At 38.0% G+C, this 72089-nt stretch overlaps 2 protein-coding genes across 7 annotated transcripts in view; one reads left to right on the top strand and one right to left on the bottom strand.

Annotated features, from left to right (window-relative positions):
- Positions 1–17313: 17313 nt before the first annotated feature.
- On the top strand, positions 17314–64223 carry HERC4 (HECT and RLD domain containing E3 ubiquitin protein ligase 4). 6 transcript variants are annotated; one of them, XM_067465669.1, is made up of 26 exons: positions 17318–17703; positions 26832–26883; positions 28168–28453; positions 29375–29534; positions 32655–32731; positions 34172–34393; positions 35781–35872; positions 37656–37786; positions 40342–40502; positions 41018–41094; positions 41921–42054; positions 42809–42868; positions 43006–43117; positions 43711–43900; positions 44628–44800; positions 45700–45819; positions 48467–48490; positions 50502–50600; positions 51294–51461; positions 53676–53819; positions 55874–56040; positions 57725–57791; positions 57981–58063; positions 59733–59916; positions 60861–60963; positions 62930–64223. In XM_067465669.1, the coding sequence occupies exons 3-26, from the start codon at positions 28228–28230 to the stop codon at positions 63136–63138; spliced, it is 3183 nt and encodes a 1060-aa protein (XP_067321770.1). In that variant the 5' UTR covers positions 17318–17703; positions 26832–26883; positions 28168–28227; the 3' UTR covers positions 63139–64223. The 6 variants fall into 6 exon arrangements, 5 of the variants coding, with proteins under 5 accessions (XP_067321772.1, XP_067321773.1, XP_067321770.1 ...); XM_067465668.1 differs by having other exon boundaries at positions 17318–17707; XM_067465670.1 differs by lacking the exon at positions 48467–48490 and having other exon boundaries at positions 17318–17707.
- Positions 64224–65926: 1703 nt separating this feature from the next.
- The window catches only part of SIRT1 (sirtuin 1), a 23888-nt gene continuing 17725 nt past the window's right edge, over positions 65927–72089 (bottom strand). The window contains exons 7-9 of the mRNA XM_060768917.2: positions 71192–71378; positions 70253–70828; positions 65927–67969 (exon numbers count right to left, since the gene is read on the bottom strand). Of these exons, the coding sequence (XP_060624900.2) occupies positions 67650–67969; positions 70253–70828; positions 71192–71378 (1083 nt within the window). The 3' untranslated portion in view covers positions 65927–67649. The remainder of the gene's footprint in view (positions 67970–70252; positions 70829–71191; positions 71379–72089) is intronic.

The raw sequence follows: 72089 nt of genomic DNA, 5'->3' as shown, positions 1-72089 counted from the left end.
GCAAACTACAATTGATAAAACATACAAAGACTAAAATATAATGAGTTATCATTACGAATAAAACTAATCTAAAAGCATATCTATTAGGAAACCAAAAAGGTACAATTGTACAAATGATAAAATTATTAGAAGCTCTTTAGACATACCTTAAGGCCTGGTTTAAAAATGAAGGATTCAATACATAGGGACCACCAATCGCAGCACCCAAACACGAATCAAGGAACATGAAAGGCATTGCAGACTACTTCAACCAGAGAAGTCAGCCATAGCAGAGCACCTGATGAACCAAGCTGGACACAGCATATTATCTGAGAACTCAGAAATGCTGGACCAGTCTCACAACCACCATATCAGACTACACATAGAAGCCATTGAAATCCACAAGCATGTGGACAATTTCAACAGAAAGGAGGAAACTATGAAAATGAACAAAATCTGGCTAACAGTATTAAAAAAACTCTAAAATTACAACAGCAAAACAACAGAGAGGAAACAATCAGAGAAAGCTAATCACCTCTCAACAAAAGATTCCCCCGGGCAATACCAGGCCATCAAATGCTAATCAAAATGGTCAGTTGAAACATTCACACCTAGCTCCAATAGACAAGAGTTCTTTGTCCCACACTGGATATTCCACAGACACATAAATCCAATTTTCCTAGTTCCAACAGACCTCACTACCTCTGAGGATGCTTGCCATAGATGCAGACAAAACGTCAAGAGAGAATGCCTCTAGAACATGGCCATATAACCCAACAAAACCTACAACAACCCAGTGATTCCGGCCATGAAAGCCTTCGACAATACAAGGATTCAATAATTTTGCTGAGGTTCTATCAGACAGCATACACAACCTAATAATTAACCTATATTGCTATTCTGCATTAGAAAGCAGTTATGAAAATTAGGATTCATTTTTTTCCCAGCAAACATTTTCAATATTTACCTGCCATTATTTGTTTAGTGGGGATGGCCTTTGCCTTCATCTGAGGTTGTGAGAATATGACTTGCCCAAGGTTCCCTAGTGGATTTTCGAGACTCAGTGGAAATATAAATTATATTTATATTTATATAAATATAAATCCTGTCCTATGAAATAGCCTTAGACAACTTGAGAGTAATAGATACTTTTCTCATGCTGAATTTATTTGCTTTGTCTTCTGTGAACTTCAATTGTTAGAGAAATCTAATCTGTTCTGTGATGTATGCATTATGAAGATGCATATTTTAGTGATATTTTAGTATTAACATTTGATTATTGGAAAGAAACCATGGTGCCAGAACTATATGCAGTCCTGAAGTCCTCGCAGCTGTTTATAACATGCAAAATTTGGGATGATGGGAGTGTTTGAGGCAGACCCGTAGCTAGGATTTTGATTTGGGGGGGGGGGGGGATGAATTTGATTCGGGGGGGGGGGCGCTCAGGATGTACCCTAGCAAACCTTTTGTGTCATTGTCCCAATACCCCCATGCATATGGGATATATTGAGCATGGTGATCAGATCATGATATGAATAAACATAACAGTTCAAATAATGTACCAGTAAGGCCTTCTCATGGACCACCCTAAGAATTTTGTGGAGGGAGGGGGGTTAAGCCCCTCAAGCCTCCCCCCTGGCTACGGGCCTGGTTGGAGGGCTTCTCTGTGTAGTGTCCATTTCAACCAAAGAAATGTTGAAAAAGCCTACGTTCAGCTGTCACAAAAGAGTGCTTGGATGGTGAGAAAATTAAAAGCATCACACAAAATTAAAACTCCAAACAAAAATGCATCTCCTTTACCTCTTCACCAGTGGAAATTGGGACAACTGGAAGCTATGGTAGAAGTCTATTCATTTAAGAATTATTCATCCCTTGTGCCTTTTAATATGTTTCCCAGCCAATTAGTTTCCAAATTGCAAAGTTATAAGCTGACTCATTCCTATTGGGTTAACCAGAGTAGGTCATTGCATTTAAAATACAGCTTGATGTGACAAATTGTGTGTTAACACAAACATTTATAGATACGTTAGTAGACCATTAGTTACCTAGAAAAAGAGACTGTATGCCGTTTCATTTAGCTACAAAATCCGTTCTTCCTTCCCAGTGATTTTTGTCTTCAGCAAGACCAATAGAGATGGCGTTTGCCAGTCTTCTAACAAATTATTGAAAGAACAAGTTGTTTGGGTAAGTCTTTTACATTCTAAGAAATGTATTAGAAGTTTTAGTTAAAGCAGAACATTAAAACTGTTTTCAATTGCCAGTCCAATTATTCTAAGAAATACTGTTTTGAAAATAAATAAAGGCTGCAGTACTAATTAAGAGTCTATATTTATGAAAAAGTGGTAATAACCTAGGAAATTCCCAAAGGAAACAAAGACAGCATTAACATGGATTATTTATGAGTAAATTACTTAGCTTTCAGAGATCTGATAAGCCACTAGGTTTAACTACACCATTGTATTATTTTTGTCATGCATTATGTATATTATAAATTTAGGCATGATGTAGAAATCAGTCCTAAATATTTATCAATAGCTATAGCCTTCCAACTGAGTTTTGAAAAAAAATAAAGCAAACATGTCTTTGTTTTATATGTGCAAAATATACCTAAGATAGCTGAGAGAAAACCTGAAATACTTATTTTCTTACTCTGCAGATGCTATTTTTTATTTTTCAAAATTGTATTTTCCCTCTATTCAAAACTGGGAGGTGTTTTCTTTTGTTCTCACTCATAGTGACAGATTGCATGCGTTTGTAGCTTTTTAAAAATTTTGTGCGGTGAATTGTTCCTCTGCTGATTTCTCATGTAAAAGCACCAGGTGGTGATAACTGAAGTCTTTTGTTCAGATTCCCCCTTCTTATGGAGGATTTATTAGGAGGGGCCGAGAGGGGAGGAAATACTGTGTGTGAAGAAGGCTGTAGATGTTTCCCATAGTATTTAAAACCGAGAAGGATGTGGAAGGAATGACCTTTACAAGACAGGTCTCCAACCTGTCCTTTATTATTAGCAGTCTTTTCAGTGCCCAAACCTACCTTTAACTTTAACTTACAATACTGGTCCCACTTTCAATTTTGCATACTTTAAAAAAAAAATCTGTCTCCCCCTGTACCTCATTTCTAACTTGGGAAGAAAGGAAGGAAACTATGGAGATGCAACCTAATTTAAACAGGACTGATTATGTCATTATACAGGGCAAGGTGGCTGCTTCACAGTTTGAAGTGAGATGAAAGGGCAGGAAATTGTTAGTCAATTGTGTTGTTGTAGGTTTTTACGGGCTATATGGCCATGTTCTGGAGGCAATTTTTCTCCTGACGTTTCGCCTGCATCTATGGCAAGCATCCTCAGAGGTAATGAGGTCTGTTGGAACTAGGAAAAAATGGTTTATATATCTGTGGAATGACCAGGGTGAGACAAAGGACTTTTGGGGCTAGCTGTGAATGTTTCAGCTGATCACCTTGATTTGCATTCAATGGCTTGGTAGCGCCTGGGGGGAATCTTTTGTTGAGGGTGATTTCATGTGCCTGTTTGTCAGGCACATTCAGGCACTCCTGAAACGTCAGGAGAAAAATTGCCTCCAGAACATGGCCATATAGCCCGGAAAAACCTACAATCCATGGATTCCGGCCATGAAAGCCTTCGACAATACATTGTTAGTCAATTAATTGTTAGCGTATTTTTAGTGACAGGGATGGGGAGAAAACTATGGCAGTGGTTTGGCTTCATGTGCAATAATAACCTGGCAGTTTGGGGGATACAGTATACAGTTGGCCTTTTGTATCCAAAGATTCTGCATCCACAGATTCAGTTATCCACTGCTTGAAATATACCCCACCTTCAAAATTCCTAAAAAGAAACACTGATTTTCCCATTTTATAAAGGATACCATTTTATTACACCACTAGCTGTAACTGCCATGCGTTGCTGTGGCCAACCTTCCCGCCCTCTTTCTCTCCTCCTTTCTTTTTCTCCTTCCTTCCTTCCTTCCCTTTTTTCTTACCTTCTCCTTCCTTCCTTCTTTCCTTCTCTTCCTCTTACCTTCCTTTCCCCCCTTTTTCCCCTTCCTGTTTCTCCCCATTCTTCCTTCTCTACCTGTTCTAGGACTTTAACTCCCAGCAGTTCTCCTCATCGATTTATTTACTATCTATCTATCCCTGTCTAAACTATCTTTTTTATCTATCTGGAACAGCATTTCTCAACCTGGGGGTCGGCACTCCTGGGGGGGGGAGGTCGCGAGGGCGTGTCAGAGGGGTCACCAAAACCCATCAGAAAACACAGTATTTTCTGTTGATCATGGGGGTTCTGTCTGGGAAGTTTGGCCCAACTGTATCATTGGTGGGCTTCAGAATGCTCTTTGATTGCAGGTGAAATATACATTCCAGCAACTACAACTTCCAAATGTCAAGGTCTATTTTCTCCAAGGTCTATTTTCTCCACCAGTGTTCACATTTGGGCACATTGAGTATTCATGCCATGGTTGGTCCAGATACATTATTGTTTGAGTTCACAGTGCTCTCTGGATGCAATGAACTACAGCTCCCAAACTCAAGGTCAATGCCCACCAAACTCTTCCATTATTTTCTGTTGGTCAAGAGAGTTGTGTGTACCAAGTCTGGTTCAATTGCATCGTTGGTGGAGTTCAGAATGCTCTTTTAATTTAAATGAACCATAAATCCCAGTAACTACAACTCCCAAATGACAAAATCAATCCCCCCCCAACCCCACCAGTATTCAAATTTAGGCGTATTGAGTATTTGTGCCAAATTTGATCCAGTGAATGAAAATACATTCTACATATCAGATATTTACATTATAATTAATTACATTAGCAAAATTACAGTTATGAAGTCGCAACAAAAATAATGTTGTGGTTGGGGCCACCACAGCATGAGGAACTGCATTAAGGGGTCGCAGCATTAGGAAGGTTGAGAACCACTGATCTGGAGGATTGCTGGGAGTTGCAGTCCAGGAAAGAAATTGGAAATATGCAGGGATTGGGATGCTCTCAAAAAATCTATGGAGAAGAAAGCTTGCAACTTGGAAGCAGTGCATTTGGATCATCCTCCTTTCCTAAAGGGCCTGGTCTAGGGGATGCTGGGAGCTGTAGTTCAGAAGAGAGTGTGGATATGCTATTGTGTGTTTTGTTTGCTAGGGGAAGTCATTTTTGCGCATGCTCTGTAGCATATTTTTGCTTTTTTGCCTCTTTAAGTCCCTTCCACTGTGTTTTTCATGTTTTTATGAGTGATGGTCACTTGTTGGCCTGATAGATGGATTGTGTCCAAATTTGGTGTCAATTCATCCGGTAGTTTTTGAGTTATGTTAATCCCACAAACTAACATTACATTTTATTTATATAGATTGTATATAATGGGACTTGAGAATCCTCAGATTTTGATTTCGGGGGGGGGGGGGGGGGGAGTTGGGTGCACCAAATTAATTGGATGCCAAATGGCCACTGCAACATAGCGGATACTATTGTAATTTAACTACAACTTTTCTATCCACCACCCATGACAAAAGGCACTGAAGTTATACACAAAAGTGGCATGGTTCAAACAATAAAAGTGCTTAGAAGGTTTTAATGGTAACTGTCTCCTATGAGTGCAACATGGGTTTTCTAGTCTCAGCTATGGGACAAAACACAGTCTTGAATATTTTGGACCTCTTATGTGGCAAACAATAAGATTCTGGTTCTACATAGATTTTTGTATTGTGGGTGAAGCGGTGCAGTTACTTCTCTACAAAACATTGGGCTGGATCTGGATTTAACTGTGTGCAACCAGGGTGAATGAAGGAGACGTCCATACCACCTCCTCCCAAAGGAAACCCTTGCTCCTTCCGAAAATGCTGCATGGAGAATTGGGAGAACCTATTGAATGGGGCCATCTATGGCATGGAAGAAAGAGGATCCATCAAGAAAGATGGCAAATAGATCCAATCATGTTAAGAGTTTTGGGAACAAACATTTTATTCAGTGAAAAATTCTATCAGTGGGTGTATTAGCTAGGAGGACTACAATGAAACATCTGGGTTTTACTGAAAGTTAGAGGACTATGGCATATGTCATGAAAATATAAAATTGTCCATGTAATAAACAGAGATCTCATTCTGTACGTTCCCCATCCTCCTTTCTTTCCTGAGACAACTTCCTTTTTATTAAAAAGGAAAACATTAAACAAAAATAATTAATTTAAATATGAAGAAGGAAGATTGGTATGAATGAATGTGAAGGATAGCAGCTGATCCATTTAAAATTCTAATTAGGTGACAGATTTTTGTAAGTTGCATCTAATCTGCCTATAAATATCTTCTCTTTTTACATCCCCACACAATTTCTATAGTCAGCTGAGTCTGGCCACTTGACAGTGCCCTTTGTGTGTCAGATGCCAACATGAATATTATTTAGAAATTGCCCTTGCTGGCCACGCCTTCCCTCAGAGGTCTAACAAAATTGAGCCTGTGGGGCATTTTTATTTGAAACTAGCCGTCCCCTGCCACGTGTTGCTGTGGCCCAGTCTGGTAATCTGGAAAATAAAATAATGGGAAAGTGTTGGTTTCTAATATATGTGATGTCTTGTGATTCTGCTTGTGGACAAACAGAATTTTTTGTTGTTTCTTTGTCAGTGTTGATGTGGAAATTGTCCGGTTTGCCTACTCTGGAACAGGCAACATATAATTGTCCATCTTTAGGGTTCCCTTTCAAATCTATGATACTATATCTCTCTCTGTGTGTGAATCATATTTATCTATCTATATCTATGGCTGGATGGCTCATTATCAGGAGGGCTTTGATTATGTTTTCTTGCCCTGGTGAAGGGAGTTGGACTCGATGTCCTTAAGTATTTTCTGTTGGTCATGGGGGTTCTGTGTGGGAAGTTTTCCCCAATTCTATCATTGGTGGGGTTCAGAATGCTTTTTGATTGTAGGTGAACTGTAAATCCCAGTAACGACATTTCCCAAATGTCAAGATCTATTTTCCCCAAACTCCATCTGTGTTCATATTTGGGCATATCGAATATTCATGCCAAGTTTGGTCCAGATCCCTCATTGTTTGAGTCCACAATGCTCTCGGGATGTAGGTGAACTACAACTCCCAAACTCAACATCAATACCCACCAAACCCTTCTAGTGTTTTCTGTTGGTCATGGGAGTCCTGTGTGCCACCTTTGGTTCAATTCCATCATTGGTGGAGTCTTTGATTGTAGGTGAACTATAAATCCCAGCAACTACAACACCCAAATGACAAAAGCAAATTTTTTGATTGATGGCCACTCCTTGGGTTAGTAGGTGTCTTTGGCAGCAATTCATCCAGTGGTTTTTTAGTTATGGTAATTTCACAAACAAACATTACATTTTTATTTATATAGATAGTGCAGGCATCCTGAAATTGCTCCTGCTGTTTTGGCCTCCAAATTCCAGAAGCCCTAGCCAGCTTGTTCAATGGTCAGGGAATTCTGGGAGTTGGGAGCCAAAACAGCTGAAGGGCTACAGTTTTAGGATGTGTAAATTAGTAGGTGGGGATAATATCAAATTTTTATAGGAGACTTATGAACCCAGAATCAAATTAAGATATGTTAAGCCCTCAACTAGGTCATATTTGAAAGCTTGTTGAGGGCTCAGATGTCAGAAAACTACAGCCTTAAACAGATCGCCAGTTATATGTTTGGACGCTTAAACTATGAGTTGTATTCTAAAATATAGTTATAATAATTGTTCAGTGTTATGTTAGCAATCAACCACTGGCTGTGTTCTGACGTACAGTCGGCCCTCCACATTTGTAGATTTGTACAAGTTATTTTTGTGGTTTTGACTATTCTTGTGGTTTTGACTATTCGCGAATTTGCCAGACCCTGGGAAATTGGAGATGGTTAGAGAGTTGGGATGGTTGATTCTCCAAGATGTTTCAAAATGCTCACATCCACAGGGTATGATTAGCGGGCTGCTATGGATCTCCCCCATCTTCTGAGGATGGTTGCATCTTCCCAGTGGCACAATGGGTTAAATCTTGTGCCGGCAGGACTGAAGACCAACAGGTCAAAGGGTCGAATCCAGGGAGAGTGTGGATGAGTTTCCTCTGTCAGTTCCAGCTCCCCATGCGGTGACATGAGAAAAGCCTCCCATAAGGATGGTAAAACATCAAAACACCTGGGCGTCCCCTGGGCAGCATCTTTACAGACAGCCAATTCTCTCACACCAGAAGCAACTTGCAGTTTCTCAAGATGCTAGGATTTCTGGGAGTTGAAGGCCAAAACATCTGGGGATCCACAGGTTGAGAACCACTGATTTAAACAGTAGCTTGTCTAAAGAAGTTGTCTTTAAATTAAAACCTTGCTGTTTGATGAATGCTTGTTTGGAAAAATTATACTTAAAATCGAATTTAGATTAAACATAATGAAAACCCTATTTGGAGGACATGATAACTGTACTTACTCTAAAACTGAATTTTATGGATAGATTGAAGGGAAAAAGTAAAGGTTGAAGAAAAGCAGACTCGCATATATAGCTGTTTTGGTTTAGCAGTTTTACATGTACCACGTAAATATATTCACTGGCTTCACAAAACTCTGTCTTTTCAGTACAGTGGAGCAAGAGGATTTTTGAACTCTCTCATGTAATATATACCCACAAAATAAAGCACATTACTTCACTCACAAATGGAACAGGAAAATAATCATCTATAGTTTAGACATCACCTCAGTTCTTTGTATTGAACCACCTAAGGATGGGTACAGCATTATCAGACCACTGAGGTTTTAGAATGAGGATGCAGAGCCACTCACCAGTTTTCCACGGCTTATGATCAGCTGAGGAGCATGGCATTGGTTGGAAATTGTTGTCCTGACTTTGGAGACATAAAACGGGAAGGAACAGGATTTCATTATTTGAATCATAACTTAGGGCAACCTAGATAATTCCCTACATTTACAGGGGCAAAAAGGTTTGTTGAGAATGTCCCTTTCTCTACTGCTACAATAAGGGGGCTTAGAATGTAACTTCAAAGAACGTTCTAGGAGGGAGCCTGAACTATTTCTCTAAGGATCCATCTCATGACTTTTTCAAATGGGTTAAAGAAAATATTTGAAAAAATATATCCCTCTTTCACAAGTTTTTCACAAGTTTTTTTTTAATAATTACCACGATTATTTCATGTCTTAAAGGTGTTTTTTTCTACCAGATTTCAAAAACAAATTGGAGTACACTATAGACCCATTATCTTTACTTCATTTTTCCCCTCTAGGTTTTTAAAAGTCTTGCTGCATATCTGCCTTGCCTTTTAATAACACACCAATATTCTAAGGTTTCTTTTCCCCTTGGAGATTTCAGAATATTTCCTTCTGCCAAATTGGCTCCCTCTGTCGACTGCTATTACTCTGCTTCATGTCCATCTGTGAGGTAGTTCACATAGCCTTACTCACTCTCAGTTCCTCTCATATAATTTTTTCTGTGTTATATGACATTCTTTATTTTAAAATCCGTAATTGTCTCCTAATAAATACTTTGCTGTAAGATGATTACTGTATATACTCAAGTATAAGCCTAATTTTTAGCCCTTTTTTCACGCAGTAAAAGTCCCCCTCGGCTTATACTTGAGTCAAAGTTATTTATTATTTTTTTATTACATTTATTATTTTACTTTATTATTATTAATTGAAACACAACAAGATAAGTACACAGCAAGCAAGATCCTTATACTGGCTGTTGCATTGGCTCACATGCCGGACATTTCCCAAGTGTCTAGGACTATATGATGTATCGGCAAATAATGCATGCAGATCCCAATAGGGCGGCCTTCTGTAGCTGACAGATGGTAATTTTGTCAGCACCGATTGTGTTTAAGTATAGGCCAAGGTATTACATTTATTATTTTACCTTATTAGTGTTATTATTACATTTATTATTTCACTCTATTTATTATTATTATTATTATTATTATTATTATTACATTTATTATTTGACATTATTATTACTGCTATGATTACATTTCCATTATATTATTATTATTACATTTATTATTTTACTCTATTATTATTGGAAGGATACGTAAGCACATTTACTTTGAAGAAGATCCGAATAATCAGAGTATGACAGTCTTATCTTAAATTACAATTTTATGTAAATATTGAAAAACATTTAGCCTATAGATGCTTCAGTTAATGCAATTGTATTGGTATCTCGGCTTATACTTGCGTCAATCCATTTTCCTAGTTTTTTTGTGGCAAAATTAGGTGCCTCGGCTTATATTCGAGTCAGCTTATAATCGAGTATATACAGTACTTGTAGAAAAGAATCAGTATGTGGAAAATGGAAAGCAAGCTGTACTTTCATTTTTTGTTTAGGGCTATTAACTTATCATTATTTTATTTGATCCACTATGTAACAGAAAAAAATCTGTATGTGGGAAATGGAGAGCAAGCTGTACTTTCATTTTATTAACTTATTATTATTTGAGCCACAATGTAACAAAATTTGAAAAAAAAAAGTTTGTTCCTGGTTTGAAAGTATTTTTTCCTGTTTAATTGTGTGGTACTTACTTTGAAAGTAGTTGTTATACTCCAGAAACTTCATTTTTGTGGCTGTCACAAACTATGTTGAATTGTTCGAAATTTTATATGATAATCATTGAAATAGTATAGCAAAATGTGTTGCAGGATGTCCCACAAAAACAACATTTTTGCAGTTAAATAAACTTTCCCCATGTTTTTATGATAGAACCAATTAGGAAATTACATTTATAACCCAGGGGCGAACCTGTTATCTGTCTTTGAGTGTACTGATTTACTTTTGAATAGATCTGTACAGCACGTTTCTAAACACATCTACATATTACCCCAGTGTAGATTACCTACATATCTACCCTTTGTAGAAACTATCAGCACATTGCTGTACAGGTCTATTCAGAAGTAAATTAGAGTTTAGTAGGGCTTGCCCCAAAGTAAGTGGCATAGGATCACTTTCCGAAGGACACATGAAGTAATTTCCAGTTTAATAAACAAAGCAAATAGTAAGACTTAGTATTTAGAAATCACTTCATATTTGTATTTCCTACTGTGATTAAATATCAGAACCATAGCAGTGCAAACAAAAGAGTAAGTCTTCAACTCTTGTCTCTGAGGGTTAGTCAATTAAATTGATTAACCAATTACCTACCAAAAAATTAAATCACTGGGTAGCTTTGGCTTTCCATATAGTTCAGACTCTTTGGTTAGCCACCAGCATAGCCAGTAGTAAGGCATTATGGGAGTTGACCAAAACTTCTGAAGGTCGAAAATTTCACCAAGCCTTTACATAAAACAATTAAGACTGACCTATGTTTTAAATAAGATCTTTTCCTTTCAAACCAATTTTGTCCCCCCCCTTTTTTTTGCAGTGAATGCAATGCTATCAATATATTAACAGATATTACTCTCTTAGTAGCCAATAGTATTGCTTTATTCTCACAGGTGAAACTGCACATTCTTAGACAGTGAAAACAAATCTTTCTTTTCTCAGTGCAACTCTCTGATGTTCTCTGCTTGTATTATAATATTCTCCATTGCGCCATCCCAAAACACTTTAGCACAATGAATGGCTTTTAAAGAACCCATTGTGGAAATTTGAACAGATGCCAGCACAGCTCACCGTAAAGTGGTGTGACCTGCCTGCGTGTGCGAGTGTCCCAGGCCTTTCCTCTCCGGTGCCTCTTTGCTCTCTTCACTGTGGGCTGCCTGCTTCCCTGCATGCAGTCTTAACAAAGTAGTAAGAAGGCTAATTTTAGGGTACTTCATCATAGTGCCAGGGAAAGGCATGGTGTCATGTCAAAATCAGCAGCATGTGGCACTGCTTTGGGCAGCTATTCTACTAAGTAGAGGAAAAGAATGGTTGACAAACTTCAATCTACTTACAGGGCAGCATTTGAAACTTTGTGAGAATGCAGATTAAAGCAGTATTCATTCATCCTGAAGGAAAATAGCAAATAAATAATTATGTGAATAGATATTTGAAATAAATGACTTGTTGCACTCACTACTTCACTTCACTTCACTTTATTTCTTAATTAGTCGCTTTCCACCAAGGTGCTCCGAGCGACTTACAGTCTAAAATAGCATTTACACAATATAAAAACATTCAACATAAAACATTCAACAGTGACTATTTGGCAAATTAGATCTGATTACTTAAATTCACAACCAAACAGCCAAGTCTTGAGTGCCTTTACAAAACGTCGCAACTCCGACATTGCTCTAATGTATGGAGGCAAAGAGTTCCACAGAATTGGACCTACATCTTGTCCTTGCTTTCATAACTCTCTATGGCACACCTCTCCATCTCTCTCTCTGCCCACACACCTCTGCTTCTGACATTTGTTCCTCCAAACTGTCACATCATGAAGCAGATTTATTTATTTATTTATTTACAGTATTTATATTCTGCCCTTCTCACGCCGCAGAGGACTCAGGGTGGATTACAATGTACACATACATTGCAAACATTCAATGCCATAGACACACAACACATATAGACAGACAGTCAGAGGCTATTTAACATTCCAACTTTCTGGCCACCAGGGGAGCTGTCGTTTCACCGTCCATTATGACACTGATGAAGTACTTTCCTCATTCTTTGCATACTTCCTGAAGATTTTTATGGCCTTGTAAAATTAGTTAAAATTAGCCTCCCCACATAAGTGGTACCTAAATTTCCTGACAGCGGGATAAGCAGATATTTTGGGATCATGTCCTGGGATCCAGGGATATAGGGGCAATGTGGAACATTTCTAGAGTACACAAGGTATTTCAGTTAACAGGAATAACATTTTAAATAATTTGCTTTTCAAATTATTGCTTTTGTGCATGAATCACAAGCATTTCATGTTTCTTTACTATCATTCAGTATTAATAACTAAAGAGAAAGCTATTGCTATATCTGGCAGGCTTTGCAGAGAGCCTTGTATAGTTGTAATAATAATGTCTTTAATAATACTGTAAAATGTTTTAGTTATTTAAAACCCACTATTTCTAACATTCAAGTATTAGGTTTATCATAGTTTGTCATTTGCTTCCATGTAGCCTGATAGTAATTATACTGTTGATTCTGTACCACAAGGTTAAGAGTTTGGTTCCCTCTGTCTGCAAGCAAAGACACTGCTACTTGAAAATATTATTCCAGTGACTCAGAGAAACAAAAAACAGAGAATAAAACTTCAAACAAATGAACTTTAAAATGGATGTTTCTCCATACCTTGCTTAAATCAATATTCAAAATTATTTACCATAAACCAAAATGATACTAAGAAGCTTTAAATGTAAAGTTACAAGGTTTGTTTCCACTCCTCATACTTAACACACTATTTAGGATCTTTTGGATATTAATCATCATTAGACTGCAACTCCTATCAGTTCTAGAGAGCAAAGCTAATAGAAATCAAACAAAATACTATTATACTATGATGTTTAATATATCATGTAATTGATTAATAAATGAAGGGGTGCCTCAGATTAATTTTTGCTATGGGCTGGTGGTTTAGATAGAACATACCGCAGTTCAAATTAAAATCTCAATCACATTCATCCATTTTTAGACATTTTTTGGGCATCTTTTGGTATAACAAGTTCTTTCTCTTTCTCTCTAACAAGCTTCTTTACCATTTAATTTCTGTTCTTAATTTGATCCCAAATTCCAGATTATTTTAACCACAGCTGCATATTATATATTCTTCCTCATACTTTGGTGAACATCTATAAAATTCAGAACTCGGTGCTGGAAACATTTGCGCAAGTGCAATTTTCTGGTCTGTGCTAACATTTTAACACACATTCAATTCTGAATGGAGAAACAGGGAACACTTTTTATCTGTGCTGGTTACACCAGGGAGGTTTAAACTGGCATCGTTATGCTCGTAGTCAGATTCACACATATTACTGTATATTACACTTCCACCAGAGCTGAACATTTTCAGGAACAGTGCTCTCTGAAATTTAGAGCAGGTAGAGCTGGCACTTTCATAGCATGTTTTTTTTTTAAAAAAATCACATATTAAATATTATTAGACCACCCTCCTACCAGCAGCATAACTATTACATCAGGCTAGCCCAGGATTTCTCAAACTGTGCTCCTCCAAATGTTTTAGACTTCAGCTCCCACAATTTTAACAGCAGGTAAGCTGGCTGGGATTTCTGGGAGCTGAAGTCCACAACACCTGGAGGAGTACAATTTGAGAAATTTATTTATTTACAGCATTTTTACCCCGCCCTTCTCGACCCCCCGGGGGGGGGGACTCAGAGGGGCTAACAAAGATAGCAATTTGACGCCACAATCAATAACACAGTATAAAACCATAAATACATAGAGTGAAAACAATAGCAATTAATTATAACCAATTATCATAACAGTCATTAAAACAGTACTCAATCCACAAACCCACTGATAGAACCATAAAACTGTATCCTCATACATATCATCTTGCTAATCCATTTCCAGTCAAAGTGCTGCTTTATATTTATTGTCCGAACGCCTGGTCCCAAAACCAAGATTTTAATTTCTTCCTGAATGCCAGGAGGGATGGGGTCGATCGTATTTCATTTGGAAGCACGTTCCACAGGCGGGGGGCTACAGCCAAGAAGGCCCTGTCTCTCGTCCCCACCAGCCACGTTTGCGATGTTGGCGGGAGCGAGAGCAGGGCCTCCCTGGATGATCTTAAGTTACGAGGTGGGACATAGAGGCAGATGCGTTCGGACAAGTAAGCTGGGCCAAAACGGTATAGAGCTTTATAGGTCAAAACCAGCACTTTGAATTGAGCTCGGAAGTGGACAGGCAGCCAGTGGAGCTGACACAACAAGGGGGTGGTATGCTCCTTGTATGTAGCGCCTGTTAGTAAACTGGCTGCCGCCCGTTGGACTAACTGCAGTTTCCGAACCGTCTTTAAAGGCAGCCCCACGTAGAGTGCGTTGCAGTAATCTATTCGGGATGTGACCAGAGCGTGGACCACCATGGCCAGATCAGACTTTCCAAGGTACGGGTGCAGCTGGCGCACAAGTCTTAAAGCACCCCTGGCCACCGCCGAAACCTGAGGTTCCAGTCTCAGCAATGAGTCCAGGATCACTCCCAAGCTGCGAACCTGCTTCTTCAGGGGGAGTGTAACCCCATTCAACACAGGTTGTAACCCTATGCCCTGTTCGGCCTTTCGACTGACCAGGAGGACCTCTGTCTTGTCAGGATTCAGTTTCAATTTGTTAGAAACACTGGGCTGAACCGTTTTTAAAAAGCACTCTGTACTTAAGTTAATAGTTTTCATCTCACAGTTTATTCCCCCTTTCCCCCTAAAAATATGCTCATTCGTTCTTTCATAAGTACATCAACCTGTTTCTTAGGTGATGTGTGTGTCTCTGTCTGAGATAAGCATATTTCTTTTCTTCCTTTCATTTTAATTCTGAATTTTCTCAATGAAAGCACTAAAAGATATCTCCAGCTGTTTACTAAATGCTTGCTCCCTTTAAATACATATCTGTTAGTCATCCTGACTGATTACCATATGATCAAGCTGAATAAGGAAGTTTTTTTTTACAGCAGTAAGAAAATGGAGGTTTGTCCCATTGAGTTCAACTGTTACTGCACACACACACACACACAGAGGTTTGCAGCTGGTCGCTTCCATGTCAGTGGGGATGGTGAATCCACTCCAGGTTAGATCTCTCCAAGGTGCCGAATTCTATTCCAAATTAAGTAGCCAAAAGCTGGGATGGATTCATGACTCACTGACATGGGATCTACCAGGAGCCCCCGGTGGCACAGTGGATTCAACCCCTGTGCTGGCAGGACTGAAGACAGACAGGTCGCAGGTTCGAATCTGGGGAGAGGCGGATGAGCTCCCTCTATCAGCTCCAGCTCTTCATGCGGGGACATGAGAGAAGCCTCCCATAAGGATGATAAAAACATCAAATCATTCAGGCATCCCCTGGGCAACGTCCTTGCAGACGGCCAATTCTCTCACACCAGAAGCTACTTGCTCCTGACACGACAAAAAAAAAAAAAAGGGATCTACTACTGCAAAGACAGAACTAATTATGTCTATTACCAATTTAAAATCACATTTCTAATTTGCTGTTACTCATCAAAGTTCAAGGTTACATATGTGGCTTTCCCTAGCCATTTCACTTCATAGTTCTGTGTGACAGATTACACTATATAACATGATTTTTGTCCCTGAGTTATGTCATTTTCTAATTGGTTCTGTCATAAAAACCAACTTTGCACAAATTGACCTCAGAAGCACTTTATTTTATGGTTTGTGCAATTAAATCCTTCCTTATCCCTGGATCCTCCTCCCCGATAATTTACATTGTCCTATCTCCCAGCGTTTTAAAATTTTATCTTTGAAATTGGCCCTGCCCAGTGAAAATCTTTTGTGTTTCAATAGTTGATTTTATATTGTTGTGTTGTTTATTATATTGGTTTTCTATTTTATATATTTTATTTTTTTTTTGTTTTGTTATGCTTTTTTGTTATATTGTGTGTAGTGTACTGATGGGTGTGGCCTCATGTAAGCCACACCGAGTCCCCTTGGGGGACAGTTGCATCTGTCAAGTAGGAAAATTAGTTACCACCTATGTGTGGGGAGCAAATTAAAAACAGTTAAGCAGAAAAACAATAACAGTAACAATACAACAAGACACTATTAAAACTGGTCCGGCCAGAGTAGGGGTACAGGATTAAAAGTGCTGATGTGGCGGGAGGAATGTAGGATTATAATATAAGTGCGGTGTGCAGTGTGCAGTGAACTTGGTTCTACTAAGGTGCTTCTAGGATTTGGTGCTGGGGTTCCTAATCTGAAAAGGCACATCGGAACAGCCAAGTTTTCAATTCCTTCCTGAAGACAGCCAATGTAGGGGCTTGTCTGACATCTTTCGGGAGGGTGTTCCAGAGTCAGGGGGCCACCACAGAAAAGGCCCTGTCTCACGTCCCCACCAAGTGCGCTTGCGACGCGGGCGGGATCACGAGCAGGGCCTCTCCAGATGACCGGAGTGAGCGTGTGGGTTCGTAGACAGCGATACGGTCACGCAGGTAGGGTGGTCCCAAGCCATGGGAGTTGTAGTTTGGTGAGGTACCAGCACTCTTTGATTTTAAAAAGGGTGGATTGGTGGTTTTACAGTTTTCCTGTCAGTGTCAGCAAAGACCTCTTAGGATTCCATAGCAACGAGCCATGGCAGCTCAAGTGGAAGTGCACTAATACTGGAGGAGGCGCCCTGAGAGGAAGAAGTGGGTGCTTTCTGTGGGAGTCCCTGAAGCGCAAGGGCAGCTTAGGCAAGCCATGCAGTTCTTTGAGTGAAGCCTCCAAGGGGGCGGCCCATCCCAGCTCAGCCAGGCTCTGGCTTCCTGTGCGCCTCTCCCCCCTCAGAGTAACGGGCCTTGAAGCTTCGCGGCCTTTCGCCTCAGGGGAGGAAGGGGGGGCCGGGCCTGCGCGAGGCACATACACACACAGAGCTCGCGCTGCTTTCCCGCCCTCCCTCTCTCCCTCTCTCTGTGTGGCGCGAGCCCCTGGTGCGCAGGAAGAGGGCGAGGAGGCGCTTGCGCGTTGCGAGGACGGACGGAGCCGGCGCTTCTGGGCCTGGTCGCCGAGGCACGCCCGCCTCCCGCTTGCCTCCCTCCCTCCACCTGAGGAGACACGCCGCGAGGAGAAGGCCCGCAGACCTTCTCGGGAAGCGGAGGGGCCTTTCCGGAGGCGAACAGGAGCGAGGGAAGCGTGGCTCGAGGCGGGTAAGGGAAGCTCGGGGTGGAGCCGGGCCTACAGGAAAGGCTTCCGAGGCCCTTCCAGAGCGGGAGCCCCACGCGGCCTCGCCTTCGCGCAGGAGAGAGGCCCCACAGAAAGACCTGGGGGGAAGAAGGGCCTCAAGGGCTTTCTGTGGGGCCCACTCCCCCAGTAATGTCCGTGTTTGTCCCTATTAACTGAGGGCCCTTCCACGCAGCCATATAACCTAGAATATCAAGGCAGAATAACCCACAATGTGCTTTGAACTGGGTGATCAGAGTCCACACTGTCACATATCCCAGTTCAAAATCACATACTATTCTGCTTTGGTTCCAGACTTCTCTTGTGGTGGCCAACTACAAAGGCTAGAAGGCAGGATCATCAAGTTTGCAGACGACACCAAATTGGGAGGGATAGCCAATACTCCAGAGGACAGGAGCAGGATTCAAAACGATTTTGACAGATTAGAGAGATGGGCCAAAACTAACAAAACTAACAAAATGAAGTTCAACAGTGACAAATGCAAGATACTCCACTTAGGCAGAAAAAACGAAATGCAAAGTTACAGAATGGAGGACGATGCCTGGCTCAAGAGCAGTACGTGTGAAAAAGATCTTGGAGTCCTCGTGGACAACAAGTTAAACATGAGCCAACAATGTGATGTGGCGGCAAAAAAAGCCAATGGGATTTTGGCCTGCATCAATAGGAGCATAGTGTCTAGATCTAGGGAAGTCATGCTACTCCTCTATTCTGCTTTGGTTAGACCACACCTGGAATATTGTGTCCAATTCTGGGCACCACAGTTCAAGAGAGATATTGGCAAGCTGGAATGTGTCCAGAGGAGGGCGACTAAAATGATCAAGGGTCTGGAGAACAAGCCCTATGAGGAGCGGCTTAAGGAGCTGGGCATGTTTAGCCTGAAGAAGAGAAGGCTGAGAGGAGATATCCAGGGTTTCTTCTTATGTCCAACTGGACAAAACTGGCTAGATTAAACTATAGTTAGTTCAAATAAGCCAGGCTCATATTGTGGTCTCTGGTTCTGGCTTGCTAAAAATCATACTTTAAATTAATCTGAGCCACCCTCCACTTGCAGGTTGGGTATAATGTGAAAGATAGCACTGTATAGCTCAAATTTGGATGGAAATAATTTCAATCTCATTGAAGCCATGCTGGAGAAGATAGGGAATGATCACACCTGATATTCTCTGCTATCCATTTCTGTAAAGCTAAACCATGGATAAGTATTGCATCTAACCTGGAATATTGTATTTGAACTATTGCCATTAGATGGCGGCAAAAAAAGCCAATGGGATTTTGGCCTGCATCAATAGGAGCATAGTGTCTAGATCTAGGTAAGTAATGCTACCCCTCTATTCCACTTTGGTTAGACCACACCTGGAATATTGTGTCCAATTCTGGGCACCACAATTCAAGAGAGATATTGACAAGCTGGAATGTGTCCAGAGGAGGGCGACTAAAATGATCAAGGGTCTGGAGAACAAGCCCTATGAGGAGCGGCTTAAGGAGCTGGGCATGTTTAGCCTGAAGAAGAGAAGGCTGAGAGGAGATATGATAGCCATGTATAAATATGTGAGAGGAAGCCAGAGGGAGAAGGAGCAAGCTTGTTTTCTGCTTCCCTGGAGACTAGGCTTCAAACTACAAGAAAGGAGATTCCATCTGAACATGAGGAGGAACTTCCTGACTGTGAGAGCCGTTCAGCAGTGGAACTCTCTGCCCCGGAGTGTGGTGGAGGCTCCTTCTTTGGAAGCTTTGAAACAGAGGCTGGATGGCCATCTGTCAGGGGTGCTTTGAATGCAATATTCCTGCTTCTTGGCAGGGTGTTGGACTGGATGGCCCATGAGGTCTCTTCCAACTCTTTGATTCTATGATTCTATAATCTGAGTCCACACTGCCACATATCCCAGTTCAAAATGGATAATGTTCCCAGCTGTGTGGAAGGGGCCTGAATGAAACTTGTCCTTGCTTTCCTAGGCCTCTTCTACATATAATACCAATTATCAAAGCAAATAGTCCAGATCAGGGGTCCACAAATGTTTTAAACAGAGGGCCAGGTCACAGTCCCTCAAACTGTTGGAGGGCCGGATTATAATTTGAAAAAAAACATGAATTCCTATGCACACTGCACATATCTTATTTGTAGTGCAAAAATCACTTAAAATAATACAATAATTAAAATGAAGAACAATGTAAACAATTATAAACGTATTAGTATTTCAATGAGAAGTGTGGGCCTGCTTTTGACTGATGAGATAGGACTGTTGTTGTTGTTTTGTGTGCTTTCAAGTCATTTCAGACTTAGATTGACCCTGAGCAAGGGCCGGGTAAATGATCTTGGAGGGCCGTATCCGGCCCCCGGGCCTTAGTTTGAGGACCCCTGGTCCAGATCATCTTCTTTGCACTAGATTATCACAGGTCCTATAGGAGCTATAGGGTTAAACCCCTGTGCCAGCAGGACTGAAGACCGACAGGTCACAGGTTCGAATCCAGGGAGAGGTGGATGAGCTCCCTCTATCAGCTCCAGCTCCTCATGCGGGGACATGAGAGAAGGATGATAAAAACATCAAAAAAATCATCTGGGCGTCCCATGGGCAACATCCTTGCATATGGCTAATTCTCTCACACCAGAAGCGACTTGCAGTTTCTCAAGTCGCTCGTGACACGACAAAAAAAAATAAATCACAGGTCCTGGGGATCACAACCAGACACAGTGAAGACATCTGCTCTTGTGCTATGCTACTCTGCTGCTGAGTATGCATGCCCAGTGTGAAACACATCTCACCATGCTAAAACAGTGGATGTGGCTCTTAATGAGATATGCCGCATTATCACGGGGTGTCTGCGCCCTACACCCCTGGAGAAATTACACTGCTTAGCCGGTATTGCACCACCTGACACCCGCCGGGAAGTAGCAACCAATAGTGAAAGGACCAAGGCAGAGACATCTCCAGCTCATCCCCTCTTTGGGTATTAGCCAGCACGTCAGTGACTTAAATCAAGAAATATTTTTCTAAGATCTACAGAGACACTCGCTAGAACACCTCAGCAAGCGAGATGGGGCCTGAGTAGAAGTCAGACTCCCATACTTTGATTTAAGAAACACCAACTCACCTTTTTTTGGATTCAGTGTCAAGGATGCATCAACACTGTGTAATTGGTGCAGTTTGACACCACTTTGTTATGGTTAATTGCTGTGGAATCATCAGATTTGTAGTTCGACAAGACAGCACACTCTTGAGCAGAGAAAGCAAAGCAACTTTGTGAAACTCCTCAGTAGATTTCATAGCATTGAGTCATGGCAGTCCAATGGATCCTGAATAATATTTGTTCCACAATGTGAATGTGCCTTTGGAAACGCTTGTAGGACCAGTAGCTTGCAAATTGGCACCACTTTAGTTTAATGTCTCTGTGTATGTGCAGTAGGTCTTCTTTGGAGTTGGCTTCCTTAGTCTCCCATGGATGTCAAACCCCATTGTATACAATATTGTAATAAAAGTGCCCCATATATAAAATGGCAACATCAAAGTTTTCCTTTTCGAATATTTTTGAGCCATAAATACTATTACTATTATTATGTTTATTTATACCCCACTTTTTCCTTCTACAACAGTCTCAAAAGTGTTTTACGATAAAACTGATATAATACAATTTAAAAGTATACAAACATTTAAATTGAATTAAATGTTAATGCCATTAAAAATAAACAGTTGAGATCTTTTAAACTGTTTATACTACAGAGTACTGAATGGGCCTTCTAATCACCTGTTGATTTATGGTGACTCCAGGGTTTTCATTGGGTTTTCTTAGACAAGAAATACTCAAAATGTGGTTTTGCCAGTTCCTTCCTCTGAAATATATCCCTCAGCCTTTCGTTGCAGTCTCCCATCTGAGTACTAACAAGGCTGAACTTGCTGAACTTCCAAGATCAGATGCAATTTGGTGCCTTTAGGATATTTAGAACGGAGTCTAAACATTTGTTGCCTGAATATGTTTTATGGCACTTCATGCTTGAGAGTGTAGCATGTTTAAATACATTACTTTATTAAGAGATGCTTGCAAGAAGGCGGGTGCTACGTTTCGCTTTAAAGACTAGATAAATGTATGGAGTGCATAAGCAGGGATGGGCCAAGACATTTTGCTGACAGGCAGAACAGGAAGTGAGGATGACAAATAGCCCAGGCTGGTCAAGTTAGTTTGTCACTGACAGTAAAAAAAAATATTGGCAGGGAAAAAAATGTCATTCTTTGAAAATAACAAGCTGTGATAGTCAAGAATTTGCTGCATGAGGCAGATGCCTTACTGTATTTAATGATAGGATGGAGAACAAATTTGTGAGAGATTGTTGTAAGGATATGGAAAGCTGGACCAGATAGACCTTTGGTCTGATCCAACACTGAAAGCTTTAGGTTTTTGTATTAAGGCGTCTGATATCTTTGCGTTCAGTGAGAATACAGGAAGAGCAGGTTTACTTTGTAGTCTGCAGTTGGAAGAGACTTTAGTTCTGTTTTTTAAAAGAGGAAAGGAGAGGAGAGGAGGGATGTTGATGACCTAATTTCCCCGGGGAGTGAATTCCACAGGCAAGGGGCCACCAGTGAGAAGGCCCTGTCCCTTGTCCCTACCAGCCTCACTTGTGATAGAGGCGGGGCCAAGAGCAGGGCCTCCCCAGAAGATCTTAAACTCCGAGGTGGGACATAGAAGGAGATACTTTCGGACAGGTAAGCTGGGCTGGAGCCGTATAGGGTTTTATAGGTCAAAACCAGCACTTTGAATTGTGCTCAGTACAAGCCTAAAGAGCTGTCCTTCCCACACAACTCAGATTTTTACTGAGAGAGGTCACATAAATTCACTAGAAATTATTTCCAATTAAAATTTAAATTATACACATCAGCTCCATACTTATTTCTGTATCATACCCCCCTCAAGGGATAAGTAGATTGAGTTACGCTAACCCACCAGGATCACAGATCTGGCTGTGTTTATTCTGTCAAAAGGTACTTGCACTGTAATGCTTCTTGTGGACATGGCTTTTAGCCATTGCATAAAGATTTCCTGTATAAACCATGTAGCTCAATTGGTTACTTGATAAGCTGCATTATATTCATTAAGATCAAAGTAAGGGTATATAAAATTGCAGCTTCAGTATTTGCTCCCTAATGCTCTTCTTACCAGAACAATTCTTGTTAATGCACAATAATCCAGATCTGCAGAGATATCAGATAAAATAGTTTGTTGTCAGAGTTCTCTTGTACTCATGTCCTGCTCACAGACTTCCCATGCGCAACTCAGTGCCTATTGTGTGACCAAAATGCTAGATGTGCATTTGATCTGATCCAGCATGGCTCTTCTGCTTTTTCACTATCATCTCTTCTTTCTGACACACATAATGTATGTTGCCTTGCAGGTATATATTTTGTATTCCTAAGTTGATCAAAGTGTGCTGAAACCATTGCCAGAGCCCCAGCAAAGATTTTATCATTTACTAGCTGTACTCACCACGCGTTGCTGTGGCCAATATTCCCTCCCTCTTTCTCTCCTTCTTTCCCTCCTTCCTTCACTCCCTCTTTCCTTCCTTTCTTCCCTTTTTTTCTTTCCTTCTCTCCTTCTTTCCTTCTCTACCTCTTTCTTTCCTTCCCCCTTTTTCTTTTCATCCCTCTTTTTCTCCTTTCTTCCTTCTCTACCTCTTTCCTTCCTTCCTTCACTTTTTGCTTCCATCCATATTTTTGTCTTTCCTTCTTTCCTTTCCTCCCTCTTTCTCTGCTTTCTCCCTTCTCTATTTCTTTCCTTTCTTTCCTTTTTTCTTACCTTCTCTTCCTTCCTTCTCTACCTCTTTCTTTCCTTCTCCTTTTTCTTTTCATCCCTCTTTTTCTCCTTTCTTCCTTCTCTATCTCTTTCCTTCCTTCCTTCACTCTTTTCTTCCATGCTTCCTTCTCTCTTTCCTTCTTTCTTTTCCACCTTCTTTCTCTCCTTCCTTTCTCTCTCTCTCTCTCTCTCTCTCTCCTTTCCTCCCATTTCCTTCCCTTTTTTCCTGTATTGTCATTTAGCATTTCATCATTTAGCTTTATGGGGTTTTTAAGTCCTTTCCACTTTTTTTCGGGGGGGGGGGGGGGTTAAAAGTGATGGTCACTCATTGGTCCGTTAGGGGTATAGTGTCCAAATTTCTTGTCAATTCGTCCAGTGGTTTTTGAGTTATGCTAATCCCACAAATGAACATATTGGGATATAGGGCTGAGTGGATGGGCCCTAGGAGAAAGATAAGAGTGCTGTCTGCTTTAAATGGGAGTAATGAAAACTTGCTAGGGGAAGGTTAATTGTTCTCCGTGCAGAACATGTGAGACTGCTAATTTGGACATGTTGAACTGAAACAGGCCTTTTGGAGGCAGGCAAAGAAAGAAACATGTTCTGGAATAAGGCAGATTAATTCTAAAATAAATAACAGAGCCATTTAAAAAAAGCCATTTTGGAATTTGACTTTGCTATTTTTTGTCTTAGAATTGAGATAAATTAATTGGGACCCCTTTGTACAAATGTTTATTCTCTGTCGCTTGTAGTTATTAAAGTAATGTGCTTTCTCTTTTAAGTGCTTGAAGGTGTTAGGTATACAATAAATATTGCTGGAAAACTTATGAAAGGAAGACACCTATTGAAAGTAGTATTTAGACCTACGTGGACAAGTTTTTAAAATGTTCATTCTGCATAGCACACAGTTCTCTACTGAATGTAAGCCATGTAGCAAAGGTAACTCACTGGGTGTTTCCAGACATTACTAAAACCTACGCTAAAACAGGTTAAAGTAACCTGCTTCAGCGTGGGTTCTAGGTCCCACTCAGAAGCCCCCCATTTAGTCCCCAAACTAACCAGGCAGGCCTGTTGACAGCACAGGACTTTCCCTACTGTCCTCCTGGCGTGGGCACTATCCTGCTCTTCCTAGCTTTTCAAAGCCCGAAGAAGCAGGATGGCTGTGAGGACTCGGCCCCGGTGTAGTAGAACGTGACCCCACAGTCAGTCCCCACAGGCCCAGTACCTCATTAGACCTTTCAATAAAGCCCAGATCTAGTGAAGTACGTATTTTATTAATGTGGAGTAAACCAGGAAAAGCTCGGTTTGCTCCACATTAATTTGCTTTTATTGGAGGTGTTGTTTGGACGCCTCCGGTTAAAACAGGCAGATCCTGCATTTTGGGCCTGTCTGGATGGGTCCACTGTGTGTGGTTCTGGAAGCTTCGGGTTTGTGTAGCAGAGCTTTTCATATTTCTTTATCATGTGACAAAAAGAAAAACTGTGAACTGCCTAAATGAAATAAAGCCATCAAATCATTCATTTTTATCCCATTAAAAAATTAAATAACTTTTCATAACATTTTCACAATGCCACCTAAATGTTTTGCAGTGCATTCTTATGTATGGTCCCTTCATTTTTAGTTGAATTTGCTCGTGGTAAATGCACACAGTTGTAGTCTTACAATACATTAATATATCTTGTTATTAATTAAGCACACAGAAGATTGCAGCCATGTATGACTAATCTATATTGTAAAATAGCATTATAAGAATAATTTGATGAACAAAAAGAAATTGGATTGATTGGGGCACAGTTGAAAGATTATGTAAACAGAAAAACAGAAACAATACTTTACCCTATTGGCCTGGTTCTGTTATATATTGACATCTGATACAATAAATATTATACTATCTACATACTTGGCTTTTGGTTACAAACCTGTTGGTTAAAAAGAGACCACATGAGCCATCTAGTCTAACCCCCTGCCATGCAGGAAAATCATAGTCGTACACCCCTGATAGATGACTATCCCATCCTCTGTTTGAAAGCCTCTAAAGAAGGAACTTCCATCGCACTCTGAGGCAGTAAGTTCCACTGTTAAACAGCTCTTACACTCAGGGAATTCTTCCTAATGTTGAATAGGAATCTCCATTTCTGTAATTTGAACCCATTGCTCCAAGTCCTAGTCTCCAGGGCAGCAGAAAACGAGCTGGCTCCCTCATCCTTATGACATCCTTTCACATATTTATACATGGCTATCATGTCTCCTCTTACCTTCTCTTCTGCAGGCCAGCTCTTTAAGCTGCTCTTCATAGGACACAGTCTCCAGACCTTTGATCATTTTAGTTGCTCTCCTCTGGACACGTTCCTTGATAGCATTTTAAAGATTTCTCACTATTATTTTATCCTACATCCATATCAGTGATTTAATCTTTGTTCTATATATTGTAATGCGTATTTTGTAGAAATATGTTCCAATACGTGTATTTTATATAATGTTTTTAGATCATTATGTGTTTTTAATGATGTTGTAATCCACCTTGAGCCAAGAGGAGAGTTGAATAAGAAATAAGATTCTCATTCTAGGCCTCAGAATTGATAAGATCTACTTTATTTGAACAGCATCTGCTATGGGTTTTTGGTTGTTATATTATAATAACCCAAGTGCTTTTATATTGAATTTTTTAAAAAGCATTCTTTTGTATACAAAGGAAACTCTTGGAGGCAAATTTATATTGTTATAAGGATATGAAATGTTTATTTAATCTGCTTTAGCTGAAACTTTCTTTTATCAAGAATGCTCTTACCCTTCCAAAAATATTGTGAAATCTTCTCCTTTGACATTTCCTTTTGTATATTTCTCTTTTGTTGTATTTTGCTGATCATTTGAACATTATGTTTTGCCTAGTGATTACAGTGCAAAGCTATATTTTCTTATGATTATTATAGAAAGTGGTGACAAAAATATAGAGTATTTTATGAAATCTTAATATTCCATGACCTATGTAGTAAGCTTTTGGCTGATCCTAATTGTTATATTCTCTGACTAGTCTTGTAAGCAACAGCAAAATCATGGTAAAAGGGAAGATGTTTGCCTGTTCTATAGAACTACAGAAAGGATTGGACTGTTTGTTCCTTCAATTAAAATATTTTCCTTTGGAATAGCAATACAGTACATTTTTGGGTGGTTAAAAACTAAGTCTGAAATTTATCTTTTTGTTTAGATGTTCATTTTACTATTTTGAGTGTTCTAACAGAAATGTTAAATTGTTTAATACTTAACATGGGAAATTTGGATTCTTGTAATTTTAATCTTTTATGTCTTCTTGTTAAACAGGTCAACAAAAATTCACAATCATTGTAAGGAATGCATGAAGGCTACTATACAAGTATGTTTCAGCTCAATACAGCACCATCTTTACAGTTTATTGTGTATTGTAGGATATGAATACAGCCAGTTATCTTCTGCTTTCAGTTTTGGACCTCAATCTTATTAATAAATTTGATTGGACACAGTAGAACTTACTTTTGAATCAATTAAGCAGAGAATTGTCCTAAAAACACCTCTGGTTTAGTTTGCATAAGAAAAAATATTGTTTTTCAAGTTGTTACTAAAATTTCCAAAATATCTAGGAAAAATTTCTTTACATTGACATTACCTTTTGTTATGGGAAATGAAGTTGCACTGCTAATTAAAACAGATGCTAGGACTTGATGAATGGAATTGCTCATACTGCAGATCCATGCAAACAGGTATCCAGGATGTTGTGCAGTCAGAAATTGCAGAGTGCATTTAGTATTTATGTGTACGTCTGTTCCCACACCCTCAAGTCACCTGTTGAGTTATGGTGAACTCATGAATACCATAAGGTTTTCTTTAGCAAGGAATACTCAAGAAGTAGCTTAGCCAGTTCCTTCTTCTGAAATGCAGCCTACACAGCATGTGGTGTTCCATGACTGACCCTTCTTAGCTTCCAAGATCTGATGGAACTGATGCCTTTGGGGTATTACTCCTCAAATAGGGATTGCGGCATGTGCGAAAGCAATCAGTGCATCATCCACTGCTGTGCTGGTAGGGCTTTCTGTACCACTAGTGTTCAGTGAGATCTTCATCTTGGTAACAGTCTCATTGTTCTTACTCATCTCTTGGTGATTTCTTTTTTTAAACACATTCTTCTGACTGCAACTCAATGTTCTGGATGTGACTGTATATAATAATTTTTTTATAGCCTAAGATACGTGTCCTACATGTGTAGGTAGCCTTGTTTATGTGTTGGATGTTTGAGAAGATGAACATACTTGCTTTCAAATGTATGCTTCTGTCATTGTGATTACATTAATCAAGAATAGAAAATTGAATTATGAAGTGCAGTCCTGACTGGGAAAGATGACAAAAGGCCAGTAGATCCAGCCTGAGGTCGGCTGAAGCTATTTTGAATCCAAACATCTCCCAGTTTAGGGGTGTTGGAAATTACTTAGGACTGTCCTCACCCAGAAGTAACGTAATTTTGGCACTGAGGCTATATCCCTGGGCTAAAAGCACAGCAGGAACATTTAAAGAGGTTTTTGCAGTTCTTAAACTATAGGTTTCTTATGCAATGTGAAATTCTTGCAATTTTCTCATGCCTTCTAATCCCATGTCTTAATGCTGCTTTTATTTTTCTGTCTAACAGTGATCCTGAAAGAATATTTTTGAATGCTGCAGCTGGCAAGTCATTCAGAAGGCTAACAACATGTTATGTTGGGGGAATGCTTCTTTTGGACAGCTTGGCTTGGGGGGCATTGATGAAGAGGTTGTTTTAGAACCTAGAAGATGCAACTTTTTCCTGAATAAAAACGTTCGAGATGTAGGCTGTGGACTGAGGCACACTGTGTTTGTCCTGGATGATGGGACTGTGTATACATGTGGATGTAATGACTTAGGACAATTAGGACATGAAAAATCCAGGAAACGGCCAGGTAAGAGCAAATAACAATAACTGATTGGTATTGTATAGCTATGTGCACATTTTACATGCCGAATGTAAACATCCCCACAGAATCTTACCTAGGATTTCTCAGTACAGCAATTTTAATATTTTTAAAGAGTCATTAAAATGATACTCTGTGTTCTGGACATCTTTTTGAAATGTACCTAGAGATCATTAATTGTATGTACATTTTCAAAAAACTTGGGATATGTTAGGTATAAAGGATTCTGTATGTTTATAACTTGCTTTCCCTTCAAAATAAACTTGGATGTTAGCTTTATCTTTCACAAATGGTCAGCTAGATGAATTTTGAAGGAAAACACCATAATCGGTGCATATTGCTGCCTTTTATATTTGAGCCATACATCGTTATTTTCCCTCGTTATCAGTTCAAAGTGCAAAATTTCATATGTGAAACAGAAACTGAAAATGGAAGAATTAAAAGAATCAAAAAACATTGTTGAGACTGAACTGGATTTATTTCAGCACAAGTTTTTTTTGGATGTCAAATGCTAGATAATACAAAGAGATTTCTAGAAATTGTTACTGACGTTTTACCTCTTCACTAGATATAATTCAGGATTAAGCTATGTATAATTGAAGAGATGTTTGATTAAGATCTCCCATGTTTGTTTTACTTACGATGGTTTGGGGATTCCACAAATAAAATGGGGCTGTTGGCACCATGGAGGAAAATTAGCCCACATTCTTTTTCTGGATAAATAACACACCCAGATGCTATTTTACAATATAGTACAAAAAAACCATTGTGGGCTAATTCTCGTATTGCTTGCATAATATAAGAGGAAGCTGATATGCTTGAAGGGCACACTATTTCAGCTGTGGGTAAACTTGAATTTTGGGGATAACAATATTTTCAAATTATGCCACCTTTTTCCATTGTGTACAGAACAGGTTGGTGCCCTCGATGCTCAAAACATTGTAGCTGTTTCATGTGGAGAAGCTCACACGTTAACATTAAATGACAAAGGTCAAGTCTATGCTTGGGGTTTTGCTGCAGATGGACAGCTTGGCTTGCCTGGAACGGAGGAATATACCAGAGTACCCAGGTAAATCTAAATTGTAAAATGGCTTTAAAAGTATTCTCTTAGAAAAATATTTACTTTTACATTTGTTTAAACAAAACAAAAATGTGTTATTATACTATATGTGCACATCTAGAATCTGTCAGGGTTTCTTTATCTTTTTCTCTATATAAATCTCACTTGAGGAGACAACTCTCTTGGCAGTCTGTTAGGCATAAAGCAATTGACCCAGAGGAAGGGGGTTTTGGATTATGAAGGGGGGTTGTTTCCTGAGGGATGAAGGAGTGAATTCAGAAGTTAACTTTGCTAGGCTCTTTTTTTCTTCCCTGGAGGTGACCCTTCGGTATGTAAAAACAGTTATATCATGCTTTAAAATAGCAAGGAGGAGGGAGGTAGAGAATTGTGCCCACTCATTCAAGCAGCAATATTGAGAGCCATTGATGGGGTTATCTCCCCCTATCAATGGTTTGCTCTACCAGTGATTTAAATACAAAGTAGCAATGGGAGAAATATTATTATCATGTGATAAATAGTGACTACAATGCTATTACTATGCTGTAGTTGTGATTCGTCAGCCTTGTGTGATGAAGTCCTTGGCCACTAAGCATCATATCAAAATAATATTGGGCTGCCTTAAGTTGTTGTTATAAGGATTAATTGTCCTTGTGGTTGTATAAATAATATAAAATATAATGTAAAACAACAGTTTCTTTATTATGATTACATCTGATTTTTTATTTCCATATAATAGTGAGGCATGTACGTTTCAGCATCTCTAAGAGATAAATTTGATCTGTTATTTGATTATACTTAGAGCTTCTGTTTAATTGGCAAAGGTGTATTATATGTTTTTTGTCACACAGAGATAATACTGTAATTGTTGGAGCAACACTTTTTAGTTGTGATCTAAACTCTAGAACACAATATTGTTATATTTCTAAACATTTATTGGTGTTTTTGAATAGCTGTTTGGTTGGTTAGATTATTAGATTAGGCAGAGGATGCTTCAGACCTGCAGCAGTAGTGTTTGCACTGGTTTTCCTCAGCACTTCCTTCTACTTCTGATACCTAGGGCAATTTAAAAAGTACTTTGAAGATTTAGCACTGTGATCTGGTGGAAGAAAAAGGAATTACTGAATCTGCATATCCAGATATAGAGCATGCAGACTTCTGGATTACAGTGGATGGCTGCAGACTAGAGAAGAGTTTGACTAACTTCACATGCTTTAGTGGGCTCAGCCTAATGGTGTTTCTGGCATTAAACTATTAAACTTGGAAGTGCTTCAAAAGCAATATGACTTAGAGTTGGAAAGGAGGGCTTCTGTTGGGGCCATGGGAAGATTGAAGCTCCACTTGAGGTAGCAGTATTTGCATTATTATTTACGATGCATCATATATTTGAGTTTTTCAAATACTCCTTTTTTAAATTTTACAGATTTAAGAGGAGGTTAGCTTTCTGAATCCTTTACCTTCGGCTCTTCGAGGAAGATGTTTTCTTTTTCCCATCACAGTATATGGACAAGAGTAGATGTTACAGAGTAGCATGCACTTATAAAACTGATAAATTATAAATAGTATTTAGACTTGGTGCTTATATATTAGTAATTGTTTGAAAAGTGATTGTCTGGTGTGTATTTGTATGTATCTGTGTTATTTGTTGTGTTTTTTCTGTAAAATAATATATATATTTAAAACAAAAAGAATTATAAATGTTTTATTTAAAATAGTTTTAGTCATAGCGGCCTAGTTTAGAATAAGAAGATTACATGTATGAGCTGAGGTGAGCTTTGGATTCTGTATTCACAGCTTCACTCTCCACTTTTATACCTACAACGAAGCAATTGAAAGTGTCCACATCCAATTTTAAGTACTACTCGTGGTTCCTAAGTATATAGTTTGTTAAAATCTTGTTAGTGAAAACAATCAAGGATCCAACTGGTTTCAGATCTTTGTTTATTCTTTGACTAAAATTCAAACAAACCAGTTTGTCTAGAATATTTCAAGGAGATATTAATTGAAATGGGAATGGAGGACAACCCATGCCGTCTTGAATACACCCATTCTCATCTTGTTTTTGAAGCTAAGAAGGGTCTATCAGAACCTGTCCCTTGAATGGGAGACTGTCAGAAATTATGAGGGATCTACTGGTAGAATTCAGAAAGACTCCTGCTGGAAACTCCAGAAAGCTGTTGCCAGAACTATGTTAGGTGAACCTATAAAGTGTTGCTATAGAGGAGGAACCAGGGCTCACCACATCTTATTTACTCATTGGAAAATTGTGGTTTCCTATTTTCTGTATTATATACACATGTATACGTTTAGAAATTTTAGTCAAAATTGACCCAAAAAAACCCTGGATTAGTTTATCTATGAGTCAATATAAGTACTGTCCTTTAACTCCCCCCCCCCCCAGCACCCCCCATTCCTCTCTCTCAGTAAAGTGGGGAAAGATGGCTTACTCCATGCTAGGATAACCTAAAAGAAGCACCATCCCCCTCTACTCTATCTACCACCGCACTGTTTCTGGCCTTTTTCCAATGCATAGATGGAGAAAAGGTATCAGAAGCAGCCAAGGGAAGCTGCCCCCTGATGTGACACCAGTGCTTTCTCCTCCCTGTGGAATAACCCTTGATTTATCCATAATTTTGGCTCCAAAACCAGCCCTATATATGAGTATATACCAGGGGTCCTCAAACTAAGGCCCGGGGGCCGGATGCGGCCCTCCAAGGTAATTTACCCGGCCCTTTCTCAGGGTTAACCTAAGTCTGAAATGACTTGAAAGCACACAACAACAACCCTATATCATCAGCCAAAATCAAGCCCACACTTCCCATTGAAATACTACTAAGTATTGTATTGTTTTAAAATGTTTTTACACTACAGATAAGATATGTGCAGTGTGCATAGGAATTCATTCATTTTTTTTCCAAATTATAATCCAGCCCTCCAACAGTTTGAGGGACTGTGACCTGGCCCTCTGTTTAAAAAGTTTGAGGACCCCTGTTATATATGGTAGTCTCAGCCAGACTATTGTCTATAAGTGTGTAAGATGCATTTCTGTATGTTTCCTCGAGGGAAAAAATGTACTCTACTTTGTAATATTTTGTGGAAAGGCTGTTTTCTAATTATTTCTTGTTTCCATAGAAACATTAAAAGCTTGTCTGATGTCCAAATAGTGCAAGTTGCCTGTGGCTACTATCATTCACTTGCACTATCCAAAGGTAATTAATCTCCAGAAGCTATTTGTATATTATTCAGTGTATACTATTTCTTTGACTCTACGCTGTGAGTTGCCTTCGGGCTGAGAACAGCGGTATATAAGTAAGGTAAATAAGATGCACTTTTTTCTTTATATAAACTTCTCTAAAAATGAGGTATGCCTTAGAATCTCAAGTGCTTTTTTCTATTGGTGTTATTAAAATCAGTGTACATCTTACAAATGATGGCATCTTAGAATTTAAGAAAATAATAATAATAATAATAATAATAATAATAATAATAAACAACTTTATACCCCGCCACCATCTCCCTCAACGATGACTCGGAGTGGCTTACATGGGGCGAAGCCCAAACAACAAATTACAATACAAAAATACAAATTGCAGCAAAATAAAAAAAAGCCTTCTTGGTGGTGGCCCCCCAACTCTGGAACTCACTTCCCAAGGACATCAGGCATGCCCCAACTTTGGCAGTCTTTAGGAGGAGCCTGAAAACGTGGCTGTCCCAGTGTGCCTTCCCAGAATAAGGAAAATTCTCAGCAATATGTCCTCAGAATGCACTTTACTACTGGTTTGGGATTGACTGCGTTCCCTCATCTCTCTTTGAATACCCTATACCAGTTATATCCTACCTTGTTCATACCCATCGTTTAATTTTTTAATTTTTAAATTATTACATTTGGCCCGGTCATAGGTTTTTAAATCCTTGTGTGTTACTGTTTATTGGTTATTGTTTATATGTGATTTATATTAATTGTATTGTATTTATTGTTTCTGTTTATTGCTTTTGTTTATTGATGTACTGTTGGGCTTGGCCTCATGTAAGCTGCTCCGAGTCCCTTGGGGAGATGGTGGCGGGGTATAAATAAAGTATTATTATTATTATTATTATTATTATTATTATAAACAACATAACAATAAAGTATAACAATCATTTCACAAAATGCCAGTTTTATATAAATTTAAAATACGTTGCATTCTTCATAAAAGTATACTTAAAATCCCATTTGGTAAAGCTTGATGTCCCTGACATTCAACTTGGGTTAAAGAAATGAAATATAGATAGTAAGGATATTTTATCCCTTTCCCCTCTTTTGAGGAGCATAATGTCAGTGTTTATTTTGCATTTCTGTTGTGTCTCTCAACTAACTACTTTTATTTCCTATACATTATTTGTAGTTCTTTTACCACTGAACCGATCAGTTTTAGTATCATCGTGATTTAAAATAGAAAAAGAAGGGAATGGGGAGGCTATTACCTCATTAGGTTCTATGAATCATCTCTGTTAGGAAAACAAATCCCAGTTTTAGGGGTTTTTTCTGCTTAATTTTTATTTTACTTCTATTTGAATATTGCTATTTTAAACTAATGTGATAATTTGTTTTTTAAAATGACACGGTTTCTTACAATCTGAAATATCTATCTTTTCTTTCTCTATAACAGGAAGTGAAGTGTTTTCCTGGGGCCAGAACAAACACGGTCAATTAGGTTTAGGTTACGACCTTAAAAATCAGACTTCTCCACAACTGATAAAATCTTTATTAGGGATACCTTTTGGGCAAATTGCGGCCGGCGGGGCACATAGCTTTGCGCTTACTCTTTCTGGAGCTGTTTTTGGGTGGGGTCGTAACAAATTTGGTCAACTTGGTCTCAATGATGAAAACGGTAAGTATTCAAAATTTAATTAACAGTTTCCCTGCTGATTGTATTATTTTTTGATTAAAAGATTAAATATGTTTTTAGTTAAGTTCTGTTTAGATCCCTGAAAATTCCTGAAATTAATTCTGGCTCTCATGATGTGCAACTGTTCAGTGTCTGTGGAATGTGATGCAGCAGTGTGCCTATATTTTAAAACGTGATAGATGAACGAGAGTCAGAAACTAACTGGTACCATCCGCCTGGGTAATGGCAATTTTAGGAGTGGTAGTACTTTTTTGAAGGCCACAAAGTATCGAGGAAGGAAGTCAGATCTTTCCTTATTAAAGGGAGATAGATGCTAGCTCCAAGCAGCCAATTTCTGTGGTGCCTGCCTTCCAAGGATGGGTCTTTGAAGCCAGGCCGTCTGGCAAGGCTTGACTTGTGACATGGGATGGGCAGTTGATCAGATGGAATATAAATGCTCTAAAAACAAATCTTACCAGATTATCTGGGTTTCTTGGGCTAGATCTACACTGTCTCAGGATCTGATCCCAGATTATCTGTTTATCTCAGATTATCTGACAGAGTAGAGTCATATAATCCAGTTCAAAGTAGATAGTCTGGGATCAGATTCTAGGATATAGGGCCATGTAGAGCCAGCCTTGGACAGACACCCCTGGTAGGCATATTTTGGACATACTGACTCCTTAGAGCTGGTATTGGTCTTTTTCTCTCATTGATAACATTGCCTATCTTGCCATGCCCCACACCTGCAGTTCTAGGAGTGTTCCTAGCTTAGAGTGCATCTACACTGTAGAATTAATGCAATTTGAGACTACTTTAACTTCCATGGTTCAATGCTGTGAAATCCTGTAGTTTGTACTTTTACAAGGTTTTTAGACTTCTACCAAACTGACTCACCAAGCTTCCATTCCCAGGCCTATGTACTGTTGAGTTTTGGCAATTAAAGTGGTCTCAAATTACATTAATCCAACAGTGTAGATGCACCCATATTTATTTATTTATTTATTTATTTGCTGTATTTGTATACCTACCGCCTTTCTCAGCCAATCAGCAACTCAATTTATTTATTATTTATTTATTTAAAACATTTATATTCCGCTTTTCTCACCCGCAGGGGACTCAGGGCGGAGCACAGCATATATACGGCAAACATTCAATGCCGGGACATGAATTCATTATATGCATACATAAACATTAAACACATTTGTCTCTATTAAAATACACTGTTTAAAACTGTCTTGATCATCTGAGTCTAATCTAATTGACCTGGTAAGGTTTCCCAATTAGAATCTCAATATAGTCTAGTAGTTGAATACTTTTAATATTGTGTGTGTGTTTGGAATTTGTTACAAAATGTATGTTACATCTACTGAACTGTTATGATTTGCAGACAGATACGTTCCCAATCTTCTAAAGTCACTAAGATCGCAAAAAATAGTTTACATCTCCTGTGGAGAAGATCATACAGCAGCTCTTACCAAGGTACAATGCTAGGAGAAATGTGTGTTATACTGCAAGTAGTTTATTATTATGTTCGAATTGGCTGTGTTTTTTCTGCTGTTTATTCCAGATTTTAGTCTGGGAACTAATAGTAAGGGACATGGTAGCTTTTGATAGATATTGTCCTGTAAACCGGCTGCTTCTTTAATGCACAATTTAGCGTGAAAGAAGTTAGGTTGACACCTGAACTGTAATAGGTACATGCAGTCCGGATTACATCCGGATTACAAATGACTTAAAGTTAAGAATGGGAGTGAGACAGCAGTTTGTGAGAGAAATCTACCTCTAGGAAGGGAAAATCACCTCTGGAAGAGTTGTCATTGGAAAAAGGAGTCTCCACTGAAGCTTTTAACACCAACCTCATTTCCACAGCAAGCCAAATTTGTCAAAATCCAATTATCACAGGGACAGAAAGTGAGGTGAAATCTTCTGAATGGGCACAGGCAGCAAAATAAACACCATGGGGTGTTAACCCTTCCTTATGCTATCCAAAACTAGAATTTATTTATTTAGGCTGGAGTTACACTTAAAAATGTACCTGTTCTGACTTATGTGTACATTCAGTTTAAAAACAGACCCACAGAACCATTCTTGTTCGTTACTTGGGGACTGACTGTCCTTAAAGTTGCCCTATAATATATGAAGAAACATTATTTCCCTTTTTAATGGCAGGACCTCTATGAAAGCCCTGTAAACCACCATCACCACCACAAACTTGAGTCATCATCTGAAAATTGATTCACATGTTGACCTTTCCAAGTCATTGATTCATGGTTTGCATTGGCCTTCATATACACATGAACTGGAATAAAAGAAACTGAGAGTGTCTCAATACAGTGTGCAAATTAGTACTGACTAGTTGACAAAAGGAGAGCCTGTGTTTATATTACTTCAGTGCTGTATATAAGCCCTGTCAGAAAGATTATTTTGCATCCAGCATGAGTCCAGTCACTTTGGGGTGACTGCTATAGTGATAGATCTGTTCTTTTGCTAAGGAAGCTCACGGTTTCTAATTTTGTGCTTGCTAACACATTTTGTGTGAATTAAGCAACTGTTAATCAGTGAAGTTGTATTTCAAATTGATATTTACCAGGAAGCATGAGTTTAGTTTTGTTACATGAGTTCAGTTCTTTTTTCTCTAATGAATTCAAAATAGTAATATCTCTAGTGTTTTAGTATCCAGTCTGGGTACTTACCATTTTTCAGTGAATAATGTGGGGAAATAGATGTTGCACTTCTTTTTTAAACTATTACTAGTCTTACAAGTTCTCAAAGTTTTATTTGAAATAAATACAGAAATAAAAATAATACAGTTACTCCAGATAAGGACAAAATAAACCCAAGTAATATTTTTTAATATCTCTGGGGGGTTTTTCAGTCTGATATTACAGTGATAATTTGGTGTAGCATTTCTAGTTGCTGCTTTGCCCCATTATTAAAATTTAAATAAAAATACACATCTCTGAGATGTGTACGGGTTGATCCCCAACATTTTCTAGGTTCTTGAAATAATTTTTAATGTTAGACTGCCGTATATGTGTCCTTGATTTTTAATTTTTTGCTCAGTGGAGATATATTGCTAATCCTCCATGCTGTAGATCTGTGAAGACAAATGTCTTCCTTTAGGCAATCTATTTTGCTTTTATACATATAGTGCAGATATATAATATCCCTTCCTCCAGTTGTGACTAATATTATGTTTGTATAATAACATATTAGAGTAATGAACATGTTGTATACTAATGTTAATTTTTTTTCTTTGAAGGAAGGTGGGGTGTTTACTTTCGGAGCTGGAGGTTATGGACAATTAGGCCATAACTCTACTGGCCATGAGATAAATCCAAGAAAAGTTTTTGAATTAATGGGAAACATTGTCACACAAATTGCCTGTGGGAGGTAAGGTTGATCAGTGGAGTGGAATTATCTCATTCAGCTATACCTTATGGGTGTTATTGAGTAGTTTTTAGAGGGTATGACCCAATTCCATCTTCATGCTACATGAGATATTGGAAAAGGGATTTGCGCAAGTGTGTTATCTTTCCACTGCCGGATCTAGATCCAAGTCTTGGGGATTATAAAAAATATTGTTCTGATATTTTGCCTGTGTGTTTGTTGTGAGAAAAGTGGTTGAACTGCCTTACAGTTGTTTGGTGGCTTTAAAGCATTTGGCTATTGAGATCCAGATTGGTATATATTACATCTTGGGTTAAAAAGCAAAATTCCAGTATGCTATAAATATTAATAATAAGTGGATAGATTGCTGTCCAGGACAAGAAATAAAAATCATACGACTTTCAAAGGTGACAGTGTTTTTACAAGTGGAGTAGCACAATCCCAACTATAGATATTGTTTCTTCAACCATTTTTTACTTCAGTACTATTGTTTTTGGAAAGAGAAGAGTTGGAGGCTTAGAAATGTGTCCTAGGAGTAATTTAAAATATTATTAGTTTTTATAGAACAATCATTTATCTGATGATAGCAGTTTCAAAGCTGTTGTTTAATTACAAACCTGTTTGATTACAATTGTATTTTAATGTAACTAATAACTTCTCTCTCTTTTTATTTACATTTGGGTGTTGAATTTAAGAGAGGTGGAAAAAGTAGGCATGGAAAGCAATTTGAGCCTCCAGTCCATGTTAGACCAGGAGAAGCCTTTTTTCCAACAAAAAGTGGCCCAGAAATTGATTCCTGGGTTACTTCCTGTTGCAAAAAGAGTATCTCACAGTGGTCCTTTTCTCAATACAATAATGGAAAGGCCTCAAGGGATCTTTGCATCTATACTGTAAAATGAATGAGGTTTGACACCACTTTGATTGCCATGGCTCAATTCTATGGAATCATGGGAGCTATGGTTTTACAAGGCCTTTAGTCTTCTCTACAAAATAGTGTTGATACTTCATCAAACAATCTTTCTCAGGTTTCCTTAGCATAGAACCAAGGCGGTAAAAGTGGTATATCCATGTCATGTCATGTCCATTTAAAAAGTCATGTGCATTGTATTACTGGTTATTGGTTTTGTTGAGTATTGTTCTGAGTTTCAATGTTGCTGTTTTATATTCTTACGTTTTATTTAATTATGTTTTTATCTGAATTGTTATATTTTCCTATGCTCTTATTTTGATTGTGTTTTTGTTTTAATTGATAGCTTTTATGTTCTGTGGGCTTTTTGACCCATATGTAAGCTGCCCCGAATCCCTTTGGGGAGATGGTGGTGGAGTATAAGAATAAAGTAATTATAATATTATTATCAAACTGCATTGATTCTACAGTATAGACGTGCTCTTAGTTGCGCTAAGGCACTTTTACACAGTAGTTTTTTGTTCTACCAGATTGCACGCTCTGTGCTTCTCAGAGACCATATAATTTTGTAGATAGTTCTGTCACAGTGGAACCTCAGAGCTGTGTGCAATCTTTCTCCTTGTTTATCTGCATATTTTGTCTAGGAAAGAGGGCGGAGATATCACTCGCTCATTTTGGTTTTGTAATATAAACATCGAGTTATATTGTTGAGATCTAACTGACTAGAATTCTGCCCCTCCCCTAATAATGGTTTCTATGTACCATATATTCTGGCGTATAAGACTATTTTTTAACCCAAGAAAATCTCAGAAATCAGAGTCATCTTATATGCGGGAATAGTCTTATACACGGGAGTTGTTTTATACGCTGGAGTAGCCTTATGCATGGGAGTCATCTTATATGCGGGAGTAGTCTTATATGCCGGGAGTCTTCTTATAGAGTGAGTGCTGAAACTTCCAATCTGGATTGGAGAATCTGTGGTTGCTGCATATGGTGGGGGGAGCTCAAAAATGGCAGTAGCCATGTCCCTGCCATATGCAGCGACTGTATGAAAGCATTAAGGGCAACGCTGTACAAGTACGGTAGAAGAAAACCCATTCATCAGGATTCATGGACTTAATGCGGTCCCGATGGTGAGGTGAAGGGGTGCCTCACCGGGAAGGTGTAAGTGAAGGCATCCGGGGCACCCTTGGCCCAGAAAAACACACCTCTTTTACCAGTCTGGCCCGCCTTTGTATACTATTACCGTACCTCTCAGATCTCGCTGCTGAAGACTGCAGTGAAGTGGTGCAGGTGCGCATGTGTGAGATCTGAAAGGCAGAGAAGGAGGTACAGTAATAGGAAAATTACTATATTGAAATCAAATCTGATGCTTTTAAATTTTTTATTTGGTGTGTGTTGGAAGAGGGGTAGTCTTATATGGCAAGTATATCCCAAACTATATTTTAACTGGAAAAGTTGGGGTCGTCTTATAGGCCCAGTCGTCTTATATGCTGGAATATACGGTAATTGTTTTGGAAACAGTAGTCTCTGGGACTGTATAAATGTATCGACAAGCAAAGTGTATCACTTTTATTTTGACCATCTGTTTGGAAGATACTGTCGAATTCGTTTTCTTCTTAACTTTGTGTTTCACTTCTCTTTGTGCTAGGCAGCACACGTCTGCTTTTGTTCCTTCAACTGGAAGAATTTATTCTTTTGGTCTCGGAGGAAATGGACAGTTAGGCATGGGGTCTACCAGTAACAGAAAAAGCCCTTTCCCAGTGAAGGGAAATTGGCTTCCTTTCAATGGCCAGATTCCTTTGAATTCAGGTAAATGCAGGTATAGTTCAATTGCATATTATTGGCCTGGGAGGTTGGGCATGGAAGTTGCAGTTATGAGCTTTTACAAGTTGAACTTCCCTTAACTGGAAATCCAAAGGCTGAAAAGTTCCAAACCCTGAAGCTTTCTGCCTACATGGCTGCCTGCTTTGGCTTGTTCATCTACCAGATTCTGTCTCTCTGTTTTTGCTACTGCCTACCTGCTTATGTAAACTATTCTATTTTGAAAGTATAGTGTTTAATATACAAGGAGAAATTAATTTTTGGCTTGAGGTGCTCAGTGAGAATCTCACATATTTGTGAATGTATTTCTGAAAGAAGGTTGCTGTGCTTGTTGTTAGAAGTGTTATTCATATTTGCCCTCAGAAGAATTAGTTGTTATTATTTTTGCAAAGGTGACATTTCTCAAATTAATGAAATTAATACCTTCATAAAAGAGCAATTCCTGTGTGCTATTCAGCTAAAATTACCCTCTTGATATTTATAGCATCTTGTTTTAATTATAGATAGAGACGAACACTACTATGTAAAGAGGATTTTCTCTGGTGGAGACCAAAGCTTTTCACATTATGTTACGTTGCAGGTACTTCCTCTAATTTTTAAAATCCATAAACTCTTCTGTAGTTACTCAGTATGGGTTTTAGAACGCAGCTTGTTAAAGCAACTTTGACATAGTGCTAGTATTTGCTTTTTGTTGCTTTACTGTCATGTTTCCAATTTAAAACTGCATACGTGATAAAAATTTAATATTAATTTGCTTCATAAAAATCTTATTGAACTACATTTGAATGTGGCATTTTACGGAAAGTCATGTTTTGTTTTATTAACCAATAAAGAAAAGCAAACCGTTGATGTTTGGAACATATTAATGTTTTCAGTATTCTGAGCTCCAGTTGACCTCTAATTCACTATACATTTTTCTAAAATATTTTATCTAAACTTTTTCAAATGATATAGAAGTCTTCCAGATTGCTTAGGAAGCAAATCACTATGCTTGGGAAGATGAGATGTTTGTTTATTATTTATATCCTGCCTTTTCTCTCTTAAAAGATTCTCAAATCGGCTGTTTACAAGGTGTACAATTTGAAGTTGAAAACATTTAAACATTAAAATAGAATTAAACATAGGAGTATTTAAAATAAATAGTCTTTTAAAATATATTAAGATACATAAACACAAATCAGCACCCTCTGTCTCAGTCTTAAACATGCTCTTCTTTCGAAGCCTGCTTGAAGAGGAAGGTGTTAGCGTGTTGCCAGAAGTACAGTAGGGAGGGGGCTGTTCTGGGCTTTATAGGTAATGACTGGCACTCTGAATGGTTGAGTGGCTTGGCCAAGAAAAGTGTCATAATAAACAAAATATTAAGGTGTAGCAACATTAAATATGTGGGATGTTTTGCTTGAATGTAGGATTTGGTACCAGCAGATGACTTCAGATACTCTAATGGTTCAAAACAAATCTGGACTGTGAATGAAGCCTTCATTCAGAGATTGCTAAACTGTTCATCTTCAGGAGCAGGGAGACTCCCTGTTGAGATAGCAAAGTAAGAATTTCCCTTTTGGCAGATGCTGTCATTGAATTATAGATACATGCTTAATGATTTATTCCTATATTTGGACGAATTAGGCTGATTTGCAATATCTTATTTACTAAAAATCTGAAACTGTTCATGATCCTAAGCTCAGTGGCATGCAGAATATTAAAGTCTAAGATTATAATAAATCATATGTGTTACATGAGTAAAATTTTGTACAGGAAAATTTTAGTTTCTTAATACCGCTTTGGGTCTTTTAGAACTCCAGTTTTTTGTGCTAAACATGCATATTAAGTGAAGACCTGGCTGTTTGAGCAGGCGTTCGAATAATTAGTGCAATGATTGGTTAATGAACATTGGAATGGAATAATGGATGACGAATCTGGATCATGTTTCTGATGATGAGACGATAGCGAATAGTGAATTGTTACTATAGTAATTGTTTATTAATTGTGTAATGTGTTGGGTTGTTGGCTGTTTTTGCACTGTAGCATTGAATTTTTGCTGTTCTTATTTGTTGTGAACCACTGTAAGTCGCCTTCGGGCTGAGAACAGCGGTATATAAGTAAGTAAGTAAGTAAATAAATAAATAAATATTATAATCAAATAATAAGCTGAAATATATTTGTTTGCTGATCTTGTTTTGCCTAGTTGTACTAGAACGATTCTTATGATCCAGTCACCAGCAATCATTTAAAAAATAATACTGTATTGAATTGTTTGTGTTTAACCTTTTTTTTTGTTTTTGTTTTTTTGTTAATAGTGAAATCGATGGAACATTTTCCTCAGCTGGCTGTCTAAATGGAAGTTTTTTAGCTATCAGGTCAGCAGCTAATATGTCATATTTTAATATACCAAGCTATATAATTGAATGATTTTTTAAAAATATTGTAAAGGTTAGATGTGTAGAGAATGAATGATGGAAAGCAACATTCACTTTTTGTTTCCCCTCCCTCATAGCAATGATGATCACTACAGAACTAGTGCCAGATTCTCAGGGGTCGATATGAATTCTGCTCGACTTCTCTTTCACAAACTTATACAACCAGAACATCCTCATATATCCCAGCAGGTTTGTTCTGATCTTCCTTTTTAAATCTAGTTTTAGTGTTATCATTATTTAGATTGTATTAACTTACTGGTAAATTCGGTTTTATAAGGCAAGAAGAATATTTGACAATAATTTAAAGATTTTTGTATCAGAAATGACAGATTACAGTAACAGTTATGAAAATTTTATGAGGACATTTCAGTATCTGTTTTTTAATATGCGTTATTTAGCTGCCCTTTGAAATGTTCATGTGCCCAAGTTCGATACTGGTATATGAATCTGAGCTGAATGGTGGGTTATTGTTACTTCTGAACTTGGAATCGTGACTTAATTTTATAATTTTGTTGATCTGGTGTCAGAGATGTGCAGAGGGAAAATGAAACTTCCTGTGTAGCTTATATGTTGTTTTTGATGCTTATAGAGATGTAGTTTCTCCTCCCTGTACCTAACAACAAGCTCATTTCCTTGCTCATCTCCTCACTGATCTGTTTTCCAGTGTAGTTCTATAGTATCCTTGAAAAGGACACAAAAATATTAAGGGTTTGATATCAATTTATTTCCCACAGAAGTGTTTTTAATTTAAAAGTAGAATTTGTTTTGCACGACATTCCTAGGTGGCTGCTAGTTTGGAGAAGAACCTTATTCCTAAACTGCCTAGTTCTTTGCCAGATGTTGAAGCTCTAAGACTGTTTCTAACCCTGCCAGAATGTCCACTAATGAATGATGCCAACAATTACATGACACTAGCTATTCCATTTGCAACTGCTGTTGTGAATCTAGAAAAAGCGCCACTGAAAGTACTTGGTAAGCTTTGTTTTTGTGTGTTTTTATCTGTTAATCTGCCGTAAAGATGCAGCAGCATGCAAACTTAACAGTGTACATAATATGATCATTGACTGTGTTTATAGTCAGACATCTTTCATTTCATGATGAAAGAGAAGTATTGTTGCATGCATATTTGAATGGTAAAGTTTGTCAAGCTGCAAATGGGGTGCACGTTCATAATTTCTGGCCCTAAATGTTTTTAAATTTTGAATTGTCCAAGTCAGTTAAGTTCTTCCATTTTCCTATTAACAGAATATCACTTCAATTTAAGCAAGGTATCATAGTGTGATTGCGATTGTAGGTATTATTTAAAGCACAACTTGCTCATTTTTCTTTACTTCCCAATCAGAGAACTAAACCACTTCTTCTGTGTGTGAAACTGTGTGGATGTAGAGTGGAAGAATGACTGGATAATGCATTACTACACCACTATTAAATACTAGTTACTTAGCACTAAATAGCTGATGAACTGAGACAGAAATGCTGGCTTATATTCAACACTGTGTATAGATTTCTGCTCTGAAAATGTCACATTACCCTTGGACCATATTTTTGGGATGCAGGTGTTGTAGGGATTTTTACCAGTGTAATCTGCAACTACTGTTTCAAGGGCACATCTCGTTTTCATCCAGCATATACGATCCCAGTAAAGATGCAGAATTTGCTAATTTAAGGTGCTAGATTTATTTTTCCTTCTTATTGACAGAAAATTGGTGGTCTCTTTTGGAACCTCCTTTATTCCTCAGAATAGTGGAACTTTACAAAGATGTTGTTGTCCACCTTCTGAAATTGTACAAAATGGGTATCCCTACCTCAGAGCAAAGAATCTTTACTAGCTGCCTACACTCGTCTCTCAAGGTTTTGGAAATTTTGCACAGGGTATGTCTTGGCAGTTTGTATCCTTATTTGTAAAGTGATGGGCATTTTGTCAGATTTGTTGAATTGACGTAATTGATTTAGATTTGGATGTTCATTTAGAGGTTTCATGCAACATTTATTATCCTGTGAATTCTTACTGTTAGTCTTTGTTTGACTTGCACACAATACTAAAAGGAAGATTTCTTAGCGTTTTCATTGAAGACCTAAGATTTCATATAACAGCAAAATCACAACTTAAATAAATGTCTCAAATTGAAAGCTTATGTCAATTTCACAAGTTGAGTCCACATTTAATATTGTGAATGCCAGCTGATTTTAGTGATGTTTTCCATCAGAATCAAAAGGCAATTATGCAGAGCAAGAGAAGTCATTCTAAGCTGTTCAGTATATTATGAGCAGATTGCTGATAACTAAGGTCCCTTCTACACTCCTTATGTCCCAGGATCTGATCCTAGGTTATCTGGTTTGAACTGGATTATATGAGTCTTCACTGCCAGATAATCTGGAATAAGATAATCTGGGATCACATCCTGGGATATAGGGTAATGTAGAAAGAAGCCTATTGGCAATCAATAAGCAACCAGAATCTCATTTTTCAAATAGCAGCTTGTTTCCCAGGCTGCTGGTAAAATACAATATTCTGAAATACAGTCTGTTTTGTTATCCTCTTGTTATAGATAACCAGTCTCAGATATATTCAAGAAATAGGTGACTCTGATGATGGATTTTTTTTTCAAAGGCCACTTTTTGAAGATGACCGTGTTTTCCCCTAGAACTTAGTAAAATGTCCTTATTTGTAAAGTGATCAAGCAGATATACAAGTCATCTATATTAAACTTAATTTTATAAAGTGAAATGTAAAATAGTTATTATTGACAAATTGTGTTCTTAAAATTTAGGTAAACGAAAGAAGTGGCCAAATCATCCAGTATGATAAATTCTATGTACATGAAATACAGGACTTGATAGACATAAGAAATGATTACTTCAACTGGATCCAACAGCAGGCATATGGAATGGTAAATTTCCCAATTTTCACATTACTGTTTTAAATATGCACTTAGATTCCTCTTATGGCAGATTGCTATATGATAAATTGTTTGATTTAGTTCTCCCAGCTGTCAGCATGTTCCCAAATGCAAAAAACAAAAACAAAACATAAGAAAACCTAAATGTTGGAGATAATCTGTTCTTAAACAATTCCCGATAGTCTGCTTTTCAGTGTGTAAGGATTTTTCCTAGGGGAGAATATTCTGTTATAGAATTTTTTGTACAGCCTGAAGTAATTAAACACAGTAATAGCTTTACATTGCTTTCCCCCAAAAATGCTCCAACAGGAAAATAGAGCAAATATCTCTTCCTACATCATAAAAGAAATCCACCTTTGTTTTATGTTGAAAAAATGCAGTCTCAGTCTTACAAACTGAGATACAGCAGAAGGTGTCAGACATTCCTTATGCTGTCTCTTGAGAAACAAATCACTGACCATCTGTTTTCTAAGAAATTTCTCTTTATGGCATTTTTTTAAAAAAAAGAAATCTGCCAAACAGATACTGCTTAAGGTCAGATCATAGATTTTAGTTTATTCTGAACACAGTAGTAAAACTAGAAATGAAAAACAAACAAGGATTATTTTTTAAATGTTCAAATAAGGTTATGATTGCAGCAGTAAATAATAGTGATCCCAGTGTTCTATCTTCTAAGAATGTCATTTTGCCTTTTAACACCCCATCATCTATATCAGTGGTTCTCAACCTATGGGTCCCCAGATGTTTTGGCCTTCAGCTCCCAGAAATCCTAACGGCTGGTAAACTGGCTGAGATTTTTGGGAGTTGTAGGCCAAAACACCTGGGGACCCACAGGTTGAGAACCACTGATCAATATAAATAAAAATGTCATGTTCGTTTGTGGGATTAATCTAACTCAACCACTGGATGAATTGCCACCAATTTTGAACACAACACACCTATACTACCCCAAGGAGTGACCATCACTTAAAAAAACATGGATTTCGTCATTTGGGAGTTGTAGTTGCTGGGATTTACAGTTCAACTACAATAAAGAGCATTCTGAACCCCACCAACGATGGAATTGAACCAAACTTGGCACGTAGGACTCCCACAATCAACAGGAAATTTTGGAAGGGTTTGATGGGCATTGACCTTGAGATTGGGAGTTGCAGTTCACCTACATCTGGAGATTACTGTGGACTCAATCTGGACCAAACTTATGCCCAAATGTGAACACAGATGGAGTTTGGGGAAAATAGACCTTGGCAGTAGGGAGTTGTAGTTACTTGGATTTATAGTTCACCTACAATCAAAGAGCATTCTGAACCCCACCTACGATAGAATTGGGCCAAGCCTCCCACAAAGAACCTCCATGACCACAGAAAATACTGTGTTTTCTGGTAATCTTTGGCGACCCTTCTAACACCCCTAATGACCCACCCCCCCCAGGGGTCCCAACCGCCAGGTTTAAGAAATGCAGCCTTAGGCCACCCAGTCCAACTCCTTTCACCAGGGCAAGAAAACATAATCAAAGCCCTCCTGACAAAGAGCCATCCAGCTATAGATATAGATAGATAGATATGATTCACACACACATGTATATCCGACAGATATAATATCATAGATTTGAAAGGGACCCCTAAAGAAGAACAATAATATGTTGCATGTTCCAGAGTAGGCAAAACAGAAAATCTCTACACCAACACTGACAAACAACAAGAAGTACTATTTACTCACAAGCATAAAGAAATTACATATATTAGAAACCAACACTTTCTCATTACTTTATTTTTGAGATCACCAGACTGGACCACAGTAACGCGTGGCAGGGGACAGCTAGTGTTTATCTAAATTCATTCCCAATGAAACCTCACATCTCTGCCTCTTCCATTCAGTAATATTGTTCTTAAAGAAAAAAGGGTCCCTTCAAATAATTTAAACCTAAGAACCAATTTTACTTTTTGACAAGAAATACCTTTTCCTCCTCCTCTTATTGCTCCAATCAGGAGTTAGTAATATTTCATTTTGGGAAATATGCTCAAGAGCTCAAATGAAAGAATGTTCATACATACCATATAGATGAAGTAAGTCATGTATACCGTATCCATTATCAACAAGCAAAAGCACTGACAACTTGTGTTTAAGTATTCTATACAGCTTGTCATAAGCTGTATAGAATAAGCCAGGACTGCTATGAATAAATATGGGGAGACTTCTGTTTGGTTCCCTTCTTAAGAGTTGTGTCCTCACTGTCAGTACTTAGGGGGCGCAGGAAAGGTTGCTTGAAAGGTAGAGTAGCTTGTAAGGCAGAGTAGCCAGATACCAATAATAAACATTCCAGAAAATAAGATTGATAAGTGGAAATGTTGAATGGCACCCTGGCAGGGAATAATATGCAACCATATTCAAATATCATCTGCAGGCCTAAGAAGGAGAGAGGTGTTTTGTGGGGTATCCTTTTTTGAAATTCACATGTCAGTAGTCTCAGCGCTTTGGTTTTTATGCTCATGGTTCTAGTGGCAGCTTGTGTGCATTAAAAAGAAAACCAAGTGGGTAAATAATTGTTATAGTGATTATAGGTAAGGAATATACATGGAAAAACTAACAGTTCTTTCCTGTCTTAATTACTGCTGCCTTTGTCAACTGCTATGTATAGGAGATCAGCCATGGATTAAATGAGGTAAGAGGTTACCAGATTTCCACAGGACATTTCTGGATACCAGGCACAAAAGTGTTGCCATAATCTAGTCTGCCCATGGGCCTTGAAGTGAGTCTGATTTTGAAAAGCAGAATACTGAATCAATTGATTAAACAAATTTATTTATTTATTTATTAATAAATGTTATATACCGCCACTCCCCAAAGGCTCGGAGTGGTTTACAAATGAGATTGTATGTACAGTCACCCTTCATATCCATGGATACTGCTTCCCTAATTCAACCATTCATGGCTTGAAAGTATTTTTAAGAAAACACTCAAAAGCAAACCTTGATTTTGCCATTTTATATCAGAGATGCTATTTTACTACTCTATTATATGTAATTAAACATCCACAAACTGTGAGAATCCATGGGAGTCCCTGGAACCAAATCCAAGTGGATACCAAAGTCCCACTGTAGAATAATGGATAAAAAAAGCCTTTAAAAAATCTGACACTTCCACAAATTGGTATGCTAAATTAAATTTGTTTTTCCACCAAGTAAGTAATCTAGAACTGTATGTGTTGAAAAATAAGACATATTTAAAAAACCAAAATCATGGCTTTTGCTAATAGGCCCTGGACTTACTCTTGGAGCATAGATGGACATAAAATCAAACAAGTTACATCCTTCAAATATCTAGGTGTAGTTTTCCAATCTAATGGTAGTAGAAGAGCTCATGGGGATCAAGTATCCAACACCGCGCAGGGGAGCTCAATTGCCATTCTTAAATATCTTAAGACAAGAGGGGGCCACTTCACACCGGCAGCGCTCAAGCTGTTTGAAGCTAAGTCATTAGCCCAACTCTTGTATGGTGCTCAGCTGGGCCCCTTCCCCAGTTTTGCCCCATTAGAGCTGTTCAGTCAAAGTTTCTGAGATCAGCCTTGCAGGTACCTAAATGCATTTCTAATACCACCCTGCGACTAGAGACAGGCTTTATGAGAGTGGAGGCCAGGGTGTGGGTGGCTATTCTCAACCTCTGGCTCAGACTATCCCGTGCACCCTTTGGTCTTGCCCCACTAACCATGAAGGATAACTTCCAATCCACATGGAAGCAGGCGGTAGCATCAAAAATCTCCTCATTGGGATTTTCTCTAGGTCTACTATTCATAGCAAATAGTAGACCTGGAGAAAATCCCACTGAGGAGATTTTTGATGCTACCGCCTGCTTCCATGTGGATTGGAAGTCATCCTTCATTACAATCAAGCCAAAGCACTTATTAAACAACGTATCACAGACAGAGAGCAACAACTAGATCTGGCCTCGGTTCCAACCTTCCTTATCAACGAAGACAGCAGATATCTTGCCTCCCCCATGGCATATTTAACGAACTTAGAGGTTTCTATTCATTGAAGGGCTTTCACCCTGGCTCGATGCCACGCTCTCCCATCAGCTGTACTCGAAGGCCGCTACCGGAAGATCCCTTTCCCAGAAAGACTCCCCTGTGATTCGGGTCATGTAGAAACGATAGAACATGTGCTCCTTCAGTGCCCGTTCTACAGGGATATCTGTGCCAGGCTTATCTTACCTCTGATATACAAGCACCCAGGCCATTCAGGACAATTTTATACCTTCATGCTACTTGCAGATATTAATTCAGCTACAACCTACAATGTTGCAAAGTTCTGTGCAGCAGCATACAAAATCCGTCAGGAAATGACTAGTCCCAAAAGTTAACTGTGTGTCCAGTAATCTTCTTCCCTAAATCTACAATTTGGTGATGAATCTGGGCATTGTATGTTTTTACCCTGTTTCCCCTTCCGCTCCCTCACCCATATTGTGCTTCAGTAGTTATATTTATATTTTTAATGTACCAAACATACCAAGTTTGTATGAAAATGTGACTATTTCCTGTGCTGGTCAATGACCGAAATAAATGATTTGATTTGAAGACATATTTAAAAATACATTTGTTTAACCTATTACCTAAGAGTTTTAGATTTTTTTTGCCGCTATTGTATCATAACTGATTGTTTTCCTATTCTTCACAGTTAGCAGATTTGCCAGTTACAATTTGCACCTATCCCTTTGTGTTCGATGCACAGGCGAAGACAACTCTCCTGCAAACAGATGCAGTGTTACAGATGCAGGTAAAATATTTTCAAAGCATGGTCGAGAATGCTACTTAAGAGTTGTATAACTTAAAGAAGGAATTTTCTCATACTTTCCATATTTAGAGGAAAAAGGCGTATTCAATTGTATATGAAGTGCAGCTTCAGAACATAATTTACTTTAAGTAATCAGAAAGCCATTGTGAAATGATGTTGCTTACCTTTTTCCAGGCATATACTTTCCCCCATCTATTAAGTTGTAATTGATTGTTAATTTTAACAGAATAAAATAAAAACCTTCTTGATTAACCATTTTCTGCAAGTAAACTCTGAAACTACCTAAATAAAAAAAATTGGGCCACAACTCCCAGAATCCTTCAGATATCATATATTCCAAAAAATGGCTTTCACAGACTTCTGAAATTACTATTACCCTGAAAGTTTGGTTATATCCCTGAGTCCTGACTACTTGGCCAAAAAGGAAAACGGGGCTCAGAAGACAAAATTAGTTGTCTTCAATTGCAGACAGGGCATCATCCCATTGTCCTGGGATCTGATTGAAAAAGAAATGCTGTGTCTTAGGTATGAAAAGTTTAGGAAACATGGGGTTAGTATAAATATTAACCAATAATATTGTAGATAATTGCAAATTATCTTTATATCAGCTTGTCATGCACCCAGAGTTGATTACCATTGCTACTACCACTAAGGTTTTTACTTGGTCTTTCCCAGATGGCTGTTGACCAGGCTCACAGACAGAATTTCTCATCTATTTTTCTCCCAGTATATGAATCTGTCAACCCATGTCTGATCTTAATAGTGCGCAGAGAAAATATTGTGGGGGATGCCATGGAAGTCCTAAGAAAAACAAAAAATGTGGATTACAAGAAACCTCTCAAGGTACAGTAAGTTTTCATGTTTATCTTTTATAATGTGTTTCAGACCAAAGACTCCTCGATTTATTCTCTCCCCACTTGCCCATTCCCCTTTAAATATTAATGTTCGTATTTTAGGATTTTCTTTCTTGGTGTCTTAGTTTTTAAGGCCGTTCCTGTGGTTATTTGGGGTGCTCATTCAGAAAATTGCATTGGATAGACTGCATCAGCTTTAGTCTCTTAGATATAGAATCATAGAGCCGTAAGAGACCACAGGGGCCACCTAGTCCGACCTCCTGCCATGCAGGAAATTGACAATCAAAGTACCCCTGACAGATGGCCATCCAGCCTCTAAAAGTTTCCAAGGAAGGAGTTGCCACCACACTCTGCGGCAGAGAGTTCCACTGCCGAACAGCTCTTATAGTCAGGAAGTTCTTCCTAATGTTCAGGTGAAATCATCTTTCCTGTAACTTGAACCCATTGCTCTGAGTCCTAGTCTCCAGGGCAGCAGAAAACAAGCCTGCTCCCTCTTCCATATGACATCTTTTAACATATTTATACATTTCTATCATGTCCCCTCTCAGCCTTCTCTTCTGCAGGCTAAACATACCAGTTCTTTAAGATGGTCCTCATAGGGATTCCAGACCTTTGATCATTTTACCTGAACACATTCCAGCTTGTCAACATCTCCCTTAAATTGCAACACCCAGAAATGAACACAGTATTCCAGGTGAGGTCTAATCAAAGTAGAATAGAGAGGAACTGTGACTTCCCTTGATCTAGACACGATATTCCTTTTGATGCAGTCCAAAATCCCATTGGCTTTTTTTAGCTGCTGCATGACACTGTTGGGTCATGTTCAACTTGTTCATGAAGACACCAAGATTTTTTTCACATGGACTCTTATTAAACCAGGTGTCCCCCATTCTGTATCTTTGCATTTCATTTTTTCTGCCTGTGTAGTATCTTACATTTGTCCGTGTTGAAATTCATTTTGTTAGTTTTGGCCAAGCTCTCTAATCTGTTAAGGTCATTTTGAATTCTGATCCTGTCTTCTGGAGTATTAGTTATTTCTCCTAATTTGATGTCATCTGCAAACATGCTAAGCATGCCCTCTAAACCTTCATCTAAGTCACTAATAAAGATATTGAACAGTACTGGGCACAGGACACAACCCTGTGGCACACTTCTTTCGAGGATGAAGAGGAACCATTGTTGAGAATCCTTTGGGTTCAGCCACTTAACCAATTACAAATTCACCTAACAGTAGTATTATCTAGCCAACATTTTACTAGTTTGTTTGAAAGAATATTATGGGGGACCTTGTCAGAGGCCTTACTGAAATCAAGATATGCTACATCCACATCATTCCTTGCATCTACCAAGCTTGTAACACTGTTGAACAAAGAGATAAGATTAGAGATATTAGATAAGATAGTTATCATGGTTTTTTGTGGCAAGCAGATGATGACTGGTAGATAGCATCTGTATCTCAAAAACTAGAACTGATAGGGGGAAACTAGTACTAATTTTGGAATCAGCAAGTCAAATATACCCAGGCACCAAAATGTGAATTGTCCAGTGTTATTTCTTCATGCTGCCGTATACATATCTGAATACAAGCTGTAGATTGCTCTTCATCGAATCTAAGGACTATCTTGGGGTCATGATAGATATGGTTGTATAATATACAGATAGCTCATCCAGGCTCACACATAAGGGGTTAATCTCAGGATGAGGATGTGAACATGCACATAAAGCCTGCCCCTAAGTGTCACTATGTACCAGTAATCTCTATGGGCTTCTTTAGCCATGGTTTCATTGAGGACAATTAATTAAGCTTCTGTGATGATGCACTCTGATAAAACCCGACACTTGGTCAGGGAGAGCTCAGTGAAGTCTTCTGAACTGCATGCAATGAAAGAAGCCTGTAGAGATATGCATCCTCAATGTCTGAAGGGCTGGAACGCTTCCTAGCACCAAGCAATGTTTGGGAATGAGGATTGTACACATCCTCAGGTGTTTGACCTATGAGCAAGCAGGCAAACATTTGCACTGATGATATACATGCTTGCAAGAAGTGTTTTTCATTTGCATAATTTGAATTTTTACGTGCTTATATTTTTTATAAATATTATTGGGGGATTGGCCTGTTGTGAAACATTTTGTTATTTAAGTAACAAATATATGTGTGCCTAAATGTTTTCTTGTGGTTTGCTCATTGCATTGTCAATGTTAGGTTATTTTTGTAGGGGAAGAAGCTGTTGATGCAGGAGGGGTTCGCAAGGAGTTTTTTTTACTTATCATGAGAGAACTGTTAGACCCCAAATATGGGATGTTTAGGTACTATGAAGACTCCAGGCTGATCTGGTTCTCAGATAAGGTATGTAATTCATTACATTTGTTTGGGGAAGAGGAAAGGTGGCCAATAGTTTTATGTCATAAATTGTTTGCATTGGTTTTTTTGTCAACTCATATGTTTTATAAGATGCTGTCTTCTTTTTGTAGAAAGTTGTCCTAAGACAAGCAATACATAAAATAAAATAAATCTATTGTTTGCCTTCCAGCATAATTCTTTGGGAGTGTATAGAAAGATTCTAATACATGGTAGTAGCAACACTTCATGCAAGCTTTCCCTCCATGGCCTTTTGTAACATTGTGTTTTACCCTATGCTTACTCTCAGGCTCTTGACAGAAGTAGATATGTGCAGATATGTGTACTGTATATTTTGAGCTTTTGTTATTTTTTTACCTGTTGTATTGCTTGACCTAGATTGAGTCAATACATTTTATGCTAGTGCTCATGTTTTGTGCAGGTATATGGGAGTTCTTTGTTATTTATTGAGCCTGAGAATTAAATCTATCCTTCTCTTCAGTAAAGGTCAGCGTGGTATATAAAAGTAAAAACATTAATAACAGAATTATTTTTAAAGCCACAGCATCTTATTCTCCAAGTAGAATGAAACTCAAGGATTATATTAGAGTGGGAACAATGAAAGTCTTTAAAAATGTAAATGTATTCATTAAAACCCCCAATGAGAGTTGACATCAGGGATGTCTCAATGGAGTAAGTTTTGTGAAAAAGTCATTTCATCCTGTGACAGGGTGAGGCAGCATAACTTCCTTTTTTAAAATGTGCGCCATTCAGTCGGTTGAAGACATAGCAGAGTGCTAGTGGTCTCATTCGAGACTATCTCATTCGAGCTGCTATGTTTTGTCCTGACACAGTTCAATTGCCATCATGCATTGGAACAGTGAGGAGCGTGCTCTTGCCGTTTGGGCCTACTTTTTGAGCGGATTTGGAGTGGCCGGCCCGCTCTCCAGATTTGGCCCCTTGTGATTTTTTTCTATGGGGTTTTTTGAAATCCCTTGTTTATGTGAACCATCCAAGGACCCTACAAGATTTGAGGACCAACATCTAGGAAGAAATTGCCAACATAATGCCTGCTATGCTGGCAAGAGTCATGACAAATGCCAGAAATTGGTTTACTCAGTGTATGGAGAATGAGGGATGTCACCTACCTAATTTGATCTTCAAAACTACGCAAAACAAAACTTTAGGTATGCGCCTATATTGTAAAAATTCTGATTCATACAATGGGTTTTATTAAGTTTTGAAAAAAGATAGTTATTCTGCCTCACCCTGTACTTCTTTTAGGTGTATTGACGTATTCTCCAAGAACTATCTTAAAACATACAGAGATTCAAGCAGAAAGGTTACTATGGTCCTCAGATAATTCACAGAAGCAGTGCTTTAAATGGACAGGCAGTCTGGGTAGATGAGCTTAGATTGGTGAAACATGTTTTATTTGTTGGTCCCAATTCATAGTCTAGCTGCTATATTGTATGCTAGTGGAACTTTCCAAGTTCTTTCAATAATAAGAACTAAATGCAATGCGTTATGGTGATACAACAAAATGACAGCAGATCATTGATAATCATGATCAGAATATCTCTGTTAGGGACCAGTCCATCAGCTCTATTTGGTGAAAAGTACTTTGAACATGGGAGTCAGTTAGGCTTCCAAGGACAGGACAGTTGTAATGATCCTGGTATTTAAACCTGATTCTTCAGAGGGAGTGTAGTCCTATCCACCTTCTGTTTTGGGGAGCAAAACATTAAAATGTCTCATTCCTCTTTCATTTCCTCCAAATTAGTTAGGAGGAATCAGTAAGCAGGAAGAATATGGTCTAAATCCAGTCACTTTTCCCAAATAGAGCAAATCCGAAATGTGTATGTAGATTTAAGTCTTAAACGTCATTAAAAATGACAGTTTTGAAGTTTACAAAAAAAACCCCGACAAAATACCCTGCAGTTCTTCTTGTGATCTAATAACTGCTGGATGAAAATATGGCTTTATGCATATCTGCATAGTGCTATCCTGTTTAGCATCATTTTAGTTTAATTAAATTTCTTAATTCTGTTTCTTCATGGTAGACCTTTGAAGACAGTGACTTGTTTCATCTGATTGGCGTTGTATGTGGGCTAGCAATATATAATTTCACTATTGTTGAGCTTCACTTTCCTTTGGCTTTGTATAAGAAGCTTCTGAACAAAAAGCCTTCCTTGGAAGACCTCAAAGAGCTAATGCCTGATGTTGGCCGGTAAGGATGCTGTCCCTGAAACCATAAAGAGCATCTGTGCATAATAACTTATTTCATTGGGGCAAATAAATAAAAGGGTGTGTCAGTTGTGAAAGCATGTATCAGACGAAATTGTTAAATTATCTTGGACATTTTGCTGAGGATATATATTTGTGGTCAGTCTCTGTTTGCAATATGTGATACAAATGTGATGCTTTGGTTAAAGCACTATGTTGTGATTTTTAAACACATTCAATTCAGTAGATGGCAGTGTTGATTGTCATTCTATTACCTTTGAAGGCCAGGGGTTTCTGTGCTCATGTAAATGAAGGTCATAGTAGTAAGAAGAAAGAAACGGCAACAGTGGCCATGAAAGAAAAACAACAGAGACAATTATGGGAGGAGAAGGTTGTCAGCTCTAGGCAGCCTGTTCCTCCTTGCCTGGTTTTTGGGGCAGCCTTGAGGTGCTCTGCGTCAGGTAGCTTGGATAATCACAGGTGATTAGTCACTTCTCCTAGACCAGAGGTCCTCAAAGTACGCCCCAGGGGCTGAATACGGCCCTCCAAGGTCATTTACCCGGCCCTCGCTCAGGGTCAACCTAAGTCTGAAACTACTTGAAAACACACAACAACAACAATCCTATCTCATCAGCCAAAAGCAAGCCCACACTTCCCACTGAAATACTAAATAAGTTTATATTTGTTAAAATTGTTCTTTATTTTAATTATTGTATTCTAAAGTGTTTTTTGCACTACAAATAAGATACGTGCACTTTGCATAGGAATTCATTCATTTTTTTTCAAATTATAATCCGTCCCTCCAACAGTTTGAGGGACTGTGACCTGGCCCTCTGTTTTAAAAAGTTTGTGGATCCCTGTCCTAGACCATTTCAGCTCCAAGGTCTCTGGTGTCCCAAAGCCATGTATTGCAGAAAGAGGCTGAGTGGCCCAGCACCTTATCCTCTTGTCCTTGATTCTTCTCCCTGTGCAGCCCTTGAAAAGATACAACTACAAGCAGCAGAACAAAATGCACTTCCTGGATTCCAGAAAGTATTGAAGTTCTAATCACTGTCTTGTCTTCCCTATAAAAAGGTCTCATAAAAGTATAGTTACATGAATTGAAATAAAGCATTCTGACTTAGTTCTTATTGGAGCAATACACTTCTCAGTCTATTTTCATATTAAGTGAATTCCTCCTCTCCCAAATGACTTTTCTTATATCTTGTTGTTTCTCTTCAGTCTTGACTGTGTTCTGAATATGCTTTTGCTTTGTGAACCTGTTTCTTTGAGGATTTGTTGAGCTGTGTTAAAAGCTTGCTAGGCTGTATTGCTCACATGTACAACATAAAGCATCTGAAAAACTGTGTGCTCTCTTTTACAAGTTCTAAAATATTATTAGTCTGTTCCTGGTTGTTAAAAGCTTATGTTAGCATCCAACCTTTTACAGTATATCTTAAAAGCCATACTGAAAATCAGATTTTTAGGGATATGATCAACAATTCCACACTGCACCATTTTGCTATACTTGAGAGAAAGGTGGACTATAAATAAGTAAATAATTAAATAAAATGAAAATTTGATTTGTTAACCCTAAATTAAATTACTGTAGGAAAATGTCAAGCCTTTTCAATATGATGAATTGTACTTTGGTAGCGCTATTGATTTTACAACTTGAAGTAAAAGATGGTTAACACTTGGTTTTTCAGGAGCATGCAGCAATTATTGGACTACCCAGAAGATGATATAGAAGATACATTCTGCCTCAATTTTACTGTAAGCTTGGAATTATCTGTTGGTACCTTTTAAATTGCAGATGTTATAAATATTAATACGTTTTGGTTCGCTGTTTACTATTAAAGTGTGCGACTTTGAATTTTTGTGAATTACATTGCTAACCTATTATTACACTGTGGATTCTCTTCTGGAGCAAAAAAGTAAAATATACTGTCATATTCTAAACAGATCACTGTTGACAACTTTGGTGCCACAGAAGTTAAAGAGTTGATTCCTAATGGTGCTGATATTCCTGTTGTCAAACAAAATAGGTAAGCTTTAGCAGTAGATGCGAACAGAGTAAGCCCATTTTGACTTAACTTTTATCAGAGAGCAAATATGTATCATGCTTAATTCAAACTTGAACAAAAAAGGATCTCTTGTGTGATGAAGTTTCCACACTACTTCAGATAAAGTTTAAAAAAAGATTCATCATTTGTCTTGTTTAGATCTAACACAATGATATTTTTATTGTGGTTGTAAACAGAGGAACTTGTTCACTCCTTTGGTCCAAGCTGACTGATGAACTCAGAGGTTATTCTATTTATGGTGTATCTATCACAACATCAAACAAGATATCCTGATTTGTCTCCTCCCTAATAAAATCTAGAAAATAATAAATTGTGGATTAATTTTTCATGGCTTACATATGGCAATTATTCTGTGCCTTAACATATACAAAAAATAAATTTAAAATCAATTGAATTAAAATTAATGCATATTAAACAATTATTAGCCAATAAACTATTATCTTTATTTCTTTCTTTATTTATTTGCTTCATTTATATACCACTCTTCTCAGTCCTCAGGCAACTCAGAGCGGTTAACAACCAGTTTCAACAAGACAATACAAAATCAGTAATCAATTAAAACAGTAATATCAATTAATTAACACCAGAGTCAATACAACAGTACAGCAATATAACAATCCATCATGCCTCATTAATAGAATCAGCATCCGATCTCGTTGTCCATTATTCCATTCCAATAATCACTCAATTGTACTGCTTAGTTGAAAGCCTGTTCGAAGAGCCAGGTCTTCACACTCTTCCGGAATGCCAGTAAGGAGGGGACCGATCTAATGTCTGTAGGAAGGGCGTTCCACAGCCGAGGGGCCACTACTGAGAAGGCCCTGTCTCTCGTCCCTGCCAGGCGTGCTTGTGAAGCCGGCGGGACCGAGAGCAGGGCCTCCCCAGACGATCTTAACGTCCTAACTGGTTCATAGGAGGAGATGCGTTCGGACAGATAGGTCGGGCCAGAACCGTTTAGGGCTTTACACACATTACTTGAAATATTACAAATGCATTATATTCTATATAACAAAAGGAGGAATAATATTGTCATCTATTTTAAACCTGTTAGTAATATATTCTTATATTTTCCATATTATTCCACGTTCTTTTTGACTTCTGCAGCAGCTTGTCTTCATCAAAAGTTCATCTTGATTATTCTTACTTGGATTGTTTCTTTTAACTCTTTTATCAAATTTTAATGGTTGTCTGAATTGTATAAATAATCTAAATGTTTACTGTAATCTATTAGTAAATTAGTATTGTGCAGACAAAGATTTTCTATATAACACTATCATCCCCCCCCCCCCCCAAATCAATCCAAATCTAATTAGGGGGTATCGGCTTCTCTGTTGTCCAGAAATTCTTAAATGAGAGGTTAATAAGTATATGTATATGCCGAATAATAATACTATTTTTGGCCAACAAACCCTGAGATCTCGCTTTTCTTGAAAATTCTTTTTGTGGTTATTAGTGATATAGTCAAAGTTAGTTTGTCCATTTTAACCCTTTCACGGTTAATTTTTAATCAAGGAACATTTGCAAAGAAGTATTACTGACAATAAATCCCCAGGTGCTTTTCCTCCCTAGTGAATAGTTGAATATTTCTATTTTTTAAGGTAGTGGTTTCTCTTTTTCATCTGATTCTTAGGCAAGAATTTGTGGATGCCTATGTGGACTACATCTTCAATGAATCTGTGGCTTCTCTCTTCGATGCATTCCATGCAGGATTTCACAAAGTGTGTGGAGGCAAAGTCCTTCAGCTCTTCCAGCCAAGTGAACTACAAGCAATGGTGATTGGGAATGCCAACTATGATTGGAAAGAGTTAGAGAAGGTATGTGGCTGCAGATGTTAGCACTACTTTACACCAGTTAAGCCTCTGTTAATGATTTCATATTCTGTTACTATTTTCCATAATTCTGTTACTTGTTTCCATAACAGGTGTAAAAGTAATGTCTTCCTTTTAGAGGGTCTATATATTACCCAAATCAAGTTACTGAAAGCACATAGTTATCTTTTTAATGACCCTAAGCTCTCGCACTTGAATCTTTAATTTTGGTTTCACTTTAATAGACTTAATATGATCTTTTGTGTCAGGAGTGACTTGAGAAACTGCAAGTCACCTCAGGTGTGAGATAATTGGCCATCTGCAAGGTTGTTGCTCAGGGGACACCCGGATGTTTTGATGTTTTATCATCCTTGTGGGAGGCTTCTTTCATGTTCCCGGATGGGGAGCTGGAGCTGACAGAGGGAGCTCAATTTGCTCTCCCTGGATTCGAACTGCTGACAAGGATTTAACCCATTGCGCCACCAGGGGCTCTGACTTAATGTGACGAACCTTAATATATCTAATGAGAAAGAGAATAACAATTTTCGTCGTAGTTATGTAAATATCTGCCCATAAGTAAATTTTAGCGGGACTTACTAAAGAATTGCAAGCTTATTGCCTAATTAGATTTATTTTAAAGGTGAATATGACATCGTTACTGGCATTTAATTTACTGATTATATTCTAGCCTCCCCTTACATTGATTAATTGATCCCGCCCCAATTTATTTATTGATCGCATTGGTTTGCTGCCTTACTTACATACTGCAGATTCAGTTCAAACCACAAATCAAGAGTTTTTGAGTTTGGATATAAGGACAGGCACTTCAATGCTATTATTTAAAGACATGGTCTTTTTGCACTACTTTAAAGGCATAATATTTTTGTGGTAAATGAAGACTGCATTTGTAAATTTGAGAATAATATGTGATTTTGACTATTTTGTCCTAGAATACTCAGTACAAAGGAGACTACTGGGCAGAGCATACAACAATTAAACTGTTCTGGGAGGTTTTCCATGAGCTACCACTGGAAAAGAAGAAACAGTTTTTGTGTGAGTACAAATCCTTTATTCAAGATTTCATCTAGGTACCAGTGCCTAATGGGGGGACCCCACAGCAATAGTTACTATTGCTTTTACACATGACACTAATTAAGCTTGACAAAGAGGCAATGCTGCAATTGGAGATTCATGCAGCAATGTGTGCTTATTGGTCCTCAAAGTCAAGTCAACATTACTCCAGCTTTCCCCACCAGAGCTATTATGGGCTTCAAAATAAAATAGGGCAGGAAGGAGAGGTCAAATGAAGTAGAACAGTAGAGGAGAAATGGAAAAGTATGCATAAGCTGTAGAAAAAAGTTAAAACCAAGAAGATACATTAATTTCATCTGTGGGGAATTTGCATAGAGCATGGTATCTGTCCAGAGAATTGTGAGAGATACTAAGGGATTCTCATATACAGTGGGACCTCTATTTAAGAGCATCCTAACTTAAGAGCATTTCGAGTTAAGAACGGTAATTTGGCTTAGATTTGCTTTGATATGAGAGCAACATTTTGAGTTAAGAGTGCCAGAGGGAGCGCTAGTGCGAGAGTACAGAGCTTTAGGACATCAAGTGAGCAGACTCCATGAATCATGCTCTTGTCCACCTTGGGGGATTGCTGTTTGCTTTGCTCTTGTCTGCTTTGAGATTGTTTGATTGAATTATTTGATTTTGCGTGGTTTTTATTTGTATGGTATGTTTGGCTTCATGAAGAGAGAGAGCAAGAGAGAAAGGGAGGCTGGAATTAGTACAGTATGAAGAAAATGATGATGCTTCTGCCTCTTCTCTGTGTGCTTTGTGCTTTCTTGCCACAACTGTGTGCTTCTACCATTTTCAAGTTGTTTTTACTTTTTTTGTTCCATGTGAATGTTCATTTCCACATTACTTGTTATTTATTAAGTACATTTTCTTATTTTTTAAAAGTAACAAAATGGGGGCTTTTGGGGGGGGGTGTGGAAAGGATTAATAGCATTTCTATGTGAATTTCTGCGTTGAAATAAGAGTGTTTTGAATTAAGAGTCCATTCACAGAACTCAAACTTTTACGTTATCACTGTATCTTTTTTTAAAAAAAAATATAAATGCACTGTTTCCAAAGAATGGTTTGTATTAGCCAATAGCAGCCAATAGTGAAAGGACCAATGCAGAGACATCTCCGGCTCATCTCATTTGGGTATCAGCCAGCACGTCAACGACTTAAATCTAGAAATAGTTTTCTAAGATCTGCAGAGACACTCGCTGGAACACCTCAGGAAGCGAGAGTCCAAAAGTGGCAGGCTCAAACCCAGAACCTCAACCAATGGCTGATACCAAATGAGAGACTCCCCCCTGGGCACACAGAAAACTGGGCAACTTGGAAGGCGCTGAACAGACTGCACTCTGGCACCACGAGATGCAGAGCAAACCTCAAGAAATGGGGCTACAAAGTGGAATCCACGACATGCAAGTGTGGAGAAGAGCAAACCACAGACCACCTGCTGCAATGCAACCTGAACCCTGCCACATGCACCATGGAGGACCTTCTTGCAGAAACACCAGAACCACTCCAAGTGGCCAGCTACTGGTCAAAGAACATTTAATCAACTACCAAACTCACAAATTTTGTATGTTGCCTGTTTGTTTGCTTTGTTCTGTTAGAAATGTAATATAATTGACTGGTTGCCCTGACACGACAAAAAAAAATTAACCAATAGGATCATAGGATTGGAAGAGGCCACAAGGTCCATCTAATCCAACCCTATTCTGTCATGCAGGAAAAGCACAATCAAAGCACCCCCGACAGATGGCCATTCCCTGTTTTAAAAGCTTCCATTGTTAACTGCATTAAATAACCTGCATTCCGTAATGAGATAACTGAGATAAAAAGTAGTGATTCTGAAAAAAAGCAGTGCTATATGTTACATCATACTAATGTGTAAAAAGATTTCAAGTGCTTATGTTTGGATTTCTCTTATTTCATTTTTTTTTCTCCTTTGCAGTATTTTTGACTGGTAGCGATCGTATTCCTATCCTTGGGATGAAGTGTCTTAGTCTTGTGATCCAGCCAACAGGAGGTGGAGATGAATATCTTCCTGTGGCTCATACCTGCTTCAATCTTCTTGATCTTCCAAAATATACAGACAAAGAAACACTCAAATCAAAGCTGATACAGGCTATTGATCACTATGAAGGCTTCAATTTAGTATAATTATGCAAAGCCTTAGAACGCCGTTTTTACATCTTGCAGTGACACATTCAGCGAATGGTCTCCTACTAAGCTGATTCTAAACATGCCTCACAATCTGATTCTCTAATGACAGTCAACCATCTTTACATGATTGAACAGTATTGATATCAATTCTGGATCCACGTTCTACTATCTTAATAAAAACGCAGCTTTGGAATAAAAACTGAAGTTTCACTAACTAAATTTTAGTACTTCACATATTGCAAAGTTATTTGCTGTGTGTGTGTATATATCAAAGATGTGCTTAATTTTTTTCTCAATCACTGTCACATTTACATCTTTCATTTTGTAAATAAAGGGATGGGGGGAAGGTTAGTAATACAATTCTGTGTTCCAATAGCAATAGATATCCTGTAGGGTATCTGTTGCTTGCAACTGAATTGGGTCTTCATTAAAACAACCCCTTCCCCCAAAAAAGTAAAAAGATCCTAGCATCTCATCATTTTTAATGAAAATCTAATGATAATGATAAAACATGATGCTGGAAATAGTTTCCAAAGCATCTTGAAACAAAAACAGCTACTGTTTACATAAACATGACTGAGACAATGTCAGAGGTTATCTTGCAGCCATTTAAAGGGAGCAAATTAACATAATTAAGGAATTCTATTATTTAATTATGAAACTCAGCTCTTGGCAAACATATAATTAAAATAATCATGTTATGCCTGGTACCTCTGTCTAGAATTGTTCACTAAATCTCCGCTTTGCCTTTAACTTCAGGAGAATTGAGATCTTGTCCTCTGTTCTCACTCAAACGTTGGAAGAGCAGTTTTGAAGCTCTGGTTGAATTTTCACTTTTACAGACAATTTTTAATTGCCCTCTTAAAAAAACCCTTTTTTTGGACTACAGCGTAACATTTGAGAGGATCGCATTGAATTGAACATGTGGACTGATGGGGTGGGGGTAGAGGCCTAATTTCCTGGACGTTTACATGTTATTGATAGTACGTGACTTTCAGCTGTGAAACAAATATTTATTTTTTTTAGATTTATAAACTGCAGTGAAAACAATTCAAGCATTAAATAAAAATTCTTGAATGAAAGTGTTGGATTATGTACAAGAGCATGCATGGGGATGTTCATTCTTTACAAAACATGGATTCTGTTCAAAGATTACAATAAGGGAATTGTCTTGAACTTCAGATGTTCTTATACGGTGTAGCTGATGTTTGAAGACCTCAACATGTTCATGCTACATTATGCTTACATACTTGTGTGGGGTGTATTTTCCACAAATTATATAATCCTAGAGTTGGAAGAGACCTTGTGGTCCATCCAGTCCAACCCCCTGCCAAGAAGCAGGAAAACTGCATTCAAAGCATCCCAGACAGATGGCCATCCTGCCTCCAAAGAAAGGGCTTCCACCAAACTCCGGGGCAGAGAGTTCCACTGCTGAAGTCATACCTGACTGGAACTGAACTGTTTCCCAAGTTACTAAATTATCTCTAATCAAGTATCTCTAATCAAATCCTGGGCTCAGAGATCATCTCGACTGTCTTAGATCATATATACTATTTGTAGAATGGTAAGAGCAACTAAAGCTGTTGCTTAAAAAAAAAGCATGCAAGGGTGTAAGAATTGATACAAAGGAACTGGAAAGGGAAAGGAATAACATAACCGTCTGACAACGGTAGATCCGCGCTACTGGTACTTCTCGACCTTACTGCAGTGTTTGACACCATCGACTATGATCTAATGATTCACCGTCTTGCCATGTCCGGAGTTCGTGGTCAGGCCCTCAATTGGTTCAACTCATTTCTCCGGAACCGGAGTCAACGTGTGGAGTACATGGACCAAGTCTCCGATAGATCCCCCCTCCTATGTAGGGTCCCCCAAGGTGCAATTCTCTCTCCTCTTCTCTTCAACATCTATGTTAGACCCCTTGCTAGTTTGGCTCGCTATGTCTGGAAGCTCTGCCAAACTGGCTACGTGCTAGCAGACTGAAGGTGAATCTGGCGAAGACAGAGATTCTCTGGCATGGCCGCCCAGCAGGTCTGACTCCTCCATTATCCACCTTCGATGGTGCCAGGGTCCATCGTACCTTAGGGACCGCCTCTCCTTCTCCCATCATCGGAGGTCGCAACGACCATCCCAACGTGACTTACTCCATATACCGAGTCCTAGAGAAGTGCACTTGGAAAGGACCAGGCGCAGATGGGCTTTCTCTGTTTCTGCCCCTGCTTTGTGGAATTCCTTGCTGCCCTACATGAGAGCCATGCGTGACTTAGGGCCTTTTACTCTCGCACTTAAGATCTGGCTTTTTACTAGAGCATTTGATCTCTGTTGATTTTTAATTTTTGTATGTATGTATTTTATCTTTTGTAATTTAGCTGTAAATCGCCTGCAGCATTCTCGGATGGAGGGTGATTAATAAGTTATTAAATGATGATGATATAATAATTATCTCTTAAAGAAGTGAAGTGCTTGTATGTCATATTAAAAGTTTAGGATTTTCAATGTAACTTTTGTTTGAGCTGCAAATTTCAAGAATAACATTTTTCATCTATTAAAAGCCCTTAAAATGGCATACCAAATGGTTTATGCTTCAATGCCTATGAAACCGTATAATCTGTCATATTGGCTGAGGCAGCTGAGAGTTGGCAGTTCAGAGGCTCCCTATCTATGCCTTAAACTCTACTGAGGTGATGGATGAAATACCATAACATACTCCCCACAAATTGTATTCTATTTCATCTCTATTGGTAAGAGGAGTGAGAGGCTTTGCATATATATTCTTAACAGCAACTGAAAGTTAATTGATAATTTAATAGACTTTGAAACAGACCGTACGAGTATAAAACACTGGTTTTGTATTTCAAAAGTTGCAGGAAGAGAGCCAGGTCATTTTAAAACAGTCTTCTACAAAACATTTGCCAGTTGGTTACATAAAAGACACTATATACAATATAAAAGCAGAAAATAATCCACACTGTAAAAATAATTTAAAAACAAAATATTTCCATTTAAAATATTTCCTATAGCACAAATACATTTTGACATGCAAGCAAAGCTAACATATTGCATTCTTTAATGTAGTCCAGAAACTTCTATTATTTAGAGCCTGGGCCATGAGAAAACATGCCAACATTTTAAAGATGAACACAAAGGGCCATTCTTAACACTTTGTTATGCTGTGTTGCAGAATTAATTTGCTTTAAAAGGACAGCTATTTTACAATTTTTTAAAATGGAATAAATATTAATGCAATGCATATAAATGGTCACTAGCCAGTAGAGCTTTTTCGGGAGAGTTAAAAGTGGTTTTGAGAATAAATACAGAAACTTAATGGACAGAGAGGAAACAAACAGTGGAGGATGGGAACTAACTGTAGTCAGAAACATCTGCACGATCTTTTTTTTTTAAAGGCATGCTTGAAGCAGCATTGGTACCAATTCAAGTGGCTGCTTTTTAAAAACAACACTGTACCTTTAAGTGGTATTAAATTCTCTGAGCATAAATAAATCCACTAGTAGTGTATTTTAAAATAAAATAGGTGAAAGTTTTCTGTGTTAAACTGGAAGCATAAATAGCTCTGTACACACATTTGTGTACGCTGTTTGGAAGTACAGGAACACTTTTGTAATTGGTAAAGACTGCTTCCTTGTTCTGAATATTATATACACACCTAATACATTTACAAATTCACATCTTGGCAGTGTAGACAAAGATATTGTACATAAAATCTTTTATATACTGACTTCCTGCATTAAATACCTATTTTGAGCCAAATCAAACCACGTTTTAGAATTTCTTACTTATGATTTCCTTGCTACAATTTTGCAAGCCAATATTATTATATATACACAGGAAGATTTTTTAAAAACTAGCATTTCCTAGTTATCTAAATAATTGGGGGTTTTCAGGTATCACTGTGATGCTAAATTTACTTACAATAGGCTCACATGCAAATATGCCCAATATGAAGATTATTTTTTGTTGTTAAAAAATAGCTGCCATAGTAACTTTTGGGAAATAACCAGTGTTTAACAACAAATTATACAATAATCAAGTTAGCAGAGAGAAGCAGGCTTTAAATAAATCCAAATGTTACGAAGCAAGAGAGGCGAGAATACCATTCTTTGGTCTAGATTAGCTGTTCCCTTTATATTATATTAACATTCCAATGGCTTTTTTAACAGTTCAAAAATAAAATTAGGCTGACATTTGTTAAGCAAAAATACTGTATATACATACACACATGGATCACACAATTTAACTTAATAAAAGTGAATGCAGTGACAGTAAAAAGATACTTAGTACCTTCTTCAAAGTTCAAAATAAAGATTAATGTTGAGTGTGTCTCTATAGATTCTGATTGGAAAAGATAGAAAACTATGCATGAAAATCTACCCTAGTTGTTTACAAACATTACATCCTTAGGGTTTTCTTTGTTCTAAATTCAGTACACATTCAATCTGACATGCAAAACTGCTAATGCTGGTGGGAAAGTTCATGATACCAGTCAATAATTACAATTTGTCTGCTGAATGATCAAATCCTACAGCCTCGTTTAAAGAAACAGATTCATCGCCGGTTTCTTGAATGTCAGTTCCATCTTCTCCAAATCCATTCTCCTCTTCTCTGTCAGGAACATCATCATCTTCAATGCCGTTATAGAATTCTTCAAGTTCACTTTCATCTTCTACATCTAAACTCGGACTATGACAGGACCCGCTATCACTGCTACTTCCACAAGAACTGGAGGATATGACATCGTCTTCAGAGTCTGAATATACCTCAGCACCATGGAAAATATAACGATTTGGTGGTAAAAACAAGTATTGGGAACCTGAAATATTAAGAACAATTATTTCAGTGTTAATAATTCCAAAACATAAAACTTGGCATATGCAATATTGAGATTATGTAATATTTTGTACTCTGTTCCTTTAAGTAAGTATACGTTTATAAGTTATTGTCTGGTAACTTGAAAGCAGCAGGAAGTTATAGTTCACTTTTGTCTCCTGCATTTCCCTTTTCTTTTTGCTGTTCAAATAGTCCTATAGCAATTTTACATTTATTATGCTCAAATTCCCCAGTTTTTCATTCTTTATTTACTTTCCTCCTGTTACAACTATTCCTTAGCTTATAACATTCAATACTATCTACCCCTCTCCTTTCTTCCCATTGTCCAACCATAGTTAATAGGCAAAATATGTACCACTGTCCATCAATGTACATCACACTCACCTTTTACTCATCCTCAATGGGTTGTGCTTAATACTGAAATACCCCCTCCCAATATTATGCATGTAGATGTAATTTCTCTATTCTATTTATGGCACTCTTAATTCAGTAACATATTCAGTCCGACAAGCTTCACAACTATCTTCTCAAGAGTCACTCTATATACTGTATACATTCTATTACTTAGCCAAAAGAATGGCAGTTTCTGTAGTTTAATTATGAAAAACTTCTACAAAGTAGGCAGTATCATTTATTTCTATACAGCTTCTCTCTTCCCCCCCCCCCCCATCAAAAAAAAAAAGATGCACCTGAATTAGGAACTGATGCAGTTATAGCATCAGGGCTTACTATTTAAAAAATTATTAAAAAACAGTTAACAACAATCATTTAGATGGCACAGATACATTGCAAGATGGCTATTCCATTCTTGAAATTGCTGCAAGCATTTCAGGCCTGATTCCACAACCCCCACTATAATGAGTCCTCCTCCTCTCTCTTTTATCTTGCCCAAGTTTTTAATTAGTCTTCATCAGTTTTTCTTTTAATCATTACATGTAGCCCACCCATTGTCATTGTGCCTATTGTAATTTTATATTGCTATGTATTCACATGTTTTATGTAATTATGTTGTTGTTTATTGTTTGCGTTTTCGATGTGTTTTCGATTTTATTTTATTGTAAATTGTTGTTTGGGCTTGGCCTCATGTAAGCCATTCTGAGTCCCCATTGGGGAGGTGGTGGCAGGGTATAAATAAAGTTTATTATTATTATTATTATTATTTATTTATCTAAATGAGAATGCAATCTCCCACTCTAAACAAAATTATTCCAAGTAAGTTTTGTTTTACATGTTGTCATATTTTAAATACAATGGCACACTTTGAAATAAAAAGTAAATATACATTTCTGTTTTAATACAATTCACAAATCAAGAAACCTACATATTGTATGTAGCAAGCTGAAGATTGAGGCTAGTGGGCATTAATTACAGATAGACACCACATTGCAAACCCTTGGTGTATAGATGTTCAGTGTGCTGATCAACTCAATCCCTACATGCTACAGAAGAAAATGTATGATAGTGTTGAGAACACCTCCCAATAAGTTGAAAATGGTTCTGAATGAACTGCTTAATACTAGAGATATTTTCTAACATCGTGACATATGCAAATCCTTACAAATTTTAAATACCAATAATTTATTAGATTCTTTTGACAACAATGAACTGTTTTGCATTTTTTAAAGTACTAGTAGTAACTAATGCCTTAAGCAACGGACTTCAGATTGGTTCCAGTGCTCCTTAAAATCATATCTAGAAATAATTAGCCATGTACAAAAACCGGTTCTTTTTCTGATTTGATCAAACCTTAGTTTGTTGAGATGGTTTCAATCATGGAAACTATGGATTTCTAAAATATGGAGGGTTATTGGTATGTGCAAACCTGAGGCTAATACTGTATTTATTTATTTATTTACAGTTCTTATATTCCGCCCTTCTCACCCCGCAGGGGACTCAGGGCGGATTACAGTAAACACATATATGGCAAATATTCAATGCCAGTTTGACAACGTTTAACAGACAAATACACCGAGGCTATTTAACTTTTTTCTGGCTGCCAGGGGAGCTGCTGCTTTTCATCGTCCATCAACGACACCGATTAAGTTCTTCTGCATTCCACATTCCCCGGAGTCTTTTTTCTTTATGGCCTCATAAATTAGTTACATTTATGAGGCCATACTGTAAATACTGTAACTCCAATTGAGGCAGGGGGATATAGTAACAAAGTGTTTTTAACAAAATTTTCAGGAGAGATGTACAAATCTTTTAATAACTGGAATTACACTGAAGTACAAGTCTTTAGTTTGAAGTACAAACTAACACTTACCATCAAGCCGCTTGCTTATCTGCTCTTTTGCACATCTGTTAACCCAGCACTTTTTCAGTGTTTCAACAGATGTTTTTTCACTTCTTTCTTTGTTTTCACCTTGGTTAGATCCCTGTTCCTTCACATGCTCTGGGTTTTCTAACTGGTCAGGAAGACTTTCAATACTTTCTAAACAGTTTTGTAGCTCTTGAGACTTTTCCTCAATACAGTTCTCTTTAGATTCCAAGGTAGCTTCAGAGTCTGCTGCTTTAAATTCGGAAGAGTGCTCTGAATGTACTATTTGAGACTCATGAGGTGCAATTCTCTCAGGCGAACTAGAATATTCAGAGATATTTAATGGTGTAGGTGGCAACTCCGATGGATGTATTTCAAATTCCTTCTGTGGTCGTGGAGGTTTCTCTGTAATTTCTGAAAGTTTGATTGAACTATTGCACAGTTTCGCATATTCTCCACCTAATCTATGACATAATTCATTGATGATGACATCACAGTCGCCAAGGAGTTCCACATCAAAGTGTAAATGAGGCAATGGCTCCCTATTAATTAGAATCTGAGGCACTTCATGAGGGATGGAACCTACGTATTTAAAGGGGAAAAATAAAAACAAATAGCAAACAATGCACTGAATACCTATTGCCCTTAATAAACCTCACAATCTGTTTTAAATATGTCATGGTTTTGATTATTTGCAACTCTATTGTCCTCCCATTCTGTTCTGATCCCCATGGCTTCAGGGATGTGGCATCAGCGATCTCATCTGACAACCTCTCCTTCCCAAGAGTCTGCTGGTTCTAGATATATTCATATTTCCATTACTTGATTCTCTAATGCTTCTAGACTGAAAACCATTCCAAATACAATGACTCTCATAACTATACAGCACATTTGTAATCTGGACTCTCCCCCTTCTCCTCCCAAACACGAGTAATACATACTTACTTGGAATTAATGCTACTGGTCTTACTTTAAGCGAAGACCCAATAACAATAAGAAGGTCGACCTCATCCTTGTCATACTTCATGGCCCTATGAAATTGCTCAGGGAGATTTTCACCAAAGAACACTATTTCTGGCTTCATGATGGCAAGTGGTTCATCAGGTGGGCATCTGGGACATCTAGGAACAACCTATGCAGAAGCAATGCATTAATTTCTGGCTTCAGTTTTATAGGATCAAAAGGCTAAGGCAGATGCAGAAGCTTTAATGTCTGCCCATTAGTTGCATCAGATTACTAATGCAACTAATGGGAGGTCCAATTTCTACAAACAAATCTGAGACACAACATTTCTAGGTGAAATTTCAATTGTTGCCACATTGATTACAACATGCATTTACAAAATGTTTTCTGCACTCAGTTCAACAAAGGTATGACATATAGAGAGCATTTTATCTAATGTGAAGTTCAAACTAATTTTTAGATTTGCCAATGTATAACTTAACTTTTTCTAAACTGCTCTCCATGCCTGCGTATCATGCTAAAATAGCTTTGTGAGCCAAAATGATCCAAGATAATACACAGAAAGCCCTTTGCTGTTATCTGTCCCAATAGAAAGAAGTACAATTGCATGTTAATATGAGCTTTGTGCACACTTCTTTTCTTTATGGCTGCATTCTCAATCTAAGATGCAGAAAAATATTTCAATAGAATGAAGAGTATGAATACATACTGGATATCTCCTGTTATCCTATGTACATTAACCCCCATGTTATAAAAGAACTATAAGACAGCAGCCAAAAGACAGACATTTAGTTCCAATGATGTGTCTCACCAGTTAACAGTTGCAGGGTTCAAACAATGTTTCCCAAATTTTGCTTTTTCTGATGTTTTGTACTTCAGC

Source organism: Anolis sagrei, chromosome 3 (genome assembly GCF_037176765.1).
Source record: "Anolis sagrei isolate rAnoSag1 chromosome 3, rAnoSag1.mat, whole genome shotgun sequence".
Taxonomy (NCBI): domain Eukaryota; kingdom Metazoa; phylum Chordata; class Lepidosauria; order Squamata; family Dactyloidae; genus Anolis; species Anolis sagrei.
The sequence above is the reverse complement of the archived record's forward strand: the minus strand, read 5'-3'. Positions and strand labels throughout refer to the sequence as shown.

Excerpts from the sequence above, each read along its gene's own strand:
- HERC4 (XM_067465669.1), top strand. The coding sequence starts at position 28,228 with ATGTTATGTTGGGGGAATGCTTCTTTTGGACAGCTTGGCTTGGGGGGC. Across the intron at positions 34,394-35,780 it reads TGGTCTCAATGATGAAAACG|ACAGATACGTTCCCAATCTT; the intron begins GTAAGTATTCAA and ends TATGATTTGCAG. Across the intron at positions 60,964-62,929 it reads AAAGAAGAAACAGTTTTTGT|TATTTTTGACTGGTAGCGAT; the intron begins GTGAGTACAAAT and ends TCTCCTTTGCAG.